This window comes from Zootoca vivipara, chromosome 3, assembly GCF_963506605.1.
Source record: "Zootoca vivipara chromosome 3, rZooViv1.1, whole genome shotgun sequence".
Taxonomy (NCBI): domain Eukaryota; kingdom Metazoa; phylum Chordata; class Lepidosauria; order Squamata; family Lacertidae; genus Zootoca; species Zootoca vivipara.
Genome location: NC_083278.1, coordinates 37,458,924 through 37,531,012, shown reverse-complemented (window position 1 = coordinate 37,531,012; position 72,089 = coordinate 37,458,924). Strand labels below are relative to the sequence as shown.

The 72,089-nt window shown below is 42.4% G+C and overlaps 1 protein-coding gene across 1 annotated transcript; it reads right to left on the bottom strand.

Annotated features, from left to right (window-relative positions):
- Positions 1-18,772: 18,772 nt before the first annotated feature.
- On the bottom strand, positions 18,773-67,840 carry MEI4 (meiotic double-stranded break formation protein 4). Its single transcript, XM_060272277.1, is given in 6 exon segments — positions 18,773-18,916; positions 38,947-39,011; positions 39,014-39,071; positions 60,494-60,723; positions 67,574-67,677; positions 67,764-67,840. Coding segments are annotated over 6 exon segments (678 nt in total).
- Positions 67,841-72,089: the final 4,249 nt, after the last annotated feature.

The following is a 72,089-nucleotide window of genomic DNA, read 5'->3' as shown; positions in this document are numbered from 1 at the left end:
GCTTTTATTGTTTTATATGTTGTTAGTGTCCCTGAGGGTGATGAGGTACAAATATGAAAATTAGAGCCCCTGCTTCAATTTGCCACAGCAGAGATAGAAGTGGCTGTGTTTCTTTGATGCCAGCTATGGCTCCATAACTATGCTGATTTATACTGGCTGAAGGCCTGGCCTGTTTCTCTCACCAGCCAATTGCCCATGATTGATGAGGGTTGGCTTTTTACAAATAAACACTTTTCATCACACCATGGAGCCTTGGAGGATCAACATATTCTCCAAAGCATACTGTTGATTGAGAGAAGTATTGCTGCACAATAATCCACAGACTGGCCTTTTCAGTTTTCATTTGCATATCAGTAGACTGCTGAGATTTTTTTTTTTCTACACATCATGTGTCCCTAAAATTTAGCAGCAACTCATTCAGTGTGACACACCAGAAATGTCAGCTCCAGTTTGGAGCTTTTTGAAGGCAGTACTACTGCGAATAGACAAACCTAGACAGCATCTTAAAAAGCAGAGACATTACCTTGCCTACAAAGGTCCGTATAGTTAAAGCTATGGTTTTCCCAGTAGTGATGTATGGAAGTGAGAGCTGGACCATAAAGAAGGCTGATCGCCGAAGAGTTGATGCTTTTGAATTATGGTGCTGGAGGAGACTCTTGAGAGTCCCATGGACTGCAAGAGGATCAAACCTATCCATTCTGAAGGAAATCAGCCCTAAGTGCTCACTGGAAGGACAGATCGTGAAGCTGAGGCTCCAATACTTTGGCCACCTCATGAGAAGAGAAGACTCCCTGGAAACGACCCTGATGTTGGGAAAGATTGAGGGCACAAGGAGAAGGGGACAACAGAGGACGAGATGGTTGGACAGTGTTCTCGACCAACATGAGTCTGACCAAACTGCGGGAGGCAGTGGAAGACAGGAGTGCCTGGTGTGTTCTGGTCCATGGGGTCATGAAGAGTCGGACACGACTCAACGACTAAACCAGGCATCCCCAGACTTCGGGCCCTCCAGATGTTTTGGACTACAATTCCCATCTTCCCCGACCACTGGCCCTGTTAGCTAGGGATCATGGGAGTTGTAGGCCAAAACATCTGGAGGGCCGCAGTTTGGGGATGCCTGGACTAAACAAACAAACCTCTTCCCGCTTCGCCTCCATGTCATTCTGCCTGCTTCTCACTTCTAAGTAAACAGAAACGAGACCTGCTGTATTCTGAAGGCCAGCTTGAGAGTGTTCAGAGAAAAAAAACAGGGAGCAATATGGGATTAGAACCGCTTAGTTCAAACAGCACAAACCCATCTTCCCAACAGGAACTAATTTGTTTACAATCTCCCATCTATGCAAAATGTGCGGCAGATAATAGCCAGAAATGGGAAATCAAATGATGGGAGCATGAAGCAAGAGTGGCTTAATATAATTTGTCAAAGCAAATAAAAACAGCCAGACAAGAAAATGTAGAGGATGACTTCTATGGACAATGGTATTGGTTCACGATAAGGATTATTCATTTGTTATTACTAGTTATTACTTTCATATCCCACCCTTCTTCCAAAGGGGCCCTTTTTTCTGCAGTACGGCTCCCTTTTAACCACTCTCAGCTGGTTCCTAGTCCAGGGGCAAAACTAGGCTTTATTTTACCTGGGTCAAAGATCCAGTTTGGTACCCTGTCACACACATTTGCGGAGAGAGAGAGAGAGAGAGAGAGAGAGAGAGGGGAAATACATTCCCCCTCACTTTTGGTGCTGCTGTTAAACACAGGAAAACACATTATTGGTGTGGGCATCACAGGGGAGGGAAGATTTAAATTTAATGAACCATCCTAATAATTAAATAACAGCACTCTTTGTCTGGTCACAGTTCCCTCCCCGAAAAAGTGCTTTTTTTCAGGCATGGTGCCCCAAAAGGTGCATTTTGGGGCACTGCACAAGATCTCAGCCTTAAAAAAAACACTTTTTTTGGGGGGGAGAGGGAATCATGTCACAAAATCATGTGAGATCACTGCAACAAAATTACTGCTGTTCTTTTGTGACTAAAAATGGGATGTCCCAGTTTTCTTGGGACACTTGTGGGGTTTGAGCTTTAGACTACTGTACCTAGTTAAAAGGCATGGCTGTCTGCAGTTCTGAGCTCTACACCTTTCTGATTAGAAATAAACCAGTTGCCTGAGAACTACGCCTCAGATCCCTTCTCCATCATGACATGGCTGAGGGAAAAGCAACAAAGAGGACTTCTGACAAGTAGAGCACGGTGACAATCCCATCACCAAACCTTTTCACGGGGTTTGCCAGCACTTCCTTGAGCCTTGTAGCCATCTCTCAGCTCCAAGGATTGAGGTTTATTTAAGACAGGCATCCCCAGACTGCAGCCCTCCAGATGTTTTTGCCTACAGCTCCCATGATCCCTAGCTAACAGCACCAGTGGTCGGGGAAGATGGGAATTGTAGTCCAAAACATCTGGAGTTGGGGGATGCCTGATTTAAGGCCTAGGATCTTTATCTGCTGCAGCAGAATGTCTCTGTATTTCTGGAATCCTATAGATCTGAAGAATGCAGTCAACCTCCACTATAGAGTGGAGAAGGTGTTTTTTTACTCAGGCACAGATGTTAGCATCTTAGCTAGCAAATCAGAATAGCTATTCTATGAGCAATTAATTAATTACCAAAGAGACCAAATTACTTCCTCACGTCTATTAAAGCCTCCCTTTATTGCCCAGGAATTTAATCAGCGTGATTTATTTCTTTATTATGCAAAAGTTAAGTACTGAATGGAGACAATAAATCGGATTTCCAGCAGGCAATGCTGACATAAACAAACTTTTACACATAGGTACTTTCAACCTGGAATGGGGTTTGTCTTTAAGATAATGCAGAAGGGGAGATACTTCTCCCCTCTGCCTCGCTTTGACTTTGATGTTTCAGCAGAGAGTAATTTTGAGCTCAAAAAATTACTCAGTGCAGTAAAAATCAGGTAAAAGGATATGTAAATGTTCTTGCTATTTCCTCGTAACATACAAAAAATAAAATAAAATAAATTAGACGTAGGAAAATGCACATTTAGGGGAAAATATGGCGCTGTGGTTAAACCACTGAGCCTAGGGCTTGCTGATCAGAAGGTCGGCGGTTTGAATCCCTGTGATGGGGTGAGCTCCCGTTGCTTGGTCCCAGCTCCTGCCAACCTAGCAGTTCGAAAGTAGATAAATAGGAACCGCTACAGCGGGAAGGTAAACGGCGTTTCCATGTGCTGCTCTGGTTTGCCAGAAGTGGCTTTGTCATGCTGGCCACATGACCTGGAAACTATACGCCGGCTCCCTCGGCCAATAATGTGAGATGAGCGCGCAACCCCAGAATCGGTCACGACTGGACCTAATGGTCAGGGGTCCCTTTACCTTTACCTTTATTAAAAGCATCAAGGCATAATTTTTTCAAGGAAGAGAGAAAGTAGCAGAAGCCATGACAGAGAAAATGATCTTAGCAAATATTAACAGGGTCACGATAGGCTATATAGTACAAACAATAAGCAGGGTCACAAGATACAGATTGATTCACTTCACTTGCCAGAAGAGCTCACAGCAATTGCTTTTCAGGCAGAGAATGCAGTGGGGAGCAATGATGCAGCCTGGCCTTTGATCCGATGCGATTCTCCGCAGGAGGAGCTGGTATCTCTACTTATTGTGAAAGTGTGTGTGTGACCAGAACAAATGCTCTAACTATACTGCTTTTGGCCTATTTACAGCACAATTTTACTCAGAAGTACTCATTGCAGCTTTATCAGGAATATATCCGAGGGTAGGCATTTGAAAGGTGCTGTGAAATATCTAAATATTATATTAACACCTGATATGATGCCTGTGATACATGGCTTGCAATAAAACAAGGGTTGACAACCTAGTACCCATGGGTGCCCCAGACTCTGAGCTTTCATTTTTTAAAAATGTATCTGGCACTCCTAGGAAGCAAATGAGGGAGCGAAATTTGCAGGTACCCTGTGAGAATGTACCTCTGGTGGATCCCTGATTTTTGTCTCTGTGGAGGAACTGCAAGGGTATAAAGGAGAGGGAGAGAGATAGGACAGCAGGTGAGGGGAAAAGATCTAGTGTGGAGAAAAGAGAGCAAAGTTAAAATAACTTGGTATCATGCAGTGGAAACTGCAGCAAAACACGTCAGAAGTGGCCTCAGGTTGTCCTGTTTTCCAGATGGGTACCACAGTCTGAGGGATAAACACTTGATTATCTCCCAGGCATTCTGAAGCTTTTGTGTGCAAAGCTCTTTCTAGAGATGGATGGGTCCAAAACAGCTGGCTTAACTGGACAAAGCATAAAGGACGGTGTGCAGCCATGAGCTATAATAGATCCTCTACAGCTTGTGCATTATAATCTGAGATCAAGTAAGCAGATTGATGCTGTTCATTAAACTGATTGTTGCTCATCATACAATGAGGTGTGGGGGGGGGGGAACCCCTGAATGCAATACTGTCACTGTTATTGGTACTGATTTCACTGATACACCTGAGAGTATGTCTGTTGTTCTAGCTGCAAACATTGTAGACCATAAACATGCACACTCTTGACAGAGAAAATACATATCACGGGATATGGATTATTGTCATGATGACACTTGCAGTGAAAGCAGCGAGTGTTATTTCCAGGCATGAGAAACTTGATAGGGACATAAAAATAATGGTGAACGTTGATATTTATGAGTACAGAGCAGCAAAAGGTTTGTTGAAAAATATAAAAGATTATGTACTCCCTCTGCTGCTGAGCACTGCCAGGTCAGCCTGCAGCAGATGTCATGTTTGTTCAAAACATCAAAAATTACAAATTGGTTCAGAATAATCCAAGCCATTATGATCATATGGGAAAAGCTATTGTTGTGTTTCCCCCCAGTCACTCATATGACCACATGCAACATATTCTGTATCTTGCACGCATCACTATTTCTGGAGAATCGGAGACATAAACCACCTGTTATTGCGGAAGGCTGATTATTGGGAATCCTTTATCACACCTAAATGTTTGCCTCTGACAACAGCAGCCACTCACAGCCTTCGCATACACTTCCAAATCTTACCACATAAGCCAATGCAACACTTAGACCAGTGTTTCTCAACCTTTTTTGGGCCAAGGCACACTTGTTCCATGAAAAAAATCACGAGGCACACCACCATTAAAAAAGTTAAAAAAATTAACTCTGTGCCGCCCTATATTGACTATATAATTATGACTGTAAGAAACACTTGCCAATTGCTGTGTTGGTTGCAATCTCCTGTAATAAGGCTTCACAAGCCGCTGATTTCTCTGCCAGCACAATCCTTTGCTCAGCAAGTTTCAGGTTGAGCTCATCCAGCCAGCTTCTTTAAGTTTAAAACCACCCTCCCGTGGTGGTGGCTGTTGAGAGCTGCGCTCGCCCCGCGTCGTGACCCAGCCGGCTTCCTTTCCGGCGGGTCAGTGTTGTTCATTGGCGGCCGCCAGGCACGTGACAATGCAAATCGCCCTTCTCGTCGCCGCACGTCGCGGCACACCAGCCAGCGTCTCGCGGCACACTAGTGTGCCGCGGAACAGCAGTTGAGAAACGCTGACTTAGACAATGCTAAGAGTTGGGGTTGGTATGTGAAAGATCAGAAGCATTGGCCAAAAATATCTGATATTTCCAGACAGTTCCAGCTTCTGAATCACTTCTGAAACTGATTCAGTGCAACTGCATAACAAAATGTTCAAATAGCTTGTGGTAATTGCTAAGTCAGGGGATGTGACAATAGTTGATAGCAGAGTACGAAGTCAGTGATTGTGATGAATAGGTTCATTGGAACTGTTTTGCCTGGAAAAAGTTCTATTATTTAACTTAGTTGTGTTAATTTAATATTTATTACCTATTATTATTTATTTTTATTATGTATAAGAAATGCAATACCAGGTTCCTGGATCAAATTAATGACCAGCCACTGAGGCATTAAAAATATAAAACAAAAGTTTAACATTACATTATTAGCACACCACCTTCATTTTAAAATGTGAATTTTAGGATGTTCCAGTGCTTCGATTTTCTTAGATGTTAGATATGCTAACTAGTGGTCATTTCTGAGTGGAACTGTTTCAAATTTTCCCATGTCAAACCTGTATTTCTTTTTAACATACAATTGTTTTAAAAACGGGTGGTTTTATTTATATTTTCATAAAATGTTATGTCAACTTCCTTTCTGATGCTCACTTTCATTGATGTCTTTAATGACTATTTTAGATTGTTCTAGAGGCTTTTGCTGATTGAACAGGAGATAATTTTGGTCAAATAAAAGTATTTCCTTAGATTTTTACAGCACATTGTCCATTCCAAGGTTGTTGATTGTGTACCCCTCTCTGTACAGACATCTCAGAAAAAGTAACTAGTCAAAGACAATGGAATCGTATTTCATATCTGTGGGGGTGCCTAGGCCTCATGTTACTATTTGGGATGTTTTGCTCTCCTTGGCCTTTTAAAAATAGCATAATGGTGGAGGGCAGCCAATCCCTTTGTTATTTGCTACATGTCTGACATAAATCATCGTCACATCAAAAGAAATGACATTCATAAGTCAAAGCTGCATGTATTGTCTTTACTCAGCTGCTTGAAGTTACCAAAATGGTTTTTCCTGACACAGCACTGAGCAATTTATTCAGCAACACAAAAAAGAAAGAAAGATAAAATAGAATGCAAATTGTTCATGAACAGGATGTTCACTATTTACTTGGATAAAAATAGGGCCCAATACAGTCATACCTCATGTTACGTCCGCTGTGGGTTACGTCTTTTCAGGTTATGGACGCGCCGAACCTGGAAGTCCCAGAACGGGTTACTTCCGGGTTTGGCGCATGCACATGCGCAGAAGCACTAAATCGCGCTTTGCGCATGTGCCGAATTGTGTCATGTGCGTGCGCAGACACGGCGCTTCAGGATGCGGCCTTTTCATGTCGCGAACGGGTCTCCGGAACGGATCCTGTTCGCAACCAGAGGTACCACTGTAGCTACATACAAAAAAGGGCATTCTATTGAGGTAAATACAGAGAGGACAGCCTTTAAAGAAAGGTTAGTGTTGTCAGTGCTGATAGCATTAAGCATATTTTAAGGTGGGGAGTCTGATTCTATGTGTCTCATTTTCTTTTCCTCTGACAAGGCCACCAGCAATTTCAGAACTCGCATGGTGCTTATTATGTTCCCCTTATATAGAAAGATCACTGGATCAGGACCATTCTGGTAATACACTACGTGACAGTATGCTAAACATTTTTTTGTGTGGAACATAATGCACACATAGTCAGGCTTGCAATGGATTTATAGAGACAGAGAGGTCAAAAGAGATGATCGCTTTAAGGGGAAAAAATCTACATAATTTAGTGCTTCTGCTGAAATGATTTGTAGAACTAATTGACACACTTTCTCAGGAATAATTGAACATGAATTTATCTGGTGCCTTTAGCTTTAGCTAGTAGCATTTTGCCATCACATTATTCAATTTGACCTCATTACTTCATAATCATTGTCACATTAAACAGCTGCCACAATCAGTACAATAGTTAATGTCAAAAGAGAACCTCTAGCCCCATGATCATGTCTGAAGTTGGAGGTTTAGAGACCAGCCTATTTTTATTCACCTTCTCAGTCCACAATGAAAATGGTGCTGGCATCTTGAGATCTCTGGAGCTGTAGACTGGTACTGGTGAGTAAGTGATATACTTTTGCACAACCAAGTGCTTGTCATGTAAATTTGCTCACTTGTCTGTCAATGTTTTTGGAATGGTAACAGGCTTCTAACCACATAACAAATGAACTCAGAGCATGAGATTGCAAATATTCACATATATTTATTCATTCAGATTTTAAGGCTGACCCATCTCAAAAGCTTGAGACAGATGACAATGCCTGAAATATATACATATATATTCTATTTGTAACATTTCTATCTTACCCTTTGGCTAGACAGCTTAGAGTAGCTATGTGGTTCCTCCCAATGTGGCCAAGACAAATAGGCTGAAAGATTGTAGCTGGCTTGAGGTCATCTACAGATGCAGAAACTTGGAGAGGGGTGGAGCAAAAATGGTTGGGGGGTTTGTGAGCATTTATTTGAGTTCTAGCAAAAGTTCAAGAGCTCAAGACTTTGTATTCCATTGATTTTAATAGGTGAATCTAAAGATGCAGAAGCTCTGAAAAAGTTGGGGGGGGGAGAAACCAATTTGCTGATTAAGATCCTTGTGCCAAGTGTCTTGAGCAATAGGTTGATATTTGTCCCATTGCAGCCATTGTTTGATGGCTTTGGTGCCACACACGTTTAGCATTTGGCGATTGGCCAGCAGAATCAAGGCTGGAGATTGTTCAAGGTGTGCTGTGTCTACCTTGATTCTGTATGCAATAATTTAAATGGGGATATTTGCCCAATCTCTAAGATCAATTTGCGACCTCCTTGGTCAGCTGGGAATTTAAAGTCAGGTCCCACTGGCTCTCAGAGTATATTAGTGCAATGTGTCCCTTAATATTCTGACACAACTACAGATTTTGGACATTCAGTGAAGTCTGCCTCATTATAGTCTATATAGCATGACTAATTCTACTGAGGTTCAACATAGCAAAACCTTGGAATGCCTAGGAGAGATTGAATCCTAGTGGTTTAACTGACCAACATTATTCCAATCTTCTATGAATTTATTATCTGCTGGCTTGGTGAATAGCACCCACTTGTTCGTCAAACTTCTCCTAAATGGGAAATTGGATGTCAACCACCTACAAGCAGAAGAATAGGCAGTTCAGCACCTTGCTTTCACCAGGGTGTTCTGATTGTTGCAACAAGCAAAGGGGGCTCCCCCACCCCAGCAGGCTTTCAATAGCTGGGATGTTCAAAGGCCCACTCACATCTGTGAGCCTTTTGTTTTACCTGCTAAAATTGCCTGAAATTGATCCAAGCCTAGACTGAGCCTCCCTCCCCACCTCAGGTGTTGAATTCTGCAAAACTGGAGGAACAGGTGTATTATTCTCTCCCCACTGCTCCAAGCAATTGCAATTTCCCTTGGAGTTTTCGGCCTCTCCCTTATTTCTACACAGTGCAATCATTTCTTTTCAGGACAAGCGATAAACATCGGAGTTGATGTAAGGATAAGATCACTGGCGCTTATCAAAGATTTAGAAGAGGGATCTGCATAAATAACAGACACTCTACCTTTGACGATCCCATTCCTAGTCCTCGCTGTCTGTCCTGTGAGCCTAAGGCTGACTGCCACATGCAAATTTCATGTACTCCAGGGCTTACTGTGTGAGACAAGCAGTGAGCCATGCAGATGGAAATCTGGCTAACGGAAAGCAATCAGAAGATGAAAAAATAAACAGAAGCACAGTGATAACGGAAACTAGCTGAAAAATGTATTGCTAGTGTGGTTAATAGGACTGTGCTTAGCATTTAGATAGTTTAGAGGTTTCAAAGTACTTCACATGCATTATTTTCTCAGAACCTTGTAGCAACTCAGTATGATATGTCAGTATTATTACTCCCATACGGCAGATGTTGGAAGCTCAGAGTAGCATTTCTAAAACCACATTGTGAATTCCTGGTAGAGGTGAACTTTGAATCAGGGACATTCTGATTTGTCACTCAGTCTTTTTGCCATGTTTATAGACCACCTCTAAGAGTTTACACCATTTACCTAGTCATTAATAATATACCGTGTTTCTCATATTTTAAGGCATCCCTACAAAATAAGGCATGGCAGGATTTCCAAGGGTTGGTGAAATATAAGGCATACCTTGAAAATAAGCCGTACCGGCTTGTGGTGGGAGGAAAAGGAAGATGTCTCCTCAGAACCGGATGCTGCTGCCACATGCAGCTCCGTCCGAGTGGGAGCCGGCAAGAGCTGCAGCACACCCGGCTGGACCCACAGCTCAAGCCGCGAAAAGCCCCGGCAGCTGGCAGGCAGCTGCACCAAAAGGGCGCCAAAGGGGCACGTAATGGCTGGTGTCCAGCTGAGCGCGGCAGCCAGGAGCTCCATGCAAGGCGGCAAAAGCTTCCTCTCCTCCTCTTCTTGCAGAACCAGCGAGACTATTGCCTAGAGTGGCAGCAGGCGCGTGGTGCCACTCTAGGCAGGCGTCTTGCTGGTTCTGCAAGAAGAGGAGGAGAGCTCCATCCCCGGGAAGGCGCCCGCTTCCGCCCGCCCGCCCTGCTGGCCATGCCGAGTGTTCCCTGCCCTGGCAGCACAACAAGCACTAAAAAGTGTGGGGGCCACCTGCCTCACCCCTCTCTGCCTCCTGCTAGCTTGACCCGGGAGCTCCTTGGGGACACATGGAGCCATGGGAGGAGGAGGGGAGAAAGAGAAAGAGAAGAGAGCCCAAGGAAATGGAGGTGATGATAGAGGAGGAGGAGGAGGAGGAGGAGGAGGAGGAGGAGGAGGAGGAGGAGGAGGAGGAGGAGGAGTGGTGGTGGGGCTGCGAGAAAAGAAAAGAGGCACAAGGTTGTGCCGGGGTTATCTGTTTTCACTGGAGAGGAGCAGGGAGGGTGGTGGTGGGAGTGAAACGGAAATCACGGGGGGGGGGGAGATCGCGACTGTTTTCCAACAACCCAACTAGAAAGTGGGGAGGTGTGCGTGCACAGTTTTTTGTGGTGATGGTGGGGGAGAGACATTCCCCAGGCAGCTTGGCTTGGGGCCGGTGGCGGAAGCGATAGCAGTAGCAGCAACAACAACATACAGTAATAAGGGACTTAACACCACAGACCAAGTCTGCTTCTCTCTCTCTCTCTCTCTCTCTCTCTCTCTCTCTCTCTCTCTCTCTCTCTCTCTGTGTGTGTGTGTGTGTGTGTGTGTGTCTTCTCCCCTGCTGGGTGATCTCTTCCTTTCGCCAGCGCGCTTCCCCATCTCTGTCTTTTCCCCTGATCAGAGTGGGTCGCTGAGAAGGTCTCCCTGGTGGCCGTAGTTTCCCCCCTCCCTTCCCGAAACCAAGGCGATTTTGAGGGTGAGCGGAAAAGGTGGTTTGAGGTGGATCCCAGCCAAGGCAAGGCGGCCGTGCTGAGTATTCAGCTGCCCGAACAGCCGGCCAGGGTTTCTGTTTTCTGGTTTTGCCTCCCTTTTTGGGTGTGTGCGGGATCTTGCCTGCTGCGCCTTACAAGAAGGCTGTTTACCAAAGGGAAAAGGGGGGAGCTGCACCTGACGAGCTGCTGCTTGCAATTGCAGCAGATGAAGATGCAGGCACTCGGTGCAGGGTCCGAGAGTGAAAATGGAAGTCCCAAGCTGGCGTGGGGCGCTGGAGGGATCCTTGAACCAAGGCGCCAGAAAGGCTTAAGACGGCCCTGCTGGCAGGAGCCGTGTTGCGCGAAGTTCAAGGCTTGTTGGGCTGAAAACATTGAGCTTGCACGGTATGCATGCAATGCTATTCTGTGATGCAGGAAAAGTTTGTGAAAAGCATGCTTTTATCATGCTTGTTTGGGCTTTGTTCTGCTGCTTTTGATCTCAGAAAACTTTCACTTTGTGCATGTTTAATGCAAGCTTTAATTGCATGCAATTGCTCCCCCTCAGTGTGCTTTTGCTTGGTGCAAAAGTACAATATTTATGCATGGTTTACCATACTTAATTAAAAAATAAGACATCCCTTGAAAATAAGCCATGGTGTGTTTTTTTGAGGAAAAAATAAATATAAGACATGTCTTATAATATGAGAAACACGGTAAAGATTGAAATCCAAAGCATACAAATGAAAATCGGATGAAACTGCAGTGGGAGAAACTAAAAATGAAGAAGAAAACAGATATTTAGGAATGGTGAAGGGAGAAGTGGAGCTGCCCATAAGATACTGTAGCACCATAAAATACCATCAAAGTAGCCCCAAGAGGCAATCCAAAAACTATAGGAAAGACTAGACATATGCAATGTCCAGGCAAACAGAACAGAACATTTACCTCCCTGGTTAAAAGAAATAATCAAAAGAATGTTGGGTAAAAAAAAACAGCATTAACCTTACAGGATGATGCCCTGACATCTCAGAAAATGTGTAGCTTCTCCAATCTTCTCCAGCTTTATTGAAATATTGCGAAGGAGTCAACAAGAAGTGTCAAAAACGCTTACTCTTATGTACTTGATTGACATGTGCTTCTTTACACTGCCTGCTGCAATTATCACCTTAAGTGACTCTTATACTATGGTGCAAATTCATTTAAGAAGATTTCCCTTCCTATTTTGAGCAAAGAATTAGAAGTGTCAAAACAAACTCTTCAGGATTAGACTTGAGTCATTTCACTTCTGGCTATTTAGTATCTCACTTTTGATGGAATTCTTTAGTTGGGGGAAATGGAAAATGGAAATGTTCTCCTGCTCTGGAATATCAATAAAATTTGCAAGAAAAGTTTTCTCTGCATTACAAAGTGTATATATTTGTAAAGGTATTTAAATATCTCACCTCTGCATGACACTTACATAGTTCCCAATATTTTTGTATGCTGAACTCAACACATAGACCAAGAATCTTCTTGCAGCCCAAGCATATTCAGAAGCAACTCCCATTGTGCTGAATGGGGCTTAACCACTAGTTATTATTCATAGGATGGCAGTCATAATGGGTTGGTGTCAGTAGGGCAACACGGAACAAAAATATGCAAATTCACAGGAGTGTAAAGCTTCAAAGAATGAGCTTCAAAGGTGGTAGAATTGAGGGCAGGGTCTGGTGGCACTTGAAGGATTTGGAGAGGAGGACTCTCATAAAGATGAACCTGAGAGGAATGACTCCATAGAAGAGGGCAGCAACAGTAAGATCTACATTGGCTCCCAGTATGTTCCCGAGCACAATTCAAAGTGTTGGTGCTGACCTTTAAAGCCCTAAACGGCCTCGGTCCAGTATACCTGAAGGAGCGTCTCCACCCCCATCGTCCAGCTGAGGTCCAGAGCCGAGGGCCTTCTGGTGGTTCCCTCCCTGTGAGAAGTGAGGTTACAGGGAACCAGGCAGAGGGCCTTCTCGGTAGTGGCACCCACCCTGTGAAAAGCCCTCCCACCAGATGTCAAAGAGAAAAACAACTACCAGACTTTTAGAAGACATCTGAAGGCAGCCCTGTTTAGGGAAGCGTTTAATGTTTAACAGCCAGATGGGAGAGGTATAAATTATTATTATTATTATTATTATTATTATTATTATTATTATTATTGGAGTGGAGAAGCCTGGTTTCAATTATCCTTTGGCTGGAATAATTGGGCAAGGAAAAGATTGTGAAGGGATTTTGCTTTCTGAGTGAAGGAGTGCCAGGTCCAGAGGAAGCAGGAAAAGGGAAACGGGGAGGGTGGCAAACAACAGCTGGGGGTGAGTTTAGGAGAATTTAAGAAGATACCTGCTGGACCAGCCCAAAGGCTTATCTAGGTCAGCATCCAGTGTCCTACAATGGCCAACCAGATGCCTGTGGGAAGCCTGCAAGCAGGACATGAGCTCTCCTGCTCAGGATATTCAACAATATAGCCATTATGCCTAGGAGCCCTGGGTAGCCTCATCCTCCACCCCTCCCTTTAGACTTGTCACCTTTTTACAGCCTTATTCTTCATGAGAGGGTGATGGGAGGTGTTGTGATGCTGAGAGCAAGTACCAGAAAGCCAAGGAATTGGCTAGGGCAGTCAGGTGTTTTGGAAGGGGAGGAGAACAACTCGCAAAGGGTAGAGGCCTGGTCAAAAGCTAGCACCCAACAGGCAGAGATGCTGTGGCTTGCTGAACATGTGCTAAAATGGGATGCCTTAACTTGGGCACCAGTCCCTCTGATCTGACCTCAAATGAAGCTGGGAAACTTACCTGGAAGCAGGAATTCCACAAGCAAACACTCATATGCAGATGGAAGGTGGGAAATCACCTGGCTGGCTGGCTTCATTGATATGGAAGCTTGAGCTAGGCCCCACTTCCAAGATTATAGTTTACATATAAGATGCTATAAAATCTTTTGCTCTTTGCTTAAATTCAGCAGAGCTTTTCAAAGGGCCACAGGTTTTTTTAAAATAAAAAAATGTGTATCCAATTTTTTGCACACTCTGATTCTCTCCCTGCCCTCTATCGGCGCTTTGGACATGCGCAGAAGCATGCATCGGGGAGTGACCGATTCGGGGAGCGACCGGCTCCACGGAACGGATTGCGGTCGCAAACCGAGGTATGACTATAATAAAACAAAAACAATACAGCAAGTTTCTAGACTGTTCTACTTAAGATGAGGGAGACACTGGTTCAACTCTTTCATCCACCAAGCTTACCTTGAGCTGCCATTGAGCCTAACCTACCCATACATGAGCTCTTTGGAAGAAAGTTAGGGTAAAAATAGCACCCTGAATAATATGTGACTACAACATACAAGATACAGACGAATAACTGGCACTTAAGGCTGGGAAGATGAAGAGTTCCGATGCTTAGTCTGCAAATCTATGTACATTTACTTGAGACAAGGATCCAGTGGGACTTACTTCTGAAAGGTTGCAGTCCTGCACAAAGACTGCTTAAATTCTGCTGTGGGGTGGATGGCTTCCGAAACCACAAAGTGCTTCCTTTGTGTGAGGAACCTGCTCAGTTGGCAAGTTTCTTAAAACTGTAAGCATTGACAGTGGCATATATAATAGGTCTGTTGTAAAGCCTAAGTGGTTTTAATAACAAACCAAGGACTTTCATTCATTCTTTACAAACAGCATTTTTAAAGTTTATAAATGCTTAAATAAAGGATTTTACAGGGCAACCAGCTATTAGTGGTAAATGGGAGGTTTTTATAAGTCCCCCAAGCTAAAGATTAAACTTCCAATGAATAAGCTGTGTCAGGCAAACTGTTCAAAAGCTTGTCTGCTAGAGTGTCTTTTAGAAAAAACAACAACCCCCCAAAAGAAATTTTATATAAAAATATGTATCTAGCAATTTTATATATTTTATATACAGACCTTAGGGCTGCAACCCTATGTTCATTTAGCTGGGAGTAAACCTCTCTGAACTCAGTGAGACTTATTTCAGAGTAGACTGCTATAGGATTGCGGCATGACACAGGAAAATTCAAGACTGGCCCAAACAACATTTCAGATAGCAGATGAAGGGGAAAGGGGAGTGGAAACAAGGTGTTGGAAAGCCGAGTTGTGTGCACCATATAGCCTGCCCTGCGCCCCCTGACCTAAGCAAGCCTGCTGCCCTCAGGCGTGTCAGAGGTGGAGAACTTTGATCCAGTTTGCAAACTTACCTAACTTGCACTTTCTGAAACAGTATGCAAAATGAAACAAAGCCATCCTTCAAAAATTCGCCCCTCTCCAAATCTTGCAATGGAGCCAAGTACTGTAATGTGTAGGAAAATGCATATAGGCAGGTGAATTGTGCATATAGATGCATGTGTTATTGAAAAGAGTACACAAAAATTGCATTATATTAGGGGAAATGGCTTTCAGAAATGTGAAAAACCTTGCATACACAATGTATATATTAGGAGAAATTCACACTAAAGTTTTGATGAATTTTCATGAGGATTCTTTTGTTTTAAAAATGCGAATTACTGCAGAAATGCGAGAGCTAAGATTATAAGAGAGAGGGGGGGGGCTGAGAGGACTGAAATTTACACATTCATCCATCCCTAGGTAGAGACAAACATTGTTCAAGTGAGATTAAACTTCAGGTCTGCTTGGATTCTGTGTCTGGAAAGAGACAAAGGTTGAGGCTGGGAGAGGTACCATGTTGTGCTTTGCCTCAGGCAGTCCAGTATCTTTGTCAATAATAATTGACTATCAAGCTGGTTGATGAGCAATGTGTGTCTGAAGAAGACCACTTCTGAGCCAAGTCTTGTGTTAATTTTTTCCTTACTCTGAGCAGGAGCTGGCAATGCTCATGGAATCCCAGACAGCTACCACTAGCAGAGCAATGCCTTTTCTCATCCATTTTACTTAACTAGTAGAATGTTAGCAGACAAATTACTGCCCCCATGTAGAAGCTGCCTGAAAGGTCTTCCTCATAGCAATTTCAGTTATAGACAAGCTTCTTACTGCCACTGCAAGAAACTGGAGCCAGCGTGGATTATTTCCACAGGATGGTGGCAGATACACGCGATCAGAGCCGTCTTTACCTGGGAGTGTAAGGGTTGCGGGGCACCCGGGCGCCGAAATCTGGGGAGTGCCAATGTATACCTACTGTATACCAGTCCCTCTCGATTGGTGGCAGTGAAAAGCAATGGACCGAAAGTCCCCGCCCCCATAGCGTCAAATATTCTCGATGAGTGAGGGAACAAAAGCAGTTTTTCCCCGCTGCATTGTTGTTACAATGCAAAAAAGTCAACTAAAAAAGTCAACAACTTTGGCTTCCCCCTCCCCCCCAAAAGCTTAATAAAAGTTAATTTGGGGGTGCTGGGAGGATCTTTCCATCCCAGCGGCGCATATGCTACAGTCGGCTCTGCATGTGATATGTCTTTACTTGTAACAGAAGCCATATGGAGTTGCAAAAGGTTGCCTTCACAGTTGTGTCCGCCAATAAATTTATTTCTGGGACAAGTAGGTGGCAAAATCTCTCTTTTTTGATCCTGCACCGCAACTTGAAATTATGAAGTTCTTGAACTGTAAGTCTTTGGGGAGTGTAGATGTTCTCTAAAGGTCATCATGTTATTTTTCTTTCAAAAAAGGCAATTTGATGACTACTGAGAATTAGTCAGAGGCGGTTTGCATCAAAAGGTGAGCCTGTGAGAGACTGCCTTTTTATGGAAAGCATAATTAATTATGCTCACTTTTTATCATTCTGAGTAAGACTATTCCAAGAACAGAATACTTTGGGGGGGGGGTAGCAAGTTCGTGTTTATTTTTTCCTTTGCTCACCAGCAGATGTTTCAGGGAAACAAATTTTTTATTGAGTAATTAAGTTGAAGAAATAATGGCTTTATATCCATATTTATTCAGCTTTACCTTATTCCTAGGAATTATCATCTGATATGATTCAATATTAATTATGGTACTAAAAGCAATGTACCTTGTTGTTATTGTTTAGTTGTTTAGTCGTGTCCGACTCTTCGTGACCCCATGGACCATAGCACGCCAGGCACTCCTGTCTTGCACTGCCTCCCGCAGTTTGGTCAAACTCATGTTCGTAGCTATGTACCTACCCATGTACCTACCCATGGTTTAATCACATGTATGAGCACAAAAAGCATTTTTATTCAACGTAGTTTAAAAAATGTATTTAAATGTATTTTAAAAAGACATAACTAAAGTGATTTCAACATGAAGCTAGATAATGAAACATTTTTTAAAAAGGTATGTCAGTCTAATGCTATTCTAGACTGCGCCAACAGAAGCAAAGTGTCCTGATCAAGGGAAGTAATAGGCACGCCCTGTTCTGCCTTGGCCAGACCACACTGTGTCCAGTTCAGGGCACCACAGTTTAAAAAAGATATTGACAATCTGGAAAGTGTGCAGAGGAGGGCAACCAAGATGATCAAGGGTCTAGAAGCCTTATGAGGAACGGTTGAGGGATTTGGGTTTGTTTAGTCTGGAAAAGAGGAGACTGAAAGGAGATACGATAGCTGTCTTAAAATGAAGGGTTGTCACATAGAGGATGGAGCAAGCTTGTTTTCTCCTGTTCCCGCTAGGACCTGAACCAGTGAATTCAAGTTAAAAGAAAGGAGATTCTGAAGAACTTTCTGACAGTAAGAGCTGTTCAACAGTGGAATAGAGTCCTACAGGGTGGTGGACTCTCCTTCATTGGAAGTTTTTAAGGAGAGGTCGGATGGCATTTGCCATGTATGATCTAGTTCCTGCATTGCATGCAGTTGGACTGGATGATCCTCAAGGTCCCTTCCAACTCTCTAGTTCTATGATCCTTGGAAAGCAGTCATTCACTTAGGTAAAGGTAAAGGGACCCCTGACCATTAGGTCCAGTCGTGGACAACTCTGGGGTTGCGGAGCTCATCTGGCTTTATTGGCTGAGGGAGCCGGCGTACAGTTTCCAGGTCATGTGGCCAGCATGACTAAGCTGCTTCTGGCGAACCAGAGCAGCGCATGGAAACGCCATTTACCTTCCCGCTGGAGCGGTACCTATTTATCTACTTGCACTTTGACGTGCTTTCGAACTGCTAGGTTGGCAGGAGCTGGGACCGAGCAACGGGAGCTCACCCTGTTGCGGGGATTCCAACCGCCGACCTTCTGATCGGCAAGCCCTAGTAATGTGCCTAGTAATGTGGCAGTCAAATCGTCAAACCATGTAGGACAGGAGTAATAATAATAATTTAGCTAAGTAGCTAAGATGATGCCCTCCAGATGTTGCTGGAGAATCAAGCACTCCCATCATTCCTGACTGTTAGTCCCAAATATCTGTAGGGTACCACTAACTGACACTTAATAGTTTCCAGCTTCCAACTATTTAAACCTCTCCCCTGAAAGATTTTGAGCACTCCTCTCTGTGTGCATGATATCCATGTAAGAATGTCCCCTCATTAAGGTGATGGTTCACAGGATTAAAACAGTAAACTTAAATGGTTTCTTGGATCAGACTATTGCTGAAAAACATTACACAACTAAGCTCTTAGATTTTGTGCCCCATATTGCACAATTCATTCTAATGAACGTTTAAATTTTTAATAACAGAGCTCATTTTGTTTATTCGTGATATTAAAGAGAAAGTTGCTCAGATTCCTGCCACAAATAGAAGCACAATGCTGCCAGATGCCTGCCCAAGTAATTTTTTGCTACCAAAATGAAGAAACTGCATGGCCATTGGATTTCACCCTTATTGGGAGGAAAATCACATTGCCTTTCAGTGGAGAAACTTGCTCAGTCCCTGCCTACCTCCCATTGAGCTCCATCATGAATCGCTACAAAGCAAAACAGCTTCTTTCACCAGTTTGTATTCGTCCTGCATTCAAAAGTGTGCCTGGCCACTATAAACAAATTCAGAACAAGGGGAAATCATCAGAGAGGTGAAAAATAGCTTGGCCAAGTTTCTGGAGAAACATATTCTCTTATTTATCAGAGCTCGAAGTGGCAGCATTCCCCTTTTCAGTCCCTGCTTTGAGATGCTGTTCCAAAGCTATACACTGAAATAAAGTATATTTGCATTGTCCGTTGTGGTTGGCTTGAATCTACAAAGAAGAAAGCCCCACAAAGTCAAGACAGTGTAAACTGTTTTGAGGCTTTTAAAGAAAAAGAAAAAGAAGAAGAAAAATACACAATCAAGTAGCATGTAAATTGTATGACCGAATAAATTTATAAATCAAATATTGGTGTGCCCAGTAGCTTACAAGAAAGGGAAGAGACTTGGTTCATACACGTTACTTGGTCTCTCATTATTCAGCACAGGATGATTCATAGCTGAATGTGCGAAGAGTTTCAGGTGATAATAATAAGCTCTGCCGTTGATGTTTGATCTATGATATCACTCACAGATGGATGTTGCCACTCGATGCTGGTGAAAAATATGAATAGATGAAATAGCCCTAAGAAAACTCATGCTCAGTGTTTGATCTGGGGTTATTTTTTTGGTTGAAGGGCACAATATTTATTTAAAACAACTAAATAAAGAATGCAACAATTATTTTGTTTTTTTTAATAAAAAAAACACTGATTCGGAGTAGACAGGGCATAACAGATAGATGAAAGGGATTCTATAGAAAATGCAACATATCTTGGGATGCTTTGGGATAGAGGGTGTTGATTTGCGCTGAGATATTGCAAGCAGTTTGTTGGCAGCAGGTTCTTTAAAATATTATTTATAGGATACATGACCAAAAGTTTAAATCTGGATTAAAGGGGGGGAGGGGTATAGGCTTAGCATTTGGGAGGATCCCACATCAATAGTTCGGCCACCAATAATAGTGGATTAGTAGTGGATTTATTCTCCTTTATTCTGTGACGCTTCCCCAATGCTACTATGTTATTGCCGTCTGGAAGGGCTGTTTGTGAAAGTAAAGTGGGAGGAAAATAAACCAAAAAGGTTGGTACAAAAAGTTGCAGGATATCGTCAGGAGGTAACACAATAGGACATGACTAGAAAGGAATCAGTGTGACTTCTCCTAAACATTTACAGGTGCAAACAGTCTTGAAAGTGAGATTGCACGTGACTGTGTTGATACCATTATGAGCACAAGCAACCATTATGAATCTGCATTAAAAAGAGTAGCCCATAGACAAGCACTCATTCATGCAGGCTGCACACCTGACTCTGGAGCTCTAGACCAGGCACAGGCAAACTCCAGTCCTCCAGATGTTTGGGACTACAATTCCCATCATCCCAAACCACTGGTCTTGTTAGCTAGGGATGATGGGAATTGTAGTCCCAAACATCAGGAGGGTCGGAGTTTGCCTATGCCTGCTCTAGACAAGCGTGGTTTTCAGCCTATTGCTCTGCTTAGCTCCTGGACATTTTACTGGCACTTCCACAGGTCCTTGCTCCCCTCTCACGTTTAAAGTACCACTTAATAATAGCAAAGAAATTTCTCGAGTACTCAGACATTTCCTCCCTCATAGATAGGCTACTGACACCATTTTATTCAATGTGAGGTACAGACTCTGAAGCAGTATGGCTGCTTGGCCATAATAATAAACATTCCTTCAGACCCTGCAGCAAAAATGTAAGTGGATATTGAAGCATGACATGCCGCCACTCACACTTGCCAAAGAAAGCATCAAGAAGCTACAAGTTTAAGTAGGAAAAGAGTTTGATTAACTCTTTCCACTCTGGATGTTTTCTTGTTTGAAATCTTCTCCCTCCACCAAGGAAAAATATATGGGTAGCAGCATAACAACCCTGGTAGGTTGGGAGAACCAAGTTCCATTCCACCATTTCCTTTTATTTCCGGGTCCTTTTGAACCACATGCCTAAGCTGCAAATGCAATGCTTGAATTTACCCTAAAGGCTGTCTTTGAGATGCTTTCTTTAAATTTAGGGTGTCAATGGGGTTTCCACTGGGGGTCAAAGGTGACAACTTTTTGTCAAATGAGACTATTGCTAGAATTTATCCATTTCGGTTAACGGTATGCTCGTGTATTTCAATTACACATTCGTGGGTTAGAATATTTATCAAAAGATAACAAGAAAATATATAGCATATATGTTTGAATAGAAATACGTTTCAAAAAGCTTACTTTTCTTATAGGAAGCTCCTGGTCTCGGTTTATCCTATACAAGTTTGTGCATACTCATTTGTATTATGACCCATAAATGAATGTTTCAATCTACCTTGATACCTTCTCCTTGTTAAATAATAACCAAGTACAATTATTAGCATTTCTTAAACACCTAAAAACAAGATTTTGGTTATGTAATCAATGTTAAAACCCTGCCTCCAGGCTAGCAATCGAAACATCTTCTTATGATGACTACAATTTACAAATTAGAAATTGATTCAATATCAGTCAAGTACACATTACAGTATCTATACCCTTTTAAACATATTCATATTCTTGTAATTGAACATTATAATCTTTGTAATCCTGCTACATATAGGAACTTGGGAGTAATAGGAACTTAGGAGAACAATAGAAGCCCATGGAAATATAGTAGGACCAGACAAAGCAAATAATGGGGAAATGGTGTAAAATGTTATCTTTTACCATCTTTTGACAATGTAAAATGGCCACAATGGAAGTAAATAAATAAATGAGCAAGACCTGATCTTTGAAGTTTTTGTATCCAAACACATCAATGCCTACCCATCCAGGCAAAAGTCAAGGGATAGATTATAAAACAAAAGATATGGAGTAGGTTTGCTGCCTGCCCAACCATAGACAAATGAGAAGCTAAATAAAAATTGCCCAGAGCATTATCACAGGCTGCTCAGCCAAGGCATAGAAAAATGTTCTAAAGTAGCATGAAATGCAATCTCTACAAATAGAATGTAGCAAACCCCATCAGGACTCAATGGAAAAAGAAAACCCGCATGAATCTAAGGCCAAATATAGTATGTTTTGAGAGAGAGAGAGAGAGAGAGAGAGAGAGAGAGAGAGAGAGAGAGAGACTATTCAATGAGTGTAGGACTGAGTTGTGATGGAGGGATAAGCTCATAGGTCATGTACTTAAATACAATGCTAAATAAACTCTAAGTTCAACTGGAAACTAAGGTTTTATTAATTTCCTTTGATTGGGTCCTGAATCTTTCATCACAGAGGTGTGTATTTATTTTAAAAAATGAATAATTTGCAAAATCCTGCCTTGTGGTAGCCTCTCATTCTAGCAGTATATCATATCAACTCTCTGTTAATTTCCTGAAACACTCCCGCATTAACAAAGCCAATCTTAGATTCTCGGTCTACATAATATAAACATCCAGTTTAACTACTATGAAGAGGAGCCTTTTAATTAATTTGTCATTTATACACTTGTGTTTGAGACCTTACTAAGTATCACCAACTAGGTTGCTTTTCCATTAAGATTTACTTCATGGAAAATGGTCTCTCTTCATTCTAACAGATAATATTGGAGTACAGTAAAAGCACTATTTAGTTCCTCTATTTGTTGCCAAGAAACAGGAAAATGCAGCATAAAGTGTCTGGTTTCCAGTTCTTGGAGGAGCTTAATAGAACATATGGAGAAGGATCTCTCAGCATATCAGCACCAGACTTGAAACCATGAACTGACAGCTCTCAGATATGATAGAAAATACAGAATATTTTCAGATTTAGTCCTTAGCTTTTAGAGACGGCTACTGCAGCAAGATAAGCATTATGGCAGAAAAAGAGCTACAGAGTCTTGCGGCACCTAAAGGATTAGTTCATTTATTGTGGCATGAGTTATCGTAGGAAAAGTACCATCCTCAGGCAGTCCTGTATGTTTGTATGATTTCCAAGGGTACTAAGGGTTTAGTCGCAGGCATAGGCAAACTCGGCCCTCCAGATGTTTTGGGACTACTATTCCCATCATCCCTAGCTAACAGGACCAGTCGTCAGGGATGATGGGAGTTGTAGTCTCAAAACATCTGGAGGGCTGAGTTTGCCTATGCCTGGTTTAGTGGATATTCCTCCAAAGTATTTCCCACGACCCCATTTGCTCTCTCAGCTGGTCACAGTTTATTAAGGTTTTAGAGTGGTGTGGTTCAAACCCTCCCTTCCCCAGGAATGGTCTTTGCCTCTCCTTTATTTCCCAGAACTAGTCTTTTGTGTAACAGCTGCTCTGGGTGAAAAAACAATGTGTATGAGTGAAAATTGGCAATCTGAAATAGATGGGGCTGGTATGGCATTGACAAAAGACTTCCAACCTGAAGTCCAACCCTCCCCCCACCCCACATGCCTGCAATGACATGCAGTAGGAGTTATCCAGCATCGAGGACCCAAAGTATTGCAAAACTAAAACAGGGAGCAGAAATTTCATTTTTCTGTGAGAGAACATCGTCTCCTGAAACAACCAGAAAGTCCTGACTTTCTGAGATGATAAACAGTTTGAAGGAGGCTTCATTGTCAAACGTGACCAAGTGCAAATATCTATCATATTTTGGAGCAAAAGGGACATTTCAGGCCTGAAAGGAGCATATTTCTTTAATCTGGGTCAGCGAGGTTGTATCACCCTGGGGAAATTGCTTTTAGTGTATTCCTGCCCCCCCCCGGCCTCCGTGTTAAACCACCAAGTAGGAAGGCTGGCAAATAAATTGAGTGATTCTTGCTTGTTCTGTTTACTCATTGATTATGAACACTTCATTTCTACATTTGAAGTTGCTTGATCTGATCCCTCGCAAAAGAACAGGTTTAGACAGATTCTCTATATGATACAGAGAAAAGATTAAATAAGGGAAAGTATCTGGTAAATCTCCCACACAGCTTCTCTGTCACACTTCAAAAACTGTTTGTCATGGCACATATTGCAAAATAACATTGGCTGAGGCAGCCAAACTAATTGTCAACAAAAAGGATAGTGTAAATGAATAAAGAATGGAACCATGCCAGTACAGTTACAGTGGCCATCTTTCAAGCATTTCCCATTTTTACTTAGCAGTTGCTGTACCCGGTATGGCTTTCCATTGTTCCATGCAGCATGGCAAATTCTTCCCATGTAAACTGAAAATGCTATACAGCTTCTATAGCCATTTGTGCACGAATTGAGAAAACTGTCATTGTGACCTGCTGCAAGTGGGGAGAATCATAGAGTTGGGAGAATAGAATCATAGAGTTGGAAGTGACCCCAAGGGTCTTCTAGACCAACCCCCTGCCATGCAGGAATCCCAACTAGATCAAACATGGCAGATAGCCATCCAACCTCTGCTTAAAAACCTCCGGCGAAGGAGAGTCCACAACCATCTGAGGGAGACTGTTCCACTCTCAAGCAACTCTTACATGGAAAAGATATCCAGACTAGCAAATGTGATTTCCCTGGCCCACCCCCTCTGTATGCAGATGAATGCACAAAAGCAATAACTTATTTTCGGTCTCTGTTGCAAACACTATGCAATATGAGCAGGAGATAATAGCCATCTGTTTCATTAATTCAGATTACTAAGATCTCTTTTAATGACAACCTGGTGAAATCGCATTTACAAAGGCATAGCTAAGTAGGAAAAAGAAATCATGTTTATATTTTCATCATCACCAGACTAGAAATTTATGAACCAGTCATTGTACATTTTATGGTGGTTGATATTTGAGGGAGATGGATGAAATATGTATTTCATACATCAATTCTGAAAACATATTGAATCACCTTAAAATAAATATAATGGACTGTCAGGTCTGACAGTTTATTATTTTTAAAGGGATTTGATGCATATCTTCAAAAACGATGTATGAAATACATATTTTATGTCAGAAAACTGAGCTATAAAACAGTTTGCTGCACAAATTGCACCTCAGAATGAACCACAGAGGAATTTATTTTTTAAAAAATGATGGTTATTTCAGACAGGGCCATACCATAGAATGGTCCACAGAAGGAAGGAACAGAGGGGGGAAATAGTTTCTGCCAACTTTCACACTTCTTCCTAGAATGTTTTTTTTGCTAGTGATCACCTTTATTTAAAAACTTTTCTTCTGGCAATGTACTGAACTAAAATCACTGAGGGAAATTCTTTCACAATGCAAAATAAAAAGACAGTGTTTCCAAAATCAGAAGAAATAATCTAGTCATAGGATACATGACTACGTATGGCGTGAAACCTTTTAAAAGAATTGCTGAGGCTTCTTAATGGTCTCTGTGCAACCATATGAGTTCTGTATCTGTGAGAGCCTCATTTGGGTGCTGCCGTCTAGTGTTCCCCTCACCAGTGGACCAGACTGGAAGCCTGCCCCTCCCAGTCCTCCAGTGAAACTCTGCCCATGATTAGGCAGTTCAAACTAAGGTATTTAATGCACATCCCATCATAAAACGTGCACTATTCTTGATTCAATGTGCTGCCTGCTTCTTCGTCATTCCTCGCCTAAATATTCAGAGCCATTTCTTTGTAACCTCTTTGTACAGATGTTTATGTTTTGGAAATCAGAAAACCAAGGGCATTTGGTGTCTCTCTAAAAAGAGGCACGATTTGCAGCAAGCATCTTATTCATTTAATGCAGGAAAGAAAAATAACAGAAAGCCAGTTGTAATCAAAACCAGTTTTTCATCCTTGCCCTGGGGAAAACAGCAGAGCACAGTATAAATTTCATGTTTGTTCAGCCTTTTCTTTGACTTTGGGGTTAGACTTTGAGGAAGTAGGAGGGAAATGTTTGCTTTTTCTGCATCAAGGTGGGGCCAATAGCAATCGTCCAGGGCTCCCTGTCTGGTCCTCAGGATTCCTCCTAGGTCCTGCTCTCCCCCAAGCATTGCCGCATCTCCACTGGGCACACCAGACCTGCTCAAAGCCTTCCTAAAGTGCTTTTGCCTGACTCAACTGTGATAGTGTCATGTGCATGACCTGATGAAAGGTAGAGATCATATGTGTGCATGTGCAAAAACCTTTTGTTTGGCTGGAATGTAGCCTACTATACAGTGATAGGAGCCTTATCCATTGCCCCACCCACTACCCCTGAGCTGAAAAGGGGTCCTCAGCCCTGATCTTCATCCTTGCCATAGACAGCAAACCCATTCCCCACAGGAACCAACTGCTAATTCAAACGTTACTAAAAATAGATTTGAAAAAAGAAGAAGAAATAAATCGAATCCAGTCAAAGCCTTACAACCGGAGCCCCAAAAGGGAAAGTGGAAAAAAAATTAACTTGATGTCAATTAAATCAAGCTGTGCTGCTTTCTTGTTTCGTTCATGCAGACGTTAGATACTGCAGAAGTCTCTGGGGAACAAACCTTGTGAGCATGGAAAATCAAATTCTGAACAGAATATTAAGATTCTAAGTGAAATGACAGGCATCTGAAATATATGGGGTGGGAGTGGGGGAATAAATAGATTGAAATTCCTTAGAGGTGCAGCAGTCCAGGAACCGTATAGTTCAGAGTGGCTGAGAAATATTTTGCCAAATAAAATATGCAAGCAATTACTTCTTTTACTTTAAAAGGACATTGAGAAAAACTCAAATAGATTTTCCTAATCTAATTTCAAACCTGAAATGATTTGGTTTGTGATGGGGGCTAGGAGTGGAGAACCTTTCCTTCTTCTATTTCTCTATTAATTGGTTGATTGGTGATCCTGCAACTCTCATATATATATATATATATATATATATATATATATATATATATATCTGCATACTTTTAATTTTTTTCATATTAACCTACCTTAAAAGTACAAATTCAAGGTGCATCATGGGTCAGCCTCATTAAACCCTTGCAGTCTTATACTTGGAAATATTTCACCGATCTTGGTAGTTTTAACTACAGGGTATGTAGTTTAGTGATTAGACTAAAATTCCCCTTGCCTTTCTTGAAGGATAAGTGGCTTAACATTTCTCTCATTTACTGGCTAATCTGGGAGAGCAATGTTCAAAAAACATAACCTATAATGTTGTGCAAAACTGGTGCTGCTCTGGTGCAATTATATTTTGAGAACCAGAGTAAATTACGTTAATGTGGCATCGAGAGCAGTAAATTTCAGAATGTAATAACTCAGAAGGGAGTTCTAGGCAGTACAAGAAAAAATAACAGCTCAATAGTTCTCTTGCGCTGCTTGCCTTTCATTAAATACACCTAGCTACAGTGGACACCTTGGTTCTCAAACACCTTGGTACTCGTACGTTTTGGCTCCCGAATGCCCGCAAACCCAGAAGCAAGTGTTCCAGTTTGTGAATGTTTTTCAGAAGCCAAACGTCCAACACGGCTTCTGTTTGAGTGCAGGAAGTTCCTGCAGCCACGAGCTCCTGGAACGGATTAAGTTCAAGAACCAAGGTGCTATTGTACTTGGCTATCTATTTTGAAAAGCTCACCAGAGTAGCATTTATACAGCATCTTGGCTGTTGAATCTCTTTGCGGTGGTGGAACCAGCACAGGCACCCACAGATACACACCACACACTCTGTGATAAAAATAATTTAGTGTGTACACACTATTTTGCAAGAGGGTAAGAATTGCATCTGCGACTGAACCTTCGAAGTCCTTGCTTCACATGTTGCTCCTCCTTTTCATGTACAAAGGGCTTCAATGTGCCAGCCCAGGGGCACAGTTGGCAAGCGTCTTCCAGAATATATGAAGGAAGACAGTGTTAGCTAAACTTTGGAAGAGGAGAATCAGGCTCTCTCACAGATGTTTAAGCAAAGAAATCTCTGCACCTCCTTTTGCTAGGGTTCCTTACTTGCTCCAAGTAATTAAGCATGGAAATTATAAAACAACAACAAAATACTTAAATGATGAAATATGCAAATGGTGAAGCTCTCTCTCATAATTACACATTGACTTTGCCGGTCATTGTTCATTTCCTATAATTTGCTATTTTATATCAAACGTTGCAAAGGGAAATGCAGCTCATGCTGCTCAACAAGATTCTTCCATTTGTGGAGCGTAATTAAAACGTCTTTTGACACTGCAGCTTGACGGACCAAGTATATATAGTGCATGAACTCTATATTAGTACACCATTAAAAAGAAGTCAGTGCAGCACACCTCCGTGTCTACTGCTGAATGTGTGTAGATCAGGCATAGGCAAACTCAACCCTCTAGTTGTTTTGGGACTACAACTCCCATCATCCCTAGCTAACAGGACCAGTGGTCAGGGATGATGGGAATTGTAGTCTCAAAACATCTGGAGGGCCAAGTTTGCCTATGCCTGGTGTAGATGTAGATGAACAAGTGCTGTACACAGGATGTGTGACCGAGGTCTACATCCTTTTGGGACAAGAGAGTCTGTTCTCCCTTACAAAAGCAATCCCATTTCATTCAAAGATGGCAAAGAAAACTTTGGAGTTTGCATATATCAGAAGCATTATCTATTTGAAAACTAACATGCCAATTCCACATGCAGATAATTGACATTTTTTGCCTCTTAAAGCAATTACTTACTTCAGCTTGGGAGCTGGATTCTCCCCAGCTGAGCAGCTTGGATGTCAAGACCCCCTGTATGGAGGCAGGGGAGGTGCCAATTATAAAGAAATAATTTGAGATGCTACCTCTGCACTGGAGTGAATTCAAAAAATACATGGAAGTAATCCTCCTTATGGCATATATTTTTTAAAAGATGACGAGCAAAGACACAAGGTACAAACCATGGGTTATGATTTTCATAAAGTATTATCCTAACATGTTGAAACATAGCAGAGGAAATACGGGAGGGATTCATCACAGGAAATATGAGTGTAGGTTAGATGTTGCCAACCTGGTGTTGCAGAAATACAACTCCTATCATCCCTGGCCATTCGCTATGCTAGCTGGGACTGATTGCTGTAGTCCAAAACATCCAGGGGGCATGAAGTTGGGGAAAGGTGGTGCAGATTCTAAGGAGGCTAAACAATATCACTGCATGCCCTCCAACATTCCTCAGATGAATATAGGGACATTTCTCACTTCCCCCGCCCACAACAACTGACCCTCCTTGACCACCTGATTTTTTATCAGATTTCTTATCACCAATGGGACACAGCACACATGCCCTCCACCGTTCTGAGAAAACCTCTTTTATTTTATTTTATTCTTTGGTAGGATTACAATAAGAGAGACACACACTAAGGTGATGACTTTTTTACAACCTCATTTCCCTGTATCATAATTTGATGAGCTTTCATTAAAGATTAGATAAAATCTTACTTTCAAAGAGATTTGATTAAAAAAAAACCTCACGCACAAAATGATTTAAAAATTTTTATTTATCAGTTTTTTTTTACCATTTTTGAAGTCACTGTAAGCAGATATAAAATTGAGCCCAAGCGTTAGAGTCACATATATACAACATTATATAGGGTCATCAAACACACAAGGAAGCTTTTTTTAGCTGAAGTAACAGTATAGACGCCGCTAGAGGACGATGTTTTGCTACCTCTCCTGTAGGTTCTTTCCCCAGCATGTCTGGCAGGGTCTGCTGGCTGAGTTTTGAGGTGCCAAAAAGGGGCTTTTACCTTGTGCAGGTGTGACATTTGTATACCTTATGTTGCTAAGAACACTCCCCATTGTGGAATGTGGTGTTGTGTCCAAATTTGATATGAAATATATATAGAATTGTTAATACAATTTTATGAAATGGTAAAACGGCATACAAAAAAATTAAAAACGGTTTGTGCGTAACCTTTTTAAATATTTCAATGAATATACCTCATTTTAGTCATTAATAGGCAAAAGTTCATCCATTTGTGCTACAGGAAATAATTTTTGAGGAAAATAATCACCCTAACACACACCAACAAATTAATTTTAGAAAAGGGCAAGATTAGATGTAGTTGCACAAACCATTTAAAAAACAACAAGAAGACTTCTTGCGCCCCGTTCCCCCTTTCTTCATGCCCAGGGCAGCCCTGCCCTCGGCCAGCATCTCACAGCCAGTGCATCACATGGGAGCCTTGGCAAAAGCCTCTCCTCTTCCTTGTCTGCTCTCCAGCAGCTGTTAGGAGCTGTCCAAAGGATGAGGCCGGCAGCAGTGGCGATGGAGAGGTCATAGAGAGGCAACAGAATGCTCTCTCGCCACCACCACTTGGGACAAGCGCTGGCTCCTCATCCTCCCTGGGGAGGGGAATAGGGACATTCTGGGATCAAATCAGAAGCTGGGATAGCTTTTGTAATTCTGGGGCTGTCCCTGGAAAATCAGGACACTTGGAGGGTATGTCAGTGGCTAGCATGCCTTTGCTCCAAGGAACAATGCATTACACATCCTTTGACGTTTCCATATTTGTGGAGCTATGAGATAAATAATAGAACAACCCCAGCCCCCAGCCCCAGAAATTGTGTGTTGTTTTTTAGGAGAGAAAGAAATGCTCTTTTCAATTCATCCCACCCCCTACTGCCCTCAATAATCCTGCATGCCATACTTGAAAATATCACTTGAAACCTCCAGTTATTCCTCACTGACTCGCACACTGTCACACAAGCTTAGCTCACCCACCCAGTAGCTGGGCTGCAGGCTGTCCTGGGCTGATGTTGTGCTTCACCCTGGCCTGCATGACAGATGTCCCAAAATGACCCGAGTTGTGGCAAAGAGTGATGCTTCATTTGTCAGTTGGAGAACATGCTCTGGCCTAGTGCAAAGTCTGCTAGGCAAGTGAGATCGCCGGCCAACTTAGTGTTAACAGGGAAAATTCAATAGGAAAAAAGAATACCCCAAATTTTAATTTTTTAAAAAAGAATTATTGATAAAAAGACTAGATGGCAATGGATATATTCGTTACTCAGTGGTAAATAGCAGAAGCTTCTTAACAATAATAGTGCATCTCACATTTTTGTGAGGCTTCCTGAACAGAGGAAGTGAGGGATGAAGTGCCACATTTCCACTTCATAGCTGCCAAGTTATCCCTTTTTAAAAGGGATTTTCCCTTATGCTGAATAGGCTTCCTCGCGAGAAAAGGGAAAACTTGGCAGCTATGTTCCACTTGCTGGCTTGGAAATTGTGCTTGAGATTTTCCTGGTGAGCAATGGTCACAGCAGTGATAGAAAACAGTAAGCGAAGATTATTTATTCACTTCTTATTTAAAGTTTTTCTATGTTCGTTATCCAATATCACTACCATAAAATCAAACAGAAAAGAACAATGAAGTTATTCCAAATCTGAAACGGGCACTATATTTTCTTATGTTCCAATACACTTTTCATTTCTTCTACTAATTGCTTTATGTTTTTTGCAGCTGGTTCATTTTATTGCCATTACGATTTGTTTCTGCATCAAACAATCAAGTTGAAATACAGCTGATCTGGATATTGTTTGCCACATTTTAAAATTATTAATAGTTGTAACAAGTTCAAGTAACCTTTTTCTCAAGTATTTCCACTAAAAACAGCACTGTAATAAAGGCACGGTTGGTGTGCAATACTGTATTGTTGAAGCAGAGGATTTAAGGATAATTTTCCTCGTTTATCCCCAATTAAAATTCTATACTCCAGATCTAAAGCAAACTCATCCAGCTAAAAACCTTAAAATCTTATACTCATTAATGTACAATCAAGACTTTCTATCTTTTTATTCTTTGTGGAAAACTACAGCAGTCACAACATCGGCAGGGAGTCCTATAACGCAACTGTAGAATATTTTAGAATGATTAATCTGTTGCAGCAGTAAAAGTCTCCAAAAGGTTATTAATTAAAAGAACTAATCTTGCATTTTGGGACTGCACAAATAATTGCTAGTAAATCCAATACCGCAGCTCACCAATGGGAGTTTACTTTAATAACCTCTGAAAAGTATCTGACAAAGTTAATTGTGGTTCGGAATTGCCAATTTATGTAGAAGTAGCTAATAAAAAAGAATTTGTCTTATTTATCACCACTGCCCTAAAGCTGTATTAAAACCCTAGCCACAGTCAGTGTTTAGAACTGTCATTCTTTTGTACGGAAGTGGTTTGCACCTGTTCTATTCAATTATCACTGCTTCTTCCATCTTTCCTTCAGTCCATAGGCACCAGCTCCCAGGGGCCAAAGCACTTTCAGAGGCCCTGTGTGTGTGTGTGTGTGTGTGTGTGTGTGTATGTGTGTGTTTAGGGCAGCCAGGCCCCCAGAGGTGTAGCAAGGTCAGGTGGTACCTAGTGCAGATTTTTTTTTGTCAGCCCCCCTCAGGCGACTCCTTGGCCACTGGCCAAGCAGCGAAGATCCCCCCTTCCCCTGGCTCGCTGTAGGCTTGGGAGTCGCAGGCGGGGGTGCACCAAATGCCACCCCCTTCAGGATGACACCCAGTGTGGACCGCCCCCACCGCCCCCCCATTGCTACGCCCCTGCAGGCCCCTTCAGTGTTCAGAGGGTGTTAGGCTCTGGTTGAATGCTGTATGTCTGAATTGGAAAATAGGAAAGGAAAGGGGCAATATTTTCAGGGCTAAGAACAAATACAACACACACACACACACACACACCCCACTGCCCCTTACAAATTGCAAAAACCTGCTAGTTTTCACTTGCCCTTATACGGAACTATATTTTCTTATTCCTCTCCTGTTTTGAGCTTTTCTCTCTCCCCCCCCCCCCAATGCCTCATGGCCACCTCAAAACAGTAAAATGTGGAACAAGAACCAGAGGTAAACACTCTGAAGCCTAACATTCCTCCAGGGCTGACTTGAACATTCTCAAAGACTTCAAACGAATCTTGCTTTCATATATAATATAAAAAAAGTTGCGCTACGTTCTACAGTTGAACCTTGGTCGATCTCTTTTGCTTTCCAAGCAGGCAAGGTGAACCGGTTGCTGATGGCACGGCTGCCACATGTAACCTTGCTTTGTTTCCTGCAAATCAACACACATCTGTGCCTCTAAATCACAGTCCATTTATCTGAAGCAAAGGAAATGTTCTGTTGAGACTTTGATATGCAATTCTGTGTGAAAGTCTTTTCTGCAGCATTTTTGACAATCGCTTTTATGATATAAAATGAATCGAAGACCAGAAAGCGAGGGGGAACTTTGGGTGTTGGTTCTGCAGCTTCTCCTTTGGGGGGAGCAGAGAAAACTATCACTTTTCAGCAGCTGACTGTTTATATATTCTCCCTTGTTTGCCAGCATCACTTGCATTATTGCAGGGAGAGGAGTTTATTACTGTATACTGCAACTCTTAGATGAATAATTCTGACTATGGTTGTATATGCACAAAACTCGAATTGTAATCATTCCCTGGCTGACTGGCAGAAGAAAAAATTCCCCAAGGGACAATCTCAGCCTGGAAATTACCTCCCAACTCAAAAACATCTAAACTCTTAAAACGTTTGGATGTAATGATGATTTCAAACAATAATTTCTGAGGCAAGGCTCTCTGCAAATAATTTCCAGGAGCAAAATGCCCCAGGAGAATTGCAATGCAACAGGCTTAATCTACGGAACAATTGTAGTGATTGTTATTTAGGAAACAAATGAAGGCTGTTCATGCAAGACAGACTACCAATATAGCAATAGGTTGTTTGAAAGTTCTGAGGTCTATCAGGGATATAACAATGGTTTGGGCGCAATGATGGCTACCATTTTAGGAATGCAAAATCAATAGGATTGTGTTTTAAAATTCTTGCCTGTTTTTTCTTGGACGACCAGGTGTATGCCGAAAGCCAACTTGAGGCACCAGTCTGGGATCAATTTCTACATTTGACAGCTGCCATAACGATGAAGGATATATTCCCTTTCGTTTTAAATTTCATCAAGGTTAAATTAACGAACAGCAAATGCCGGCAGATTGCACACATATTCTTATAATAAGTAAAGAACTTTCTATGCCCAAGATGTTATCCATTTATTTTTTGCTATTTTAAAAATGGACAATACATTTAGGGGTTATAATTGTTCGACCTTATCGGGTTAGGAATGGCAAGGGGTTCTCTCTCCTTCCACTTAAACCAGTACACCAATAAAAGAAAATATTTTACCCAGAATAAGTGAACAGTGAAAATCACTGCTTTGGCCATTGTTAGCCATGTGAAATGAATACTTGCTTTCCTCTGGTGTAAGTCGCTGTCCACTGTGGCCATACATTATAAATGGAGGGCACTTTAATTTGCTTCTACCATGGTGTTTGCAGCAAATCCATTTAGAGCTATAAAATGAATGAGCATGAAAAAAGGAGGAAGCCACATTTCTCTGGAATAATTTGTTTTTGCAAAGAAGCAGGTATGTGGTATAATTAAGCAGGGATGTCAGTGAACAAGGCGGGGACCTGTAACAGGTGCATCTTAATTATCCATAACCAACAAAGATTAAGCAACAAGCAAATGATCCCCTGGACTAATGCCTGCATGAAATAGGCTGTGATTATTTGCACAAGACACAGCTGTCAGTTCTTAATGACAACTGAAGGGAAACAAACACCAAGCTGCATCCAATCATTTTAAGAAAGAGAGAAATGTGGAGGGAGAGAGGGAGGGAATCACCAGGGTGGGGAATTTAGCATACAGCCTTACTAGCTTATTTGGGGCAGATGTATACATCTGCCAGGGCAGCTTCCTTCAATCCAAGTCAGTGGTTTTCTTTAAGAAAAATAGGTGCTGGACCTCACCATGAAGTTGTTACAGTAAGTTGTGGGGCACCTCTCATTCCCCAGTGAGAATGAGAGCCAGTGTGGTGTAGTGGTTAAGAGCGGTAGACTCGTAATCTGGGGAAGCAGGTTCTCTTCCCTGCTCCTCCACATGCAGCTACTGGGTGACCTTGGGCTAGTCACACTTCTTTGAAGTCTCTCAGCCCCACTCACCTCACAGAGTGTTTGTTGTGGGGGAGAAAGGGAAAGGAGAATGTTAGCCGCTTTGAGACTCCTTCAGGTAGTGATAAAGTGGGATATCAAATCCAAACTCCTCCTCCTCCTCCTCCTCCTCCTCTTCCCCACCTCTCATTCTCTTATGAGAGATGGCTAGGGCTGCTTGGAAGGGCCCTCATGCAAATATGTGTGTGCATCACTATAGGCCTGGTTGGAAAGCTTAAAGCCTTCCTTTTGCTTAATGGCGACAGATTGAAGAAAAGGAAATAAGATTTGGTCGTGCCCCATATTTCACAGCTAGGAGCTAGGTGGAGTTATAGATCTTTTTAAAGAAGTGTAGGCTTGCACACTGAGCTGAACAATCCTAGAACAATAGGATTCAGAATCAGCAGTCTGATTGGTCCGCAGGAGCTACCCAATCCAACTCCAGGTGGGAGTGAATCCGCAACCTGATTGGCCTGCAGGAGCAGCCAATCAGGCGGCTGGCAGAAGTGAATCTGCAACCTGATTGGCCTGTAGGAGCAGCTAATCAGGCTGCAGGCAGAAGTCAATCCACAACCTGATTGGCCCACAGGTGTAGCCCTGAAGTAGCCAATCACGCAAGGCCCATTGTGTAAATAATGTATATAAGCAGATGGTTTTGGGGAAAGAGCCATTCTTCTCCTTGATGACTATGAGCTGAATAAAGAGCATGAAATTCACTCTCGACTCCGAGTATATTTCACACACGCTGGCCAACTTCCATTTTGGCTTGAAATGTTTGTTTTGCCCTTCTCCAAAGTACATAAAGTTTTCTATGGCTCGCCAGAAGTCAGACTGCAGACTTCATTTTCCACTATAACCCTGCCGTGGTAGTGCTCTTTTGGTGTGGTGTGTGTGTCAGACTCACAGCTGAAAATCCTCTAATTTTAATTATTTATAAATTGTATTTTTATTAACAACCAACAGGATGAAAGAAACTACCAAAGAGACTTGCACAATTCTTAAATACGGTTTGCTACAAAAGTGGTCTTTTGTATTGTCACCAGGTTTATTAATTGATGGTTCCCACTTTCCAAAGTTCTGGAATGCAAAGAGAATCAATGTGCAGCCCAGTTGCCTCTTCTGTTGCATTGCCAATAGATATCATGCCATTGATACAGCTGTATCTTGCAGATGAGTTATGTCTCAATGGAACATGTCATTAAAAAGCCCTAACACACATGCTCTCCTGAATGGAGAGCTACATTCTCACAGACTGTTGATTAAGAGATCCCTTCTCTTCATGAAATCCATTTCATTGCTTCTTCTGTTGAATAGAAAACACCTGAGTTTTCTGATTAAGGTGTCACCCTCAATTTCACCATGCATGAGAGCAGAGCAGCGAGCACCCACTCCTTGGCTGCACATAACTGTTTCTAATCCTGCTTTCTTTCCTAGAATGCCATAAAACTACTTCTTTGTATGAACAGTGAAGCTGTAAGAACCATTTATCATCCTCCTATGCTGGCTGCCTGCCACGATGCATTACTTTGTATATTTTTCCTTTAATCAACAGAAGTCATTGGCAGCCAAACCAGGCTGGGACCAACAACAGACAATATTATTGAAGAAACTCCTTCTGTGATCTTTGGATGAAATGTAGTGTATACTGCTGCTGCTGCTACTACTACTAATAAACCAAATTAACAAGGTGGGGGAATAAATATCTCAGATTAGAATACACACTTTATGTGTTAGAGTGCTAGATATATTGTTAATACAGTGAGCTACCAAATGAGAAATTAATTCTCTCTCTCTCTGCAGTTTAAGAGCTATCCATATCTGTAGTCATACCCATCCTCTGATAAGCATAATGGCCAGATTTGATTATATTATTAATATTTATTTATTTATTCAGTTTGTATACCACCCTTCATCCGATGATCACAAGGCAGTTCACAACATAAAAATACAAAATGAGAACATGAAATACATAATAAAACAAAAACAAGACAATAACCCCCTTCCCACAAACACGTTTAAAAGGTCATAGATTGTTTAATCAGCCAAAGGCCTGGCGATAAAGAAACATTTTCAACTGGCACCTAAAGATATATAATGCAAGTGTCAGGTGAGCCTCCTTGGGAAGAGCATTCCACAAAGGTGGGGCCACTGCAGAAAAGGCCCATTCTTGTGCTGCCGCCCCCTCCCCATGGACCTCTCATGGAGGAGGCACACCGACTAGGACCACAGATGATGGCCACAGGGTCTGGGTCGGTCCATTCTAGTTCTCCTGCTGCAGCAACTCATAGGAATTGTTCTATTTGAAGTCATGCTGTTAAGGTCACAGATGGAACATCTGACAAGACTGAGATGCTTCCCCATTGATTCCTTTCCCCTATGATGCTTTGAAACATCAGTTCTTAAATCTCTGTCTTCAGCAGTTGGGTTCTCAATGAGTACTTTATACCACTTGACATTTAAGGAAGCTGGCAGATACTTTCCCACTACGATTTCTTAGAGACCAATCTAGAGAAGGACTCCTCTATTAACCTGAAGATTGAGCACTCTCTGCATAGGTTCACTTTCTGGATATCCGCCTCAGTTGCTTCCACCTATTATGTGAATATGGTATGATCCACTGGCTACACTGAAGCACACAGAGAGGAACTCAGCGAAGTGCCATGGCCATTGTTCCGTCATTGCAAGCATTTCAGCTTGCCAGCTCCCTGCACATGCTATTCTTGGGATTCTCCTGACCCTCCAGACCCAACTTGCGGGGAGGTGCCTAGGATGCTAGAACAATGAGAGCTGGTGTAGCAGAGCAGCCACAAGAGTGAGCTGCGAGTCAGCAAATTAATGGTTCAAAGCAACCATGAATTCAAAATAAGTGACCTTAGGTGAGCTGCTATTTGCTCATTCTGACAGTCTAATTCTGTATATGTGTACTCAGACGTGTGTTTAATAGGGCTTATTCCCAGAATTGTATTTTTAGTTCCTGACAGCAATAAGTGGCACCTAATACAAGTCTACCTTATATGCCTGTTGTAAGGATTACTGAGATAATGCATACAAAATATTAGATTTGAATTATGCTGTATAAGTGCTGAGGGTGGTAGTCAACTACGTTTTATTCAGAGTGGTCCCATTGAAATTAATCGTAAGTTCGGTCAGAGGCTAATTCGGCATAAAACTTAGTTGAATGCCACCCTAACTAAATAAAACAAATAGCAACACACACAAAAACCTTCATGCAAAATCCTGTCATTCAAAGGTTCACTAAGAATCCATGCCAAAAATTAAAATTAAATGATAGATATAGCAAGCACCTTTAAACATCCAGCAACAATTCTACAAGTTGATAAGCCTAAATTAAGTAGGCTCATACTGACACAATACTACCCCCCCCCCAAGGTCTGGTGAATCTGAAATATTAAAATTCAATGCAAATAATTTTAGCCCCTTGAATTTTTCATTTATACGCATGCCATTTTAAACAGTGCTGGCTCCTGATCATGCATGACAATGCATGCAGCTGTTTAATGAACACAACTCTCCACGCATTGGGCAAAGGCCCAAAGTGATGAGCTAGGTGTCTGGTGGTATAGGAATTCATGCATGGACAATGCATGTAGAAGAGGCAGAAAAGGAAGTGGTAAGGTGCTGAACCACAGGAACAAGTGAGCTCTCCAAAATTTGGCTTGGACTGACTAGTTAGCCCCTCCCCTCCAACCCCCCCCCAAAAAAACCCCAACAACAACAACAAGAGGAGATTATTTTTTTGATCCCACCCCCACACCCCATTGCCCAGAAACCCCACAATGCTGAAGCACATTCCCCCTTACCTTTTAAAAGCTGTAAGGTGTGGTGCTGTGGGCAGCAAAGAAATTCCCTCCCTCCCTTCCTCTGACACTGCATGGATTAGCAATGTGTGCGTTGGCTCATAGGTTACATAGTTCCCCCCAGAGGTGCCAGCTTCTCCAGAGTATTAAGGGGGCAACGACGCATGACTTCCTAATGTTGTGAGAAGCCAGGGGGCAGAGCTGAACACCCTCTGAAAATTGAGGGGGACTTACTCCCTCAAAAACTACATGGGGGTCAAAACTGCCTTGGCCCCCAGGAGTTGGTGCCTATGGTTCCCTCAAAGACTGCTGCAAAGGGAGGAAGGCAGGTGGGAGGGGACGACAGGAAACCACTCTTTTCTCTCTATGGAATCTCCTGCCTATATAGACAATCCTGAAATATATTTACAAATCTGGTGATTTAAGCGCAGCTGGAAGTCGGAATGGAAGGCTCTCTTTTGGGCACCTTTAAACTTCAAGTACAATAGCTCTCCAGTGTCAAGGTGAAATCTATAACAGCTAAATCTTTATGACAGCAAAAAAATCTCAAGCACCACAGTACCTCATTGGCATGCTGCAACTCATCAGCAAATCGACTGACTTCTCCAAAGAGCAGAGATATTCTGAGTTTCTTAATACGCTGCATCATCCAGTCAGAACAAGGGCATGGGATAGAGATTCCTGCATCTAAAATGGAGAAGAAGAAAAACTATCAATAGGCTTCACATCATTAACCAGGAAAAAGTAGCTGTCAGTTAAGTAAGAAAATGTACTGATATCCTTAGAACATTTATGAAACATTCAAAAATGATGACATTCTCAGAGCGAGAGAAATAAAGGTAAGAGTAATAAGAAATACAAGTTAGGATTACTCCAAATATTCTCCTGACTTGGTTTTTAAGCAGGAAACAACTACAGGTATCTGGCCTGAGGGGGGAAGGAGAAGCATTTCCCAAAGTAGAGTTTAATTTTGAATATTTTTCTTTTTCAGTCCTGTTTCGTACAATCATTTTTCCTAGCTGATAGTGCAGGAAAGTCATTATAAAAATTCAGTTTCAGTGCTCTTCCCTCCTGTCAGGGTTGTTGTGACTACTCTTGAGTAACGACTCTCCACATGCTTGTCTTTCAGAAGTTTTTATTAGTGCATATTCTTTACAGTGAAGTGAGCTGCTGGTTTCATGTCTCATCAGTCCGAATCAGAATCCGGCACTGCCCCCTTTCGTGATCTGGACCAACATAAGAGCCGCGGGACTGCGAATCTCCTCCCCCTTAATTCCGGCATCGGGGGGGGGAAGGTCTGTGGCCCATCTGAGTCCCATCCTCTCTTTCCTCCTCCCTCTCTTCCTGCATGAGGAGCAGTGGCTCTTGGATGTTGCCAGAGCTCTGGCACTCCCTCTCCGTCTCCTGACCTTCCCCTTCCAACCCTTCGCTTTCATTACTGCTGGGAGATGGGCTGCTCTTGATGTGGGGGGCTGTTCCCTATAAGCCCTCCCCCTTACACCTCCCCTTCTAGGATTAGTCACGTTGGTGATCCCTGAGTGAATGTGTTGAAGAATCGCCACCCTAGGTAGTCAACTGGGTTTGGCTACAACAAAGAAAATTCAGAGAGAGCGACACAGAAGAACATGTGGCGACTTTTGAAGCAACTGCAGAAAAATTGTCAAAGGGTGCAGTGGGAATTTCGGCAGTTACTTTCGGCCACCTGGAAAAAAGTACTTTCATTTTAGCCCTAGTCCTAATTACAAGAGTGTGAGGCATGGATTCAGTACATAATCTACCTTAGCTAGATATTAAAGCATGCATATAAGAATTCTAGACAGTTCCAAATTAGTACCTCACGAGTCTTAGGGCATTAGACTTTCCTCTCCCTTTGTCCTGTGAGAAAGCCCCTTCTGAAAACTTCAAAAGTCATTTACATTTCAGCTTGGGGAGCTGCGTTTCAAAGATAAGTTCATAGGTTCAGCTGGACATGTACAAGCCCTGAGGCATGCCTAATGACCTCTCTGGAGTGTGACCACTATTTTATAGCAACAGCACCATCCATAATTCTTGTTTAAACCTTGGACATGTCCCAGATCGCCAGCTTCTTGCTCCATCAGCTTCCAGTTTTCATTTTTTAAAAAATCTGTTTCAATTGAAGTTTTCCCCCATGCTGTTCCCACTACTCATGTCAGATTTGTGTCTCATCTTATACACTTGGATTGTTCTGCCTTGCCAGTGGTTGAAGGAACAACACTTTTCATAGCTGAGAGAATATGAGCGTGAATAAACCATTGACTATATGGCTGGTGTGATGTGCAGCAATAGCACTGCTGGAACGGACAATAGTGTGTGTGTGTTTGTGTGTGTGTGTGTGTGTGTGTGTGATCCAGGAATTATTTTAATGAGCACGGTTTCTATCAAAGGTACAAAAGTTAAGCGAGTTGGTCCACCCTGCATTGTGCCTGCACAAACTGATTAGATTTTACCTACGTAACTGACTGTCAATACTTGGCATTTCACTGCTAAAGCAATTAAGTCTGTCAAGGAGTACGGTTCACAATAATACAATAATACAAAGTGTCAAAGTTCACAATATCACACGGAAGACTTTTCATATTAAATACATATATATATATTAGAATGCTGTTGCAGAGTACCTAGGCACTTTCCTGCTTTGAATTATGGTTTTATAGTCAAAGAATTTTTTTAAAAAAGGAAATCACATTTGAAAGATTAAAAAGATTTTGTGCTAAAATATTCCGTAATAATGCCTGGGGTCTATTCACATAATTCCTAGAGCTTTCAAAATGCAACATCTGTGAAAGAGGTACATTACAATTACAAATAAAGTAACCGAAAGAATACCTTTCACAGAAAAAATAATATTACCATTCACCTCCTCCTGATTCATCTATTTTAATTGTAAGACAAAAACATTAGCTAGTTTTTTTTTAAAAAATTAAATAAAACTTGCTAGTCTATTATCAAGTTTTAGGTTGGGGAAGCAAGCAAACGAGCAGCTTACATGAAAATGCTAAATTAGCCATAGTGAAGGAAGGCTTTTAGTTTCACTTTTTCTATCTCAATACCTTCAGGGGTATAGTGTGTACAAAGTTTCAGAAAGTCACAGGTTCACTATCCTTCATTTAAGGCTTTAGAAAGGTTAAAACCAGCGCTTCAAATTGTGCACAGAAACAAAATCCCCTTTCTCCGAAATCCTCACAGACCCTGTCTAGACTAGACCCTGCCAACAACATGGCTGCCATGTTCTGAACCAGCTGGTGTTCCCAAAGTCTGGATATTACTTAATTGTGGCAAGGTCAGCCTACAATGAAGCAGGCTCTACTGTTTATTTAATTTGGTTAGAAGTTAACAGTGTCATTAATAGTGGCATTAATAGTGTTACTTCCAAGAAATCATGGTTGAGGCAGGGAAACATGGATGGAATATCAACAAATTCAGCAGCTCTTACAAGTGTTCACAAACGTTCAAAGGGAGGAAGCAGAGGGCTGTGACAACTACAAAGCTCCCCTCATAGTTCACCTCATCCCATCTTGTTAAAAAAGAAATCCTGGCTCTGACCTTAATCCACCCTGCATCTTCACAGGGTTAGGGCCTTTTTCGCAATGTTAGTGTGTTCCTGCTGTGCAGCCACAAGCCTTCTGCTACTGTAGCCCAACACAGATTATCAGACTGAAAATGTGCCCAAAAATATTTGATTGATGTATTTAAAAATAGCTTTATATTTTTATCTATGCAGAAATAGAACATTTCAGCATGAAAGGAAAGCTAACTTTATACAGGGGGCGGGGGGCATTTATAGATTTTTTTTTTAATGATACAATTACAGAGTTCCCACTAACGCTAGTGTTTGATTACATGCCTAGAAGCAGAAGCTAAATGTTGTAATGGTAAGTCACGCCAACATTACCACAAGCAAATGTTTTGACTTGTACTTAAAACAGATGAAAAAGATTGCCGATGGGAAGAGTGCAAGGAGGATGGATGTATGGGAGGTTAAAGGAGTTTCTGTGCTCAGAACAAAACTAATCATGTTACATGCAATGTGAGAGATAGCAACTGAAACCAAACACAGTGGTACCTTGGTTCTCAAACGGAATCTGTTCCAGGAGTCTGTTTGACTTCCAAAATGTTCAAAAACCAAGGTGTGGCTTCTGATTGGCTGCAGGAGCTTCCGACACTCAAGCGGAAGCCGTGTCGGTGTCCGACGTTCAGTTTCCAAAAGACATTAAAAAACCGGAACACTTACTTCCACGTTTTCAGTGTTTCGGAGCCGATCTGTTCACCAAGTAAGCCGTTCGAGAACCAAGTTTCCACTATACTCAAGGGAACTTTTTTTCCTACATAAAATTCCAACTTTGGGGAAGGGGGAACTTAAATCTTTCTATGGCCTCTTCTTATTGCAGGGAAATGCAACTTGTGACCCACCAAGCCGAATGCAGCTTAGCGCCATGTATTGCGGCCCACCAGATGCTCAGTTCTCTCCCCCATTTTTGCACTCCTAGGCAGTTAAAAAGAGGACCAGGATATTGTCAAGGACCTGGAAGGCCAGAATTCATGACTGGTGAGTTGCTTTCCACTTGGTTGGCCACAAGTGGTAAAGAGGCCTGAGTTTTCAGCCGCCCTGGTCAGTGTGCTGACTTCTCGCCACACTAGCTTTCAGTGGGTGGCTGTGCAAATGCTGACAGCTTGACAGAGCACACAAGATAGCATTTACATGGCACCATAATCTGTTGGAAAGCTGTTCTCCTACTGGGATGTCAAAAGGCACCAAGTCTGGCACATGCTGCCACTGGCATTCCTTCCAAGCAACTGAGTGTATAACAACTCCAGCTGGAAGTCACTGTTGACTGACTGAAAACCGCAGCTGTCGCACATGGAAAGGGTCATGAGAATATGCCCTTCGGTGGGAAAAGGGCCAGCTCAGTCTCTTGAGCAGGAGAAGGCCATGCCAACAGTTCTGCCTGACTTAAAATCACAGAATACCTCTGATATTCACTTTTATTGTCACTTCCTTAAATAAACTTGCATGAAGACTATTTTAGAAATGTCTAATGAACACTACTACTTTGAAGGAGTTATTGCAGCCACTGCGAGTCCACCATGAATGGAGGGACAGCCAGACATTGTTTCTGAAGAGAAAGGGGAGGACTAAACCCCTGTGAAGTTAGCATGAAAGCAACAGGATAGCTCCCCAGCTTGGAAGTGCAATGGAGGAATGAAACATTAGCCTCACAGTTATGCTGGACCTCAGATTTACACATCATGTGTAAGAGACAAGACCCTCCCATTCCCCTTTCCATCTTGCTTATCAAGGTGAGCCTTCTGAGAGAGACTGGAGGTGGAGTGGTAGGCCCATGAATTCTCTTCTCTAAAGCAGGGCTGGAAAACCTTTGGCCCTCCAGATGTTGTTGGGCTTCCATTCCCATCAGCCTGAGACAGCATGACCAGAAATTAGGGATGATGGAAGATTTAGCAACACCTGGAGGGCCAAAGGTTCCTTAGCTCTGCTCTAAAGAAACACTGGGATTAGTTCACATCTTCTTATAAAGGCCCACTACGTACAACAAATGCTGATCCAAACTTCTAATAGCTGCTTATGATATTTCTATCCCACCTTTCTTCCAATGAGCTCAGGTGGTGTACACAGAATTATCCATCTTAGTATCTCAATAACAATATGGGGATGAGATTGTGTGACTGCTCAAGGTCATCCAGTGAGCTCCATGCTGAGCAAACATGTGAATCCAGGTTTCTCCATACAGATAGTCAGGCAACCCCAAACTGTGGCCCTCCAGATGTTTTGGCCTACAACTCCCATGATCCCTAGATAACAGGACCAGTGGTCAGGGATGATGGGAATTGTAGTTCAAAACATCTGGATGGCTGAAGTTTGGGGATGCCTGGTCTACATACAAACCACACTGGCTTTTCTACACTACAGTGGTCCTCAAGCATAATTAAGTCTACTTATTTGCACCATATTTCTAGTTTTGGCTCCCAAAACACATGGTCTACGTAGACTGATTTGATATGAATTATGATTAGCCAAATGGAGTGTAATAGCCTGTCAGAACAATGAATATAAGAAAAGAAGGTTCATTTCAAAAGAATTCAGGCCTTCTTATTCAGGTTCATAGGTCAAGCTAGGCAGCCTTCCCCAACCTGCTGTCCTCCAGATGTTGTGGAACACAATTGCCATCAGTCCTAGCCAGCACAGCCAAGGGTCAGGAATGAGGGTAGCTGTATTCCAAAACCTCTGGTGGACACCATGTTGGGGGAGAATGAGCTAGAGTGTCACCAGTGAAAATAGCCTCTTGTTTTATTCCTACAAAACTCAAAATATATAGCAAGAAAATCCCCACTCTCTTTACATTTTGTTCCTAGAGGGTCTATACGCAAATGGGATTCTCTGTTCATTCCACTGAATACCTTTTTTTGTTTCTCAGAAATGTGGTTCTTTAGGCTGTCACTCATCATTACCCGGAAAAGTTCCACTGAGACAGATATTAAAACACGATCTTGTGGAATTAATGAAGAAGGTTATCAGTCAAATGAAATCAAATCAGAAGAGCTTTAACTCCCCTTCTGTTTTCACACAGAGAAGAAAATGAACTGCAGGCAAATTTTTAATTGTTATGGACTAGACAAGATCAAGATGACAGACAAGGAGCACCACTGTGCAGGAAAAAAAAGACAGAGCCAAGGTTAACAATAAGTAAATCAGACATGCAGTCCCTAACCCTCTTTGTACTTAAATCCCAAGGATCACACTTTTCATTAAACAAATGATGCACCAAGACTCTTCAGCATTTTGCAGAACGGATTCAAGCACGTACTAGAATTGTAGGTTTGTGCATTAAAATGCACTGTCGTCCTAGCACAACAGATGGACTTGGGGCAGTTTGAAAAGTGATGGGAGAAACAAACCGTGAGCCTTAAGTCAAGACCCAACCTTGGCTACAGCTCGTAGTTTCTCTGAGGGAGACAAGCCGCAATCCTGGGTTTGAATATCATGCCAAGGCAAACCATAGCTTGGCTTCAGGCAACACAGCAGCAGGAGGACCAGGAGAGGAGTGAAGAGGCTGCAGTTTTTACTGCAAGGATCTGCACCCTCGTGTGTTTATCCTTAGCGATGGTTTGACTTAAGTGCTAAGTGTGAACCAGGCCACTTTGCATTCAGTGACACAGTAACTATAACAATAAGAATAACAAGAGCCATATACCGTACTTATGGCTTCTAAATCTCATAGCCAGTGGCGGAGCAAGTCGATTGGGCGTCTGGGGGCAAGACGCTCCAGCCAGGGCAGGACGCTCCGTGGGGCCTCTGAGGAGTCTGCCTGCCTCCTCCCATTTCGCCGCCCTACAGCTGAGGGGGAGGTGGCAGGCGGACTGTTTGGGGCAGTGCGGAGCCTGCGTGCATAAACCCCACAGTGAGTGCCACCCGGCATTTTGTCACCCCCCCCAGTGGTGACACCTGGGGCAGACTGCCCCCACTGCCCCCTTCCTCCGCCCCTGCTTATAGCACTTGTGCTGTGATGTTACCAAGTTTCAGTTATTATTTCAGCAAACCGAATCAAAATTCTGAACCTTTAGGACTATTAATTTCAGGACTGTTATCTAGGTGGCTGACTGCCTGGATGTCTCATCTGGTGAGATTATATTTAACCCATCATCTGCCAATGACCAACCCATTCTGTTACATCCATTGAAATTATGTGGGAACTCGTTACACAGATTAAGCCATCCATACTAGTCCACATATATAAAATATGAGTGGCTTCTTAATTGGGCAATTTGCCTTCTGGTCTAATAACACGAGGAGAGAGAGATATCATCAGATCATCCCTAGGTTTAAAGCAAAATATTGTTCATGAATTCTAGCTAAAATGGGCCTGTGGACGTAGCTAAATGACAAGACCAAGGTGACTCCTCCCAATTTCCAGACTCTACAGTAAACACAGAGTGGAGCTCTCAAAGGGTTCACACAATGTAAAGGTCATAGGAGCCAACTCCTCGGGGCAGTGGGGGCTTCGGCCCCCACAGTAAAATATTTAATAAAATGGCCAAAATATTTAAAAGTTCTGCATCTGATGGGCATCCCTTGCCAGGGATGCAAGTAGGCAAACAAACACCATCAACTTCAGAACTTGCACTGATCTCCTTAGCAGAAGCGATACAAAATTGGAGTGATGTAGCTTCCAATTACCATCCCTCTTTAAAATCACATTTGCAAGAAAACAGTTGAAAACTGCTGAAATTAAAGCATGTGGGAAAAACCTAAAGGGTATTTCCAATGTTTCGTTCAAATCAACCAACTACAGTACTAATACCGTATAAATATGGCTACTTCAGAGAAAGAGAACAATCAAAGGAGGAATTTTATGTTAGCGCTTTGGAGAAAGAAAAGCAGGTGGCTAGAAACGATAAAAAGGTAGCATTTTACAGGGAATAGTCTGATGCAGTACAAAGTATGTGGGTGTCCCTATTTGTGCATTTTTGGTAAAAATGTGGCAATAATTTGCAAAATAATACACTAATTCAATGAGCTGTACAGCACACTGAAGATGTTTGTCCAGTACTTGATAATGAGCAAGCTTCACATCCCAGTTGTAAGGAGGGGAGAGCACTACTGTAAATACATATCAAATATTCACAAAATAATCATCTCAAGCAGAAAAAGGACAAAGAGAACATATTGGAAATGAAGATGAATTCAATGGTGCTTATTTAATAAATCCGTTTTCCAGGGAGTGGGGGTTTTTGTTCTAGTTTTAAACACTACTACTAGGGCAAATTACTATATTTCAGGCCATCGGAAAAGAGTGATATTTATGAATAATTCATCTAAAAATTAGCTTTCTCTGAATGCATTAAGCAGCCTCTCTTGATAAGGGTGATCTGAAATTGAAAGAATCAGCAAGTATTTTTAAAGGCAGGGGCATATGAATGCCAATAGTGATCCTGTTTCTACTATTCACAGGTCTTTGTGTTATTTATAGCTATGCAAATTGAGTTGTTTTCTTTCATCTGAAAAAGGGACCACATGCTTGAATAACAATAATAAATACTAACATATTAACGAACCAAGTAACATTAGTGCCAAAAAAAAGGCAACAAGCAGAAGAAAAAAGGAAAGACTTCAGGAACTGTATCTGCACTAGTATCCAAAGTGCATCCATAGAGTCCACCAGACTTTGGGGGCCTCTGGGTGAAACTTGGAAATCTAAGAACTGATAATGGGCAGTAAAATTGTGGTGCTGCAGTTCCTGTTGAAGTAGCTCCATTAGGAGGCCATTTCAAAGCCCAAAACAGGCAACGCCCAGAATTTTCCTTCCTTTCTCACTTCCCCAAAACAGGCAACACAAACACACACACACACACACACACATGAGTGAGAGAGAGAAAGAATGGGAGGGCTCTCCTTTGCTGGGGGTATTCGTTATTAATTCAATGGTCTGTTTGCCTGAGCTTGAGTCTGGACCAGGGATTCTGAGCCCCTGATTCGATAAATGATATCCAATCACAGAACATTTCAAGATTTGGGCCTCTGCCATTGGCCCTTAAACTCTGAGTCATGATTCGCAGCTTGGAAGTTTAGACAGCCAATCGCATTGGGAGTGGGAGTTGCCCAGGACTTCAGAAATGTATATAAGCAGTTGCTTTGCCCCTGTTGTCCAGTTCTGTTAGTTCAGTAAAGGTTCTTGCTGTTATCACTTTGTCTTGCCTCATGGGAACCCACCTACACTTCAGTATTTATGTGGTGGCCACAATCTATCAAGAATGTTATGCTTGGATCCTGCATTGTAGTCCCTGTGTTTATTTAGCAGCATCCTGTACTAGATGACCTCTGAGGTCAATGATTATGGGGCCACACTAGTACCTTAACCGGGGGGTGGGGATGACGACCCGTGTTTGTCACATTTAAAACTCCTTCAACATTATGATCTTTTCCCTCCCTGCACACCAGATCACAGTCTCACTTTTCTTTTCACATTGTTTTCTCTTTTGGCATTTGCTCTACTCTCTGAATCTGCTGGTCCTCCCCTGTCCCCAAACACTCCGTTTCCGCACTCCCTGGGTCTCTAGCCATCCTCATTCATGTCTCCAAACTGGATTTTTGTGCTAGTCAGAAAGGAAGGCTTTTAAAGCATTTCCCACACATTATCTGTTTTAATCAGGTTTTAATTGGGTGCTTTAGAAATGCATTTTTAACTAATTGTTACACACACAGAGCCTTTGGGACCTACCCACAATTAAAAGCCTTAAAATCCCCGTTTCGGAAAAGAAAGAAACAAGGACTGTAGAGAAAGATCCTAATAAAAAAGGGCTCTCTAATGAGCCAACCCCTTCATGGATCAATGCCTTGTCGTGGCGAAGGGGCTTGAATAACTCAGAGAAGCTATGAGCTATGCCATGCAGGGCCACCCAAGATGGACAGGTCATAGTGGAGAGTTTTGACTAAACGTGATCCACCTGGAGAAGGAACTGGCAAGCCACTCCAGTATCCCTGCCAAGAAAACTCCATGGACAAAGACAGCAGGCATATAAAAGTTATGACGCTGGAAGATGAGCCCCTCAGGTCGGAAGGCGTCCAACATGCTACTGAGGAAGAGCGGAGGACAAGTACAAGTAGATTCAGAGCTGATGAAGCGGCTGGGCCAAAGCCGAAAGGACGCTCAGTTGCGGATATGCCTGGAAGCGAAAGGAAAGTCCGATGCTGTAAAGAAAAATATTGCATAGGAACCTGGAATGTAAGAACCATGAATAGAGGTAAGCTGGATGTGGTCAAAAATGAGATGACAAGAATAAATATCGACATCCTGGGCATCAGTGAACTAAAATGGAAGGGAATGGGTGAATTCAGTTCGGGTGACTATCATATCTACTACTGTGGGCAAGAATCCTGTAGAAGAAATGGAGTGGCCCTCATAGTCAACAAAAGAGTGGCAAAAGCTGTAATGGGATGCAATCTCAAAAATGACAGAATGATCTCGATACGAATCCAAGGCAGACCTTTTAACATCACAGTAATCCAAGTTTATGCACCAACTACCGGTGCTGAAGAAAGTGAAATTGACCAATTCTATGAAGACCTACAACACCTTCTAGAAATGACACCAAAGAAGGATGTTCTTCTCATTACAGGGGATTGGAATGCTAAAGTAGGGAATCAAGAGATAAAAGGAACAACTGGCAAGTTTGGCCTTGGAGTTCAAAATGAAGCAGGGCAAAGGCTAATAGAGTTCTGTCAAGAGAACAAGCTGGTCATCACAAACACTCTCTTCCAACAACACAAGAGACGACTCTACACATGGATATCACCAAATGGGCAGCATCGAAATCAGATTGATTATATTCTCTGCAGCCAAAGATGGAGAAGCTCTATACAGTCAGCAAAAACAAGACCTGGAGCTGACTGTAACTCAGATCATCAGCTTCTTATAGCAAAATTCCAGCTTAAACTGAAGAAAGTAGGAAAAACCACTGGGCCAGTAAGATACAATCTGAATCAAATCCCTTATGAATACACAGTGGAAGTGAGGAACAGGTTTAAGGATTTAGATTTGGTGGACAGAGTGCCTGAAGAACTATGGATGGAGGCTCGTAACATTATACAGGAGGCAGCAACGAAAACCATCCCAAGGAAAAGGAAATGCAAGAAGGCAAAATGGCTGTCCAACGAGGCCTTACGAATAGCGGAGGAGAGGAGGCAAGCAAAATGCAAGGGAGATAGGGAAAGATACAGGAAACTGAATGCAGATTTCCAAAAAACAGCAAGGAGAGATAAGAGGGTCTTCTTAAATGAGCAATGCAAAGAAATAGAGGAAAACAATAGAATGGGGAAAACCAGAGATCTGTTCAAGAAAATTGGAGATATGAAAGGAACATTTCGTACAAAGATTACCATAATCAAGGACAAAAGTGGTAAGGACCTAACAGAAGCAGAAGACATCAAGAAGAGGTGGCAAGAATACACAGAGGAATCATACCAGAAAGATATGGAGGTCTCCTACACCCCAGGCAGTGTGGTTGCTGACCTTGAGCCAGACATCTTGGAGAGTGAAGTCAAATGGGCCTTAGAAAGCACTGCTAATAACAAAGCCAGTGGAAGTGATGATATTCCAGCTGAACTATTAAAAATTTTAAAAGATGATGCTGTTAAGGTGCTACACCCAATATGCCAGCAAGTTTGGAAAACTCAGCAATGGCCAGAGGATTGGAGAAGATCAGTCTACATCCCAATTCCAAAGAAGGGCAGTGCCAAAGAATGCTCCAACTACCGCACAATTGCGCTCATTTCACACGCTAGCAAGGTTATGCTTAAAATTCTACAAGGCAGGCTTAGGCAGTATGTGGACCGAGAACTCCCAGAAGTGCAAGCTGGATTTCGAAAGGGCAGAGGAACCAGAGACCAAATAGCAAACATGCGCTGGATTATGGAGAAAGCTAGAGAGTTCCAGAAAAACGTCTACTTCTGCTTCATTGACTATGCAAAAGCCTTTGACTGTGTCGACCACAGCAAACTATGGCAAGTTCTTGAAGAAATGGGAGTGCCTGATCACCTCATCTGTCTCCTGAGAAATCTCTATGTGGGACAAGAAGCTACAGTTAGAACTGGATATGGAACAACTGATTGGTTCAAAATTGGGAAAGGAGTACGACAAGGTTGTATATTGTCTCCCTGCTTATTTAACTTATATGCAGAATTCATCATGCGAAAGGCTGGACTAGATGAATCCCAAGCCGGAATTAAGATTGCCGGAAGAAATATCAACAACCTCAGATATGCAGATGACACAACCTTGATGGCAGAAAGTGAGGAGGAATTAAAGAACCTTTTAATGAGGGTGAAAGAGGAGAGCGCAAAATATGGTCTGAAGCTCAACATCAAAAAAACCAAGATCATGGCCACTGGTCCCATCACCTCCTGGCAAATAGAAGGGGAAGAAATGGAGGCAGTGAGAGATTTTACTTTCTTGGGCTCCTTGATCACTGCAGATGGTGACAGCAGTCACGAAATTAAAAGACGCCTGCTTCTTGGGAGAAAAGCAATGACAAACCTAGATAGCATCTTAAAAAGCAGAGACATCACCTTGCCGACAAAGGTCCGTATAGTTAAAGCTATGGTTTTCCCAGTAGTGATGTATGGAAGTGAGAGCTGGACCATAAAGAAGGCTGATCGCCGAAGAATTGATGCTTTTGAATTATGGTGCTGGAGGAGACTCTTGAGAGTCCCATGGACTGCTAGAAGATCAAACCTATCAATTCTTAAGGAAATCAGCCCTGAGTGCTCCCTGGAAGGACAGATCGTGAAGCTGAGGCTCCAATACTTTGGCCACCTCATGAGAAGAGAAGAATCCTTGGAAAAGACCCTGATGTTGGGAAAGATTGAGGGCACTAGGAGAAGGGGACGACAGAGGACAAGATGGTTGGACAGTGTTCTCGAAGCTACGAACATGAGTTTGACCAAACTACGGGAGGCAGTGCAAGACAGGAGTGCCTGGCGTGCTATGGTCCATGGGGTCACGAAGAGTCGGACACGACTAAACGACTAAACAACAACAATGAGCCAGCTCTCATGTATTAAGAAATTTAAAATTAGAAATAGCAAGTCAATTCACAGCACCTCCTTGTTATTGTCAATTACAGCTCTCTGGTCCTCAAAAGAGTTTTAACAACTCTGGGTTTGTCACATCTCTTTCAGGTAACCATTAGCTGCTCCTGTAACAGAAAATTAATTTGCAAGCTAGTTCTTTGGCTTGGCAGTTTCAAAGATTAGAGAGTTCCAAGTTTTGGCCTGTAAAGACAGCAAGCAGGTTTCTTCAGGAAACTTTTGCCATGAAGCAGCTGGAAAGGCATGCTAACTTGCATACAGTGTCCATGACCTCGGCTGCTTCCAGGTGACCTGTTTATTGAGCATTCACCCCAGTTTCTTTGCACAAGGTTTGTGGGGAGGTATGGCGACAGCAACTATTTATTGAGTGTTCATTCTGCTTTGTTTGCAGGGAGGTGATATGATGTTGCATCAAGCAGCTGTTACCCCCTCCCACTTTCCTGCGCATTTCACCATCACGACAAAAATTCTGCTTTGTGGAGCAGGGGAAGCAGGGTTGTGGCACAAGAGCACCAAATCAGCTTTGCTTGCACATCCTGAATTTGCCAGTGTGTGCCTTGAATTCCACCTGAGAACAGTGACATCAAAAAACAAAGAATATAACATTGGACTGTTTTCGCCTTGCATCATGTTATTCTTAAAATGCCATTGCTGTATTTGAAATGATGCTTTTGGGGGCGATGATGCTTGTGCAAGAAAGTTTGCAACTTTCCCATTTGTGTGTTTTTCAAATGACACATGTATTTTTACCTTTCAGAAGTGTGCACATTAACGGTGCACGTGAAAGGCTTCTCTATGATTTACATGCTCAATGCTGGTGATCGTACCTGTTGTGAGTATAGCAAGGCTGGGTTATTGATGCCATTACTTATTGCACATTGACTCACAGACTTTATCACTTGAGAGGTAGCTTTGAACACAAAGTTTTCCCATATAGGTACACTGAGAGATTCCCGTCAAACCAGATGTGGCATTACTTACATGAATATATTTAAGGTGGGTTTGGGGTTTTGATTTTGTAATACAAATAGCAGCCATGAGGAAGCCTGATGGGGAAGGCAGAGCTTAACACATACTCTCTCAAATAGCAACTTCCAAGAGATGATTTTGTCTGACCATGGCACGGAGAGTTATGTTTTCTTCCCTCCTGGTGTCCAGATGTTAATTTACATTTGTGCAATTAATGCCATGTCTAGCTACACTCTGAACCTACAGCTTTGCTACTGAAGACCTGCCACTGTATATATTTTATTTGTAGCCTGCGTTTCTTCCATCTTTAAAGCTCGATGGCATACACAGGGTTCTCAGGCTATTTCCTTCCAGACACTGAACAGTCCTGCGAAGCTTCGGCAAGGCAGCCGCATTGTGTGCCTTGGGTCTCATTGCTTTGGGAAACCGGCTTATAAATTCCAGTGACAGGTATGGAGAAAACCATTTGAACAGAAATGAAGTCAAAAATTAAAATAAACTCTGCTGGTCTCTCAAGGCCCATTATGCACTCTCTCGTTATTATATGATAACGCCAGAGACTGTTTTTAGATCTAGTGCTCTTCAAGGTAATGATCGCTATTTGGATTGTACTGTTGTCTCTAATAAAAAGGCAGATGGGTAGAAAACTCATTTAAGTTTAATACAATTAGCAGGCTGTAGGCATTTGTGATCCCTTTCCAGCTCTCCCTGCGTGTTTCCAAATAATAGTCCAATAAATTTTGAATGTTTTTTAGTTGGTGCCACTGTTCTGTCATCTTATATATTCTTAAAGGCTGATCAGAATGTGCCTGACTTTCTCAGTCATACCCATAAATCCTCTTGAGACTCAATTAATTTAAAGCAATGGAAGCTCAGTGGCTTTCAACTTAAAAGGCACTGGAGAGACACATTAATCTATTTTTAAATATTATCCATCCTTGTGCTGGGTAGCTCGCAGAGTGGCAAGAGAGCCAGCTAAAGTCACCGAGACTATTCACAACCTAAGGCAATTCATTATATTTGCATGGAGCAATCCCACATCTGCAAACCAGCTTATTATTTTGTTGTTTAGTCATGTCCGACTCTTCGTGACCCCATGGATCAGAGCACGCCAGGCACTCCTGTCTTCCACTGCCTCCCACAGTTTGGTCAGACTCATGTTGGTAGCTTTGAGAAGCTTATTATTAGTGCTGGGCAAACAAACAAACCAGCATGAAAACTTACTGAACACGGAGCTTATGCCACCCCGTTTGAAATGATACCTGCCCAACACCTGGGAAGATCCTCTCGCTTATCCAACGCACAGTTTCAAGATTAGAGTACTGTAAAGGTTCTCAGTTGTCAGCAAGGTGCTGTTTTTAATATCTCGGATAAAAGTTTTGCATAATACATGAAAGAAGACTAATTGCCAGTTCACAACTCACTCCCAAGTGATATATATTGTGGGTAGCGGTTTCATTTTTGAAAAATAATCCAGTAATTAAAAAAAAAATCCTATGGTTTTAAAAAATATATGAATGCTTCTTTTAGCCATGAAATAATGTTAGCCTTAAGACATATTGAAGAGTTTGAGTGAGGATGGTGTAGAAGCATGAAAAGGTAGCATTCCTATGCACAGTTGCTTTTGTTTCAATCTCATTTAAACTCAGTGGGATTAATTTCAGAGTAAATGTGAATTGGATTCGGCTGCATGAGTGCGATCTCTACGCAATCACAAACTTGGCAAATGGTTTTTTCTGTGTGGTAGTGGTTTTTTAGGGTGTATTACAGTGTTTTGCCTGGTTTTTGTGTGGGGAGAGGCATGTGGGAGGCAGAAGACTAAGAATTCACTTTTGGATATCACCCAGTGTTCAGCTAAAGCTAATTTCAGCTGCAACAGATACCACCAAATACCGTATGTACAAGACGACTGGGTGTATAAGATGACCCCCAACTTTTCAAGTTAAAATATAGAGTTTAAGATATACTCACCGTAAAAGACTACCCCTCTTCCTATGATCGTCCGTGGGCCGGACATGCCCGCGCTGCCCATATCCAAAATGTCTGCAGCACCAGAAATCGCTTCTGCGCATGTCTGGAAGCCAAAAATCATGTCTAGACATGCACAGAAGCGATTTCTGGCACTGCGGACATTTTGGAAATGGGCAGCACAGTGCCAGAAATTGCTTCTGCGCATGTCCGGAAGCCGAAAATCACGTCTGGACATGTGCAGAAGCAAGGTTTGGCGCTGCGGACATTTGGGAAATGGCCAGCATGGCGCCAGAAATTGTTTCTGCGCATGTCCGGAAGCCGAAAATCGCTGCCCATTTCCAAAATGTTTGCTCTGGAATGTAGCCTGGCAATGCCACGCTGCCCATTTCCAAAATGTCTGCAGCGCCAGAAATTGCTTCTGCGGCTGCGTGTAAAACGACCCGACATATAAGATGACCCCCGACTTTGGAGAAGATTTTTCTGGGTTAAAAAGTTGTCTTATACGCCAGAAAATACGGTAACCATTTCAGAGAAGAAAAACTGGGAGTGTGTACCCGCACAATAATCTCTGGGCCATCCCAAAACATAAACACACACCACCAAGAGAACACCTTCTTATGAGGCATCATAGAAGTGTGTCCAGCCTAAACACTGCCCCAAGGTTTATTGCCCCAAGTTCCTTATTCAGGTCTATTCACACTGGCAATTCTTAACAAGGGGCCAGGTACCATGCATGGCTGTGTCTTGTGCCAGACACAACTAAGAAGGCTGTGATGCTGAAGGTTAACAGCTGGCGATGCTGACACAGCACAGGAAATTTACAAGATTAGCTTTAGGGATACTACTAGTGTTGTGTCTCTCGTAATTGCTGTTATAATAAATGGCCCTATTAGCAGGGCCGTCTCAAGCAGGTCGGGCGCCCTGGCGCTGAGGCACGGAGATCGCTGCGGTGCCCTCGCCCTCGCAGCGCGCAGCACGACTTCGCCACGAGCGCCCCGCCCTGGCGCCCTGGCGCCCCGCGCCACCAGGACCTTACCTAGAGCCGGGCCTGCCTATTAGACCTTTAAATGTTTGAAAAGCTGCTTTTCAAAAAAAGAACCCATTTGACTCCCTGCAGAGATGACATATTATATACAGCAGTATTTCCCAACCTTGTGCCTCCAGATGTTTTGGGACTACAACTCCCATCATCCCTAGCTAGCAAGACCAGTGGTCAGGAATGATGGGAATTGTAGTCCGAAAACATCTGGAGGCACAAGGTTGGGAAACACTGATATACAGTACTCTCTCTTTCCAGCCATTTCCAGTAATAATTGAAGATGGGAGGGAGCTGGGCATTGCCATGGTTAGCATGTTGTTTCTTTTGTTGGTCTGATTGCTCTCTCAGAAATAGTTTCTTTTGCAATTATTTTAAAGTTAAATCTATTTTTTATATGGCAAATTCATCGTGATTGGCAGGGACATTAGAGAAGGTTGTGTCAAAGCAAGTCTTATCTCACACTTTCTAGCACATTTCCCTGTTATATTTCTCATCATAAAAAGCCCAATCTTTTGGAGAAGTGGGTTTATGGATCAAGACCTTCCAATCAACTATAACTGTGCAACCAGAATTTACTGCTATGTGACTGGCGTTGGTTAGCACAATAAACTTATTGATGAAGGTATGTGGTGCAGTGGATAGAGTGTTGAACTAGGGACCTAGGAGACCAGGGTTCAAATTCACACTTGGCCATGAAGCTCACTGGGTGACCTTGGGCCAGTCACTCACTCTCAGCCTACGCTATCTCACAGGGTTGTTGTTGTGAAGAAGAAGAGTTTGGATTTGATATCCTGCTTTATCACTACCCGAAGGAGTCTCAAAGCGGCTGGCATTCTCCTTTCCCTCCCTCCCCCACAAAAAACACTCTGTGAGGTGAGTGGGGCTGAGAGACTTCAAAGAAGTGTGACTAGCCCAAGGTCACCCAGCAGCTGCATGTGGAGGAGCGGAGACGCGAACCCGGTTCCCCAGAATACGAGTCTACCGCTCTTAACCACTACACCACACCGGCTCTTGTGAGGAGCAGGGGGAACCATGTAAGCCACCTTAAGTTCTGTGGAGAAAAATAAATAAATAACAAATAAAATCCCACCTGAAAATGGTGGCCCCCGGGAAGTGCCCAAGTCACAGAACCCAAGTGCACTGAGGGTCAGAGGCAGGCCTATACTCTGTGTAGGAACAGCTGACCTGACAAACAGCCTCCCTGGCTCTCTGGTTAAGTGAAAAGGAAGAATTGAGTCCAGGAACCCATGGAGAATATTGTCTCCAAATAGTGTCTTACCAGCAGCCACAAGTCTTTGTTAAAGAGGCCTTATATAACAGCAACGCTGAAGTTTTATGTGAACTGGGAATACTCTCACTATCATTTTCCAACAGTAGGAAAGAGTGGTTCTATCAGGTGTCTCCTTATACAAATAAAAATAAATGCATATGCCTAGCTTTAGCCAGCAATTGTCCTGTTACTGTGACTTACTTTCCAGATAAGGTTGAGATATTTTTTGTCACAGACTTTGAATCCAATGGCACGATATGGTGAAGCCCTCATATGCGTCTACTAAATATCACCACTCCAGACATAGATAACCAAAACAGAGATATACTTTTACAAGCAAACATTTAAGGAAAGAAACAATTTTTAAAAAGTGACTGGGACATTTTTCTGAGGAATGGAAAATTGCCACAGGAGCTAACCAAAACAGATGAATCTCTCTTCAACTCCTGCTGCCTCTCCACTTGCGCCTCTTCAGTATCTCTGAACAGAGCACCTGTTTGGCTCAGTAAAATGAAGATTCATCATCATAACTCATTTGGTACTGTACTACAACATTCTCTTTCAAAGTTTCAAAATAGTCTAAGTGACATCCATTTAATTGGTTTTCCAAAATAAAAATTCTACCTAAGCCATGACTCTTAAATCTTTTTTTAACAGGTGTTCAGTGGAAACATAAGCAAATTTAAAGGGGTAATGAAGACTTCTAAAAGAATTTTTCTTGTTACGCTATAATGAAAGCCTGAGGAAGCCTCTTAAGTATGAGTCTTTTGTAGATTGCCACTACAGTTTTTCAAAACGGCAAAAGTATTTTCAAATTTAAGTACCTTAAAACTCTCAGCATACGTAACTCGAAAGCTAAAGCTACCTGCATCTATATTTCTAACCCTTGAGCTGGCGTGGAAGAGCTCAACTCTCCCATGGGGTAAAATATCTGGATTTGGTTGGCATGAGCTAATGTTACAACTCATGCATAATATGTTCTTTGAGCAATTTTCAGATCATGCCATAACTGATGCTAATAGTCTTGTTGAGCACCCAGATTGTCAGCGTGCTCATTAGATGGCTTGTAATTTTCACAGACAGCTACCAATGAGCACACCAGGAACTGTCATTAGCACTTCTCTATTATGCAAGTTAACCGCCACGAGATCAAAAGCTGCACGCTGGCTCCATTCCTGTCACACAGCACTATGGTGTCCCATGACTGCTGGCAATCCCCAGTATGGCATGCATTTTGCCCCTGCAGGAGCTCCATTACAGGGTCACACATTAATGGAGCTCCCTGAAGGGTCTGGGGCTAGAAAGAGAGGGTGGGGAAAGGGATATAAGACCAAACCTGTGCTAGAGTCCCTTGTGCAGTCAACCAAAATCTGCTCTGGAATGTAGCCTGGCAAATTAGCAACCCTCTCTCACCAAAGGGCTGCAACACAAGCACCACACCATGCCTTGTTCCCAGTTCCCAGCCACTCGAAATGCTTGCCTTGCCACAAACAGTAATTCTATGAATATGGAATTTGTGGGGGGGCATTTTACTTACTCTGTTGAGATGGTTGCTGTTTCCGGGCACAATTCAAAGTGTTGGTGCTGACCGTTAAAGACCCAAACAGCCTCGGTCCAGTATACCTGAAGGAGTGTCTCCACCCCCATCGTTCTGCTCCCTACAGTTCATCTCATCTTGGCTCAGGAGTAAGCCAAGAGATTGCCCTCCAAATGGAGAAATAGTTCTGCTTATTCCAAGCCAATCTGAATTCAGTCACTTGCAGCTGGAGATTAGGAAGACCTGTAAAGCTCCACCAACCCTGGCTATGAATGATAGCTATAGGGAGAGATCCTGCAGGCAGGGAAGCACAGCTTTTGTTGACCATTCAAGATCACATGTGTTTGCAAGAACATATGGTCCTGGGATGCAAAAGGCAGGAAGCAAGAGCAATCCAGTCCTGACAAGTTATGTTCACAGTGAAGGAAGTTGCCACTTGGTAAACAGAGGTTGCAACGTATTTTTTTTAATTAAAAAAATGACTTCAATAAAAAAGCTGAAAGTTTCAAGAAATTAGGCTTGCTACAATTCTTAGCAGTAGAAGTAATGTAGGCAAACATGCAAGAAAAGGTCCCTCTCTTTTCACTTTGATCTGACTGAATTAATAACTTAAAAGGTGCTCTGAAGTAAAAGGAATACTCAAGAAATGCAGCACAATGGACGAAAAGCAAAAGTGGCAAAAACGCTTTGAAAACCAGATTGCACTTCAAACAGGGTGTGATTTTATAGGCTATGCCTCGGTGACTCTGTGGTTTCAGAAGCAACTCACTAACCAATGCAACTGCATAAAAATAAAGATTCTCTGGGAATATAATGTGTTAAACACCGGCCCTTACGTACACATTCTAGGCACCTTGACGCAATGGGGGAAGGGCAAAGGTTCGGAACCTGAGGAAGAAATTGTCCTGATTAGTGCAAGTAAATAAGAAGCTTGAAATGAATAGCCTTGTGATCCCTAGCACCTGGTATTCAGAGGCATGCTGCTTCCCATATGGAGGTATGGGAAGCTATTAATAGCAACTTATCTTCCATGAATTTCCTGGCAAGAGAGATGGCTGTTCCATCCTTTACTTAACTTACCGGCTTAGCATGGGAAGACAGGCTATAGTTGACTTAATAGATCAGAGATGTCCATAGTCCAGCCTTATGGAGTTGGAGCAGATGACAGGAGGACTCAGGTACCACATCCAGTGGCATTAAGTGGCGCTGTGGGTTAAACCACAGAGCCTAGGGCTTGCTGATCAGAAGGTCGGCGGTTCGAATCCCTGCAACGGGGTGAGCTCCCGTTGCTCGGTCCCAGCTCCTGCCCACCTAGCAGTTCGAAAGCACATTAAAGTGCAAGTAGATAAATAGGGACTGCTCCGGCGGGAAGGTAAACAGCGTTTCCGTGCGCTGCTCTGGTTCGCCAGAAGCAGCTTTGTCATGCTGGCCACATGACCCAGAAGCTGTCTGTGGACAAACGCTGGCTCCCTCAGCCTATAGAGCGAGATGAGCGCCGCAACCCCAGAGTCGGACACGACTGGACCTGATAGTCAGGGGCCCCTTTACCTTTACCTTTACCTTTTACATGCACACCTATCCCTCTTTTAAGAGAAAATTTGCAGGTGAAAAATGAAAATGAAAACATAAAAAAGTTTTATGTTTGAAAATTATTCAGTTAAGCAAGACATGATGTCTGGAGTTCATTCATAATGGAAATTACCAGGAAAAAAAGTTTGCTTAAAAGGAGCTGCTGCCTCAAATGAATACTTTCAGCTTCTACAGCTTCAGCTCCTGACTTCTGCTTGGAATCCTGTCCAGATACTATTTTGGACATGCGCTCTGCATATTGTTCTTTGCTGCTTTTATCTGCTGGCTTTGAGTGAATAATCTCTAAAGCCAGCACCAACTGCGAGGTTTTCAAGTACCGCACCACATCTTTATCTTTTATTTCTGTAATAACAACAACAAAAGCAAAGCCATATGAGGGTGCTTCACCCTAATAAAAAAGTTATTTCCTGTGTTTTATTCATTTAAAGGAAATAATCCAGAAGCAGATCAGTTTTCCTAGCCTGGGCAAGGCTTAGATCAATCAATGGAGGCAATCTCCAACAGCAAGAGGAATGAAACATTTACAAGTAGCATCGATATAGTGTCAAAAATAAAACGTAGTCTGACAGTTTGAAAGCAAATGTGTGTATCACAGGATAATAAATATTTGCTAGCAGGTGGAAGCCTTGCTTTGCTGAAGTCATAAGTGCTATTTTAAAAATTAAAAAAGTTTGTAAGTTTATAAAAAAGAATAAGTTTGTTTTACTTAAACAAAGTAGAGCTTAAACAGAGTAGAGTCATTGAAATCAATGGATCTAACTTAGTCATGTTTGTTAATTTATAAGTAAAACTCAGTTGAATACCATCCATTGAATTAAATGGGTGTGTTGTTAGAGAGTTCTGGGGTTGTGTCTGAGTCCATTGTGACACTAGACTATGTATGGTAGTAGGAATGTGCTCAGAGGCGCCAACCTCTGAGGGAGAATGGAGAGGGGTGCCAACTGTCGCATGATGCATGACATCAACATCCCAATGTTCCTGCTCCCCTCCAATACACACCATGTGCATTTTCACAGGGCAATTCACAGAAGGTCTGGTTGGAGTCTCAGTTATCTTGTGGACATCACCCCTTTATGCATCAATTAATCTTGAGATTAATTGGCACCAACTCCATAGGGCTGAGGCATCTTCAGCCCCGTCAAAATCTGTTGGGATGGGACTGAGCCCCCCCCATCTTGAGGGTCCGGGGCTTTCTGGACCTCGCGGTGGTTAGCCTTGCCGCCAATGTTGGGCAGAACTTGGCTTCTCTGGTAGCCCACAATTTTTGGCTGACAAGCAAGAGGGAGAGGAGGAATAAAATGGCAATATGGGTTAAAAGGGAAATAAGATGTGTACATGAAGATCCTAAAGCTGCAACCTTCTGTCTACTTATCTCAGAGTTAGCACCATTCCACACAATGGGACAAGGCATGCAAAGAGTTGCATTACTAGTTTGTGTAGGAGGCTATAGAGTTTAGTCAAAGTCCCAGCTCATCAAGGGCACTAATCATAATACAGCTCAAGACAGTGACTTTGGATCAATACAAAATTATATCTACACTTGTGGGTTATGGGAACAAAAAGTTTGGAAACCACCAATTCTGCAGCCTTTCCTATGTTTCAGGAATCAACTGCTGTACTTTTGCTATGTTTCCCTTAAAAATACTATCATGAAGAGCAGCATGATCTATCCAGTGCTACGCATTGATAAACCGGCTACATTTTCCAAGAAGAGATTTATTCATGTTGTCTCCTGTTCGATATTTCGTTTCAACTACCATTCATTTTGGAAGGGAAATGGAAGTAGGTGTCAGTTTTCATTTACTGCTTTCCTGCAATATATTTCAGTCTATTGTTGCACCATTCAAGCAGTTAAGGGCGAAATCTTCCAGTGCCCATCCGGCACAGAGACCTTGCATCAAAATTGCTCGCACATTCCCAGGCTCAAGGTCCTTTTCTGCAGGGCAGTTTGCCAAGTCTTTGTATGGGACTTTTGAGCTCTGCTTGCAGAGCTCCTAAAGAATCAGAAAACACAGCCGCACCTGCATTTTTGCAAGTCCTCCTTGAAATATGTGACATCCAGTCTACATGCAGCTAGCTGGGAAGGAAGACTCTGGTTGTTGTTGTTTAGTCATTTAGTCGTGTCCGACTCTTTGTGACCCCATGGACCAGAGCACGCCAGGCACTCCTGTCTTCCACTGCCTCCCACAGTTTGGTCAGCTTCGAGAACACTGTCCAACCATCTCGTCCTCTGTCGTCCCCTTCTCCTTGTGCCCTCCATCTTTCACAACATCAGGGTCTTTTCCAGGGAGTCTTCTCTTCTCATGAGGTGGCCAAAGTATTGGAGCCTCAGCTTCAGGATCTGTCCTTCCAGTGAGCACTCAGGGCTGATTTCCTTCAGAATGGATAGGTTTGATCTTCTTGCAGTCCATGGGACTCTCAAGAGTCTCTTCCAGCACCATAATTCAAAGGCATCAATTCTTCGGCAATCATTTTCTTTTTCCTCTAACTTTTAAAATTGTTATCATTTTTGTTGATAGTATCAGTAATATATATGTAAATATGGATTTGTATGTTAAAGACCACTTTCTTCTGTTTTTACTTGTTAACATATCAATAAAAAATAAAAATAAAATTTTCATTTCTGCTACAGACTCCACATTTACACATATCATCATATTCTTTATTTTTTACCTAGTCTAATTTTGTTTTTGGTTTTCCTGTATCCTCTCCCACCTGTCCCTACTACATAGCCTTTTAATTTAAGAGAAGAGTATAGCTACCAGTCCAGAGTGAAATTCCAGGAATCAGAGTCCTGTGGTCTTATATGCTGTTACTAGAGTTCAATCTGGTATTGGTAGTCAATTAAGTTGAAATACACTAGCAGAAGACCAGTGAATGCATTACAAATACTGTATGTATTTACAAACAGATTTTATCTGTGCCTGGTCAATACCCTCTCATCCTTTGGAGCAATTGAAGAATCTGATTCTCATTGCACGTTTGCTACACTAAAGGGCAATCATTTGAAAAGTCTCACACAACACAACTTCAGGGGCAAATATTGGAAGTGGCTTTGATTAACACCACATGCTGACAGAGGAGAACTGTCTGGGAGTAGGGAATAGGAGATGCAGGCTTTGATATTGGTAAACTGAAATGGTGAAAAGAAAATTAATGGGCACAGTATGATGGTGGAGCTACAGCAAACTGTTTTTAATAAACTATTTCCCCATATTTTAGAATAGGGGTTCCCAACCTTTTGTGGCCTGTGCGCACAACTGAACATTTAAGAAACCACTACGGGCACAACAAAATACCCATTTCATACAAAGAGAAAAGTAGAGGTGCTCGGTAACGTCACCCCAGGAAAAACAGGCAAAAGATGTTCGTGCAGAAACACTTTCATGCCTCAAAACAAATAAAACATAGTAAAAGAAAAGAGAAGCTTCCTTGCCCCCAATCAAAGAACGTCTTTTAAAAAAATGGTTCCGGCACTTCCGGTTTGTCGCCCGATCTGGCCGGCGGGGTTGGTCTCGAGCTCCGAGACAGCCCGGCTTCGCTGAGGGGGGGGGGGAAGGCTGCGAAAGCGCCGCAGCGCCCCAAAAGAGTTCCAGATCGAGAGTTCTGGAAACAAAGCTCCGGCGGTGCCCCATTTTTTAGCGATTCCCCGATCCTCTGGTGAGCTCTAATAAGAGTCCCGGAGAGAAAGGGTTGCAGTCGCGGGGGCCATTTTGGAGAACAGCGTTACCTCAGCGAAGTGAAGCTTCGAGTCCGGTGGTGGTGAGCGGCAGATTCTTCTAAATTTTTGATTTGGAAATACCCGTGAGTAAAGTTTGAATATATAATATTGGACTGCAATTCGGTAACGGGAGTAAGGGGAAAAGAACGGAAGTCACCTTCTCCCACTGATTGATGCAAGAAGCAGTGCAATTGAAATGATGACCAGTCTCAGCGAAAAGCAGCTTATTATATGAACTCCTTCAGAGACTAAATGTAAAGAATTACCTCCAGCTGATATTCCCTGCACCTTAGGAAAGGGAGAGCTTCTCCCTGCCCTGAAATCGGCAGCCCGGAGAGGACGGTAAGCTGACTGTGAAGATGGATGTCAATAAGGATTTGATACTTAAAAACTTTTTGATTGAATGTTTGAAACAAATTTAAAGCTGAAGTTAGATACTATGGACAATATACAGTTTCCAGTTTGGATTTGCAATAATATATCTCTTCTGTAAACACCCCCTGGCTCTCAAGCCTCGCGCCATCCTCAGCAAGCTGGAACAATGGCAACAAAAGACTGCACATCTGCGTTCAAGGACAAAGTGATAAAACTCTTATGGGAATTTAGAATAGAAACGTACAAGACTCAGCAACAATTGTTGGAAATAAATCAAGATCTACAGGAACTCAGAGAACGGGACTTACCAGAGGAAAAGGAGCAAGATTTGCAAAAAGAGGACTTGGTTAAAGAAGGAACACAAGAACTACAGGAAAAGGCTTCAACCGAAAAAAAGGCACAAGACGACGAGTGGCTGTATGAACTGAGCGATGGGAAAAAGGAAAACTTAAAGAACAAAGATGGATCACAGGAGTCAATAATGCAAGAGCTACAGGAGAGACAGAACACCCATGAGAAAAATGGCCAGCAAAGAAGAAAAGAAGACTGGGGAGGGGGAGACAGAGGGGGTTGGTTTTTGAAACAGGTTAGGAAGGGGGTGGGTTGAAGGAAGACTGAATATCAATTATTGAGGACTGATAAAAAGGACTGACAACTGGACTGACGACTTTGGAACTTACTGGACTGGAAGGGAAAGGCCGTGATCGGGGCGGGGAGGGGGAAAATTATGATTTTTAATCTGTGCAAATAAGAATAATAAAGAGGAGCTTTGGAGGATAAAAAATAGGCAGGTCAAAAATAAAAGTAATGAGCAGATTTGTTTATGAAAAAGATTTAGAAAGATCAAGCTAGTTTGATTAAAGAGGACTTAAAAAGTGGGACAGTTTTTTATAATATAAGGTTAATTTTTTCTTGTAGAAATAGAATGGGAATAAGAATAAGAATACTGTTAAATAAGAATTGAAAATGGAAATCGGGATAGGGGGGAGGTTGGGGAAGTCATTTTTTCTTTCATTTTTCCTTTTTTCTTTTTCTTTTTTCTTTTGTTTTTCTTTTTTCTGTTTGGAAATTGGCTGGACGGATGCCCTCCTCCTCATTCCCTCTCTTGGAGTCTCCCAGTGGCAGGGGGGGATTCTGGGGGGGGAGGGAGGGGTGGGGGAGAAACCCAGCCATAAAAGGAAACACTGCCGGCTGCCTGCCTTTCAGGGGTCCCTCTGGTGGGAGAAGAGGGCCCTGGGAGGGTGGGTGGAAGCCAGTGGTAAACATGTAATGTAGTATCTTTCATTTTTGTTTTTGTTTTGTATAAAATCAATAAAATATAATTTAAAAAAAAAATTAAAAAATGGTTCCAAGGGTGCCATTGCAGCAGTAATACACTTTAGCAGCAATATTATGGAAACCTTTGTGGGAGTAAAATTCGCATTGAAGTCAATTGGTGGGATTCACCTAACGAGCCTGGCCAGCAGAAGCCCCGTGGAAGGACTTCCATTTGCGTAATGGGACTTCCCTCCTCTTTCTCCCCCACCCCCAAAATCGGCTCGGGGTGGTGGTGTCAGTTTGACAAGGTGAAATGCTTACACAGGTGGCAGATTTCATAGTGAAGCACTGAATTCCGTCTAGTGGCTTTTACTTCTGTGTAATCATGTTTAGATAATTTCAATTAAAGTTGCAATTTGAAGCATGTAGCATATTCTCAGGAGTTATCCCAGTGCTCAGGACTGTACTGTCATTTATTGCTGCAACCAATTTAACTTTTGCAGCCGGTGATTTCCTGATAAAAGCCACTGCTCTACAGCTTGCAGAGCTGAATGTAAAGCCTTATGGTACTCCACAACACCCACTTCCTTTAAACACACTTAAATAAATTACTTGAAACATTTTTTGCACATGAATTGGGGGGGGGGGGGGGAAGGCTATATTGCACAAGCATCATATAACTGATTCAAGCATAATGTGCAGTTTGTCCAAGCAAGCTTATTCGACACAGAGAAAAGAAATAATATACAGCTCCACTGCTCACATTTGTTAGCAAGGGAAATTGGAGCACCAGTTCAGAGTCACTGGCATTTCTTTATGAAATCAACAAGCTCAGGAAGCGTAGCATTTCAAGGACCAAAGCATCTCAGAAGAGGCATTTGCTCCAACCAGATGAAAATATGAATGAAAAGTGAGCTGTCTGTAACACGGGCTTCAGTATTTGCTCTCAGTTGCAACACTAGAGCATTTAATTGCACAGGCTCCTGTAACATTTAATGGAGAATACAGTACCCCATTTCCATACAAAACTAAGATTGCCCCTCCCCATCACCATTTCCCACTTAGGGACAGTTTGCAGGTGAATTCATCTGTGACAGCAAAAAAAAGAACATCAGCTCAGCTTTTTCTTTAAAAGTATAAAAGTGCTTTTCATAAAGCAAATGGCTGTGAAAGCAAATTAGGAATATGCTATTGTAAAAAATGTAGAATACATGGTGCTGGAGGAGACTCTTGAGAGTCCCATAGACTTCAAGAAGATCAAATCTATCCATTCTGAAGGAACTCAGCCCTGAGTGCTCACTGGAAGGACAGATCCTGAAGCTGAGGCTCCAATACTTTGGCCACCTCATGAGAAGAGAAGAATCCTTGGAAAAGACCCTGATGTTGGGAAAGATTGAGGGCACTAGGAGATGGGGACGACAGAGGACGAGATGGTTGGACAGTGTTCTCGAAGCTACGAACATGAGTTTGACCAAACTGCGGGAGGCAGTGCAAGACAGGAGTGCCTGGCGTGCTATGGTCCATGGGGTCACGAAGAGTCGGACACGACTAAACGACTAAACAACAACAATTGTAAAAAAATAAATACATTTTGTTCTAAATAGCCTATGGCAGATATTCTGCATGAAGAAAAGCCCTCCCGGAATTCATCTCAGGTATCTGCAAGATAAGGATCTCATGTAGCTCCTGGAAAAGCCTTTATCTGAGTCTTGGAGAGCTGTTGCCAATCACAACTCACAGCAGTGAGCTCAATGAATCCATGGTATCTGATGGTACTGTTGGTCCGTCCATAATAATCCACAATAAATTCAGTAGATAAGCTGGGGGGGGTTTACTCACCTCTGTCCTTCAGGCTTCTCAGCACAGACAGAAGGACCAGAGTGTCCTTGCCTTCTAGGAATTCCACTTTCCTTGCTAGTTGACTAGGAACAAGGGTTTTGCACCTGGCAATGGGCCAAAGAGACAGTGTGAGGATTCTGCTGGTGTTCTGCCCATCCTACTGCCCAAATCTCTTTCTCCTTGGGCTTACTTATGGATATGATCATGAAGGTGGGGGTGGAAAACTCCCAGAATGTGGTCCTGAGGAATTTCAGCGTTCACATTCATGATCCCCCACCCTTCCTGCACTTTAGGGGGTGGATTTTAAAAAAATGGCAATAAAAGCAATGCTGTTTAGAAAGGGAAGACGAGTCCTAGACAAGAGAGATAGACCCTAGAGAAGGAAATGGCTAGAATACACGATATGGGCCATAGCTAGCCAGGACAGCTGGATGATAGGACATCTGCAAGTGGGGAAGCTGCACTGCTATTAAAAAGAAGAAGAAATTGGATTTTTTTAATGAGCTGTGAAAGAAAACTAAAGCTGAACAAGGAAAATAGGAGAGGAAGAAATTTAGTTCACAACACTCTGCTGAAGTGTGCATGCACACGAAAGCTCATCCCAATGACAAACTTAGTTGGTCTCTAAGGTGCTGCTGGAAGGAATTTTTTAATGTTGTTTCAACTACGGCAGACCAACACGGCTACCTATCTGTAACTCCCATAAAATGTAAGTGAACAAAGCATAACTATTGCACAATAAATGCTCAGTGTGGAAGAAGCCTATTAAGTACAGGAAATGGAATTTTTTTTTGCGTAGTCTCTTTCTCGCTGCCTCCACATTCCTCTCCTCTTCTGCCATTTCCAGTGTTGAATTTCAGATTCTAAACTCTTCGGGACAAGCACTCTTTATAACACAATGGACACTAATAGCACTATATAAAAAAATAAAAATTAATAGCCCTATCCATTAAACTATGCACAGAAATATATCTTTTAAAATTACATATTACCTGAACTATATGTTAAGTCATGCAATGACTGGCAGCTGCAATCCTATACACAGTGGGAGTAAGTCCCGCTGAGCTCAGGAGCAGACAAATTAACAGTGTAGGATTCCACTGTACATGCCATTCGGCTGGCACACAATGTCTCTTAACTGTGAAAGTTGATGACATTACAGTGTTACTGCTGCGGGAACAGTTGTGAAAAATCTACAGGGCCACTGAATGAAGCACAAGAAACTTGACAGGCCTAATGACAGCTGAATGACACATCTTTCCAACTTGCACCCTCCTGCATATATTCATAAAAGGTGCATCTTCTCGGAGATGATCATTTCTTATGCCCCCGCTTCAAAATATAGGAGAACAATTCTCAAACTATCCACCCCAGCTTTTGTAATGCAAGGCAATTTCAGAGATTCCAAATTAACACATCTTGGGGGGGGGGACTTACCAAACCCTTCCAGCTCCAGGTAATATGACAGAGTTTCTGAAGCAGAAGAAAAATGGGGTGAAATCTAAGGTTAGGATTTGAAATGCAGATTCAATCACATCCCACAGATTGATTCTTGCTGAATCTAAAGAAGAATCGAGGTCGGGGTAGTGCTTTCACTGCTTTGTAATAATTACTCCCGAGCTCCCATTTCCGCAACATTTCCTCTTGTTTCTAGTGCTGAGACAACAAAATGTGCAATAATAATAATAATAATAATAATAATAATAATATTTGTATCCCGCCCTCTCCACCCGGAGCCAGGCTTAGAGCAGCTAACATCATATAAATATACAACGCTATGCAGTTAATCAGCCCAAATGACTAACTCTGGCACATAAGCTACCCAAGGCAACAAAAAACAACATATTTTTTAGTTCAGCCACATGAAATAATTGCTCCTCCTTTGGTGGGAATCATCACCCCTGCTCCATTCAATTCACCACTCTCTGCCTTCTCAACTTTCCCTCCTGGCTTGGATCCCTGCTCCCCATCTCAAACCCTGCCCAAATAACCAGCTTTCTTCTAGTATTAAAGGTTTCCTTTGGACCTTTACTGAGCAAGATCCATGCGGAGTCCCCAGGGCTCAACGCTCCGTTTACGGTACCTCAAAGGCAAATCAACAGAGATGATCATGGGCGTGCATCTCGCTTGCCCTTCTTCTCTCCTCTGTACTATTGAGGCTGTACTAACAGAGAAGGAAAAGATCACTCAAGTTGTTGAGCCGAAGGGACACACTTTCCCCAGCCCGGCTATTAAATGGCCTTTTAAGTATTCAATAAACCACATACAGCCCCAGTAACCAGATTCTGGGCTAAAAAGAAAGCCATAACTGAAATACGCAGGGATTGTGCTTGTCTGCACTCTCCCCCCCCCCCATCCATTCCCAGTTAAAATCTGTCATTTCTCCAGTGCTAGGAAAGAAAGAGACAGACACGCTTCCGGACTATCTGTATTGCTACTCTGAGTTAAGCACAGCTTCCTGCTATGGTACCTGTAGATGACAAATCAGGTCCTCCCTAACAAGAGGGCAACCAGACCCTGTGTTGTGGGTGGGAACATTGGGATGGCCACAACACCCTATTGGAGGTCCCTCGATCTTGGGTGCAATTTGACCATTGGGATGTCAGTCAAATCAATTGAGGGACCTCTATTTAAGCCCATGCAAGTGTTCCCGAGCTACCTCTTTGGGGCTCAGTGCATCAGAACACCCACCCACCTCTCCCTATATTTAGGGCTTGCACTTGACCTTGCTATGCCGCCGTGTGTCTTCTGTTGTTGGGACAGGGGCACGGCAGGAATTTTCCCCACTTGGCTGATTGGCTGGTGCCACTTGGGTTTCACCTGCTGCGTAGCAAATCATCACAACTTGTAAGGTTGTGGATAGGCTCTGGTTTAGGTGATAGGGTTGGCAGAGTGCTCTGGCCATCACTATCTAATGGGTATTCCGCTAAAGGAATTCACAGACTCATGGTTGGTCTCCCCGTGTCGGGTTTTGCCCTGAGCCTGAGTTCAGGGGACATCTGGGTGGAGGACTAGCAGGGCTCCTGCTTTCCACTGTCCCAGGTGTTCACCCGAGGCTGACCTATGGTTGGACCCCAGGGTCAGCGCTGCAAGGGTGCAGGGAGCTAGTCTAACCAGAGCCTATGCAGCCACTCACTTGATTGTAATCAATAAAGTTGTGGCCTAAATTCTGCCAAAAACCAAACCAAAAAATTGAGTCTTGTCTGAATTTATTTCGGGGGGTGGTTAAAAGGTCTATCTGTACACACACAATCAGCATTCATGTGTGCTTTGCCATTTCATGAATCACCTGGTGTAGTTGCAACTCAACCCAGGAAAAAATATACCACTGTTTTAGCTCTTTTAATTTACTTATATGCTCATAGCTGCCAAGTTTTCCCTTTTCTCGCGAGGAAGCCTATTCAGCATAAGGGGAAATCCCTTTAAAAAAGGGATAACTTGGCAGCTATGTATATGTTTAGATGTTGTTACAAATTTATATTCATGTCATATGCATGCATGTGTAAGAGAGAACCTCCCTTGCCAATGAAGAACCTATGTATTTGTTATGGGATCATTACTATTTTCACTTCTTTTTATTTCTTTTTTTTACGCTTTATGTTGCCTAGTAATGGTGATTGATGATTAATAAATATTAATTATATACTGATATATATATATATATATATATATATATATATATATATATATATACACATACATACATACATACACACACACACACACACACACACACACTGATTATATATTATATACTGATATCTTGACATTTTTCATACATATTCCTAATTATTTGGGTTGGGGTCAGTGATGTTTTTATAAACTCATGGGAGGGTGGCAATGAACTCAGACATTTGGGAAGCCCAGGTTTATATCCTAGGACAGCAAACATTATTTTACTCCTGATTTGATTTTAAGCTGTATTTTAATCGATTGTTTGATTTATGTTTTTAATGTATCATATATTTTGATGTTAGCCGCCCTGAACCCGGTCCTGGCCGGGGAGGGCAGGGTATAAATAAAATTTATATTATTATTATGCATGGTTAGTATTAAAAAGCTGGATAGCACCATTTAAATACAATAAACACAGGTGGTTTTTAAAGCAATCTAATCAAAGACCTCTTTGTTTTTTATTTCATCCCAAAGCCTTCCTAAAAACATATATGGCAAATAATTGACCTTTAAATTGGGAAATCAAATGGAAGCTTTTAAATCCTGTTCAGAAGACTATGACTGCAAACCAACAATCAGGATGAGTTTATACGCTGCAGATAATTTTATTCATTCGTTCATCAAAGTTATTTATTAGTTGCTTTTGTGGGTCAAGCCGTACAAACTGATGCCTTCCCTTCTAAAACCAGTGGTGTGCAATGAGGCTGAAACTAGCTCAGGCATCCCCAAACTTCGGCCCTCCAGATGTTTTGGACTACAATTCCCATCTTCCCCGACCACTGGACCTGTTAGCTAGGGATCATGGGAGTTGTAGGCCAAAACATCTGGAGGGCCGCAGTTT